The following is a 72,089-nucleotide window of genomic DNA, read 5'->3' as shown; positions in this document are numbered from 1 at the left end:
GGTAGTGAGCACCTCCAGCTACATGAGTATGAACACTAGAGATTAATGCTGTCACATGCAAAGCTTTGGCTCTGTTGTTACCTTTTACACAGAGAGGGGACTCAGCACCAGGGCTCTGCTCTCAGTTCTGTCTCTGCCTTCCTGGCTGACCTCGAGAAAAACATTTCAACACTCATGCTTCAGTTTCTCCAGAGGAAAAACTGAGGCCAGTAGGCTGGGCCCATAGAGCAGGGACAGCACTGTGATCCTTATCAGCGTCTTCCAATGTGGCCATGAATGTGCTTACATTGGCACTGCTGACTGCTGGGTGTGACAGAGGCATGTGATGAGTGACAGAGCAGCTGTGATGGGTAGGAGTCCCTGCCAGCTTCACTCCTGCTCCTCCTGCAAAGGCAATTGAAATGCTGCCTGAAAGAGGCAGGTGCTGAAATGGCTGAAAGGCTGGTGCTGACTTTTTCCTCAGGAAATTCTTTGAATGTTTTTCTTTGTTGTAAAACATGTCGAGCCTCTGTGTCTTTAAATGATTTCTGTACTGTTTATCTCTTCCTTTTTTTCGTTTTCATTCCCTCTCCGAGCATTTCCTGTGGGCCTCCTGGCTGCTTCTTCCTTTAGCCTCTCCGTCCTGCTCTGACTTCTCCTTTCTCCAGTCCCTCCCAGCTGGCAGCCCTTCAGAGCCACATCCCACATCTTGCAGCCCGTTGGCCAAGCATGGCCCCTTATCTGTAAGGATGACTCAAGTCCTGCTGTGATGCCACTAGGAACACTTCTTGTCCCTTGTGGGAGGTGTTTGGGACAGCAGGGTGGTGGCTGAGCCCCCACTTTTGGCAGCAGTGGGGACCCTATAGCACAGAGAAATCACAAAGAGGTTGCAGTGAGTTTGCCAGGCCTGGGTGTCTGCCCCTGAGCTGGGTATATTCCCTCCTGTGCCAAAGGTGAAGCTGCTACCTGGTGATGGAGAAGTGCAGGAGGATCTTCACTGACAGTGCTGCTATATTTTTAATATTTAATAATAATAAAAAGTCCTCATCCTTGCTGTCCTTAAGGACATGCTGAGCAGCTGAGCAAGATGGTCCTCTGATACCTATCAATGGTATTTCACTACCAGATCCCATATATCCTGTTACAGCTGGGATCAGTCTGTCCCTGAGCAAAACTCTGTCTGTGCTACAGAACATGTTTCCTTCTCCAGAGAAATGGCAAACCAAAGCAAAAGTTTCTTGCCAGCAGGAGAGCAATAGTTTTAGGAATTTGGAATCATGATTGCAGGAGCTGAAGGAAGTTAAGTCATATCAGCGCGTGTCCATGTAGGAGCATATCAGTTAAATAACTGGTAAGTACATGCAGAGAGATCAAAGTCTCCTTCTCAGATGAATAATTATGATTCACACAGCTGGGAGGTGCAAAGAAATCATTCTACTAGCTAGCTATCACTTGTTAGGTAGAAAGAAAGCATTCTTTTACGCTTAAACTAAGGTGTCCCCTTTGTTCCACCAGTGTTTAAAGCACTACACCATAGCAATCCAATGACAGGTGAAGTAGGAAGAGGAACAACGTGTTCTTCACAGAACAAATAAGTCACAGTTCCCTCCGACCGTCAGAAAGGGAAGTAAGCACAGCTGGAATCACAAACAGAACCAGGGGAAATCACCACTGCGTTTCCACCTCCCCCTATCCTGCTTCACACGGCAGCAGGCCCGTGTCGGCAGGCCAAAGGGAAGAACCATGCACAATGGGCTTTCCAGTTCATTCTGACAGATCATCTGCTTGGGATGGCAAAGCCAGGTGAATTTAGCCTTTGCTGTGTCCCAGATCAAAATCCTGTGGTGTTTCCGAGCTAACCCAGCAACTGGGAACTCAATTTTCCTTCCCAGTCTGCGTGGCTGAGAGATTTCCCAGACAGAGGTGCCTACAGTAGGAGCCACCAGGGCTTGATGGCCGCTGTGGCACCAAGTGCCTTGCACGAAGGAAAGCTGTCTCGGTAATAAAACGGCATGGCCTCAGTGAAACAGACAGTTGTGCCTTTCAGGGTCCTGGGACAAGCCTGTGGTGGCACTTCTTCCATTGTCCACACGGGGGAGGACATAGTACTCCTTCCCTCTTGCCCACAACCCACTTCCCAGGTGCTCCTTCACGGGCTCCTGGGAGCTCCTCTTTTCCTCACAACTGCTTTCCAACCCTCCTTCCCCTCCATCTCTCTTTCTCATCTCCTTCAGATGGCAGAGAAAAACCATGCAGAAAGTTAACGGTGAAGATGAGTAAGGCTGTGCTTTGGTTGTTACTCTGCTGGGGAACAGCATTAAATAGCCTCTGCACCTCTAGTTTATACAAGGAGATAGGAGGCCTTGATGAACAAATGTTTAGGATTTCATGCATCCCTCATCTGCCTGCTTTCTGCTAATTTAATTCCTTTCCATGTGCAAAGAGACCGTGACTATTGCTGTGCAGTCAGATGACCAGAACTGGAGGTAACAGGAACATCAGCCCATGTTCAGTTGAGCTGTCTGGGCTGCCAGGTGAATACACATATGCTTCCAGGGCAGCAGTTTTTTGTTCTGGGTTCTGAATTGTAGAATAAATCAAGGCACAGCCTGCGATGCTCTGCACTGCCACACAGGGTCTCTGGAGGCCTGGGCAGCCTGGGAAGGGATATACAATCATTCCCTTCATATACAAGCATCCCCAGCAGCTCTTCTGTAGGAGAAAAAAGCCATGTTTTCACACTCTTGATATAGTGCCGGCTGCAAACCCCTTAGCTGGGTTCTGCACAGATTGGTGCTAAACTGAGGTGCTTCTCAGAACATGTCAGAGCAAAATGAAGATATAAGAAGGGGTACAAATGGCTCAAGCTTTGGGGCTTTTCTGCCCTAAAGCCCCTTCCCATTGCCCCCAGACCTGCTCATGGACACCAGGCCATGCGAGGAGGCCAGGCCTTGGGGCTCTTCCCTCACCACTCTGTGGCCAGAGCAGACACATACAGGGACAGGAGCTGAAGAGAAAGGCATGCACACTGTGAAGTGAGAGGCCAGCAGCTGAGCTGCCTTCTAATGGAACCAGGACTGGGCTCTCATTCCTCACCCAAGCAATGCCAGTTCCCCAAGCCTCAGGCACCTTGGCATCCTCAGCATGTAAATAAAGCTGTTTATTTTATGTTTATTTCATCCTCAACCACACACACCCTGCTCAGCTACCATGCTCCCACCCCTGCAGCAGACAAGATGGAAGGTTACTGATAGCATCTTCTTTCAGGCACCTGGATGATGCACCACCCCAAATGTGGGAGCCTCTATGCTCTTTGCTATTGGGGGAGAGGTGATGTTGAGCCTGAGGTCCCATTTTCTCCCTGTCTGAGCAGGCTCCTGGTCCCCTAGACCAGGCTGTCACCACCACTATGTGATTTCTTAGTGGGTAACACAAACAGAAATTCCTGCTCCACATTCCTCCAGAGTGGCTGCATGTGGCATTCCCCATTAATGAAGAAGGGGAGGAAAGAACTTCTCTCTTTCTTCAGCTTTCCAGCACAACTCATAAAGGTCTCCTGGAATTATCTGCTGATACCCTGCTGATTATGTGTTAATGGTACACACATAATGTCCAGCAGCCTTCCCCTTGACCTTATAGCCTGGAATGAGTGGTTCCCACATGCTGTGTGGGTGTGAGCATAGGATGAGAGACAGAAATGAAGATCATCACTGGTGCAGCGGGTCACCCAGGAGATTTTACATCAGGAATATGTATGGACCTCATGTGTGCTCAGCAGGAGGCTCACAAACATCTGTCAGTGCTCCCACCATTGCGAAGCCATCAAGGCCTATGCCCTTGCCATGTGCCCTCCTGTAGAAACCCAACAACTGTTTGCACTCTGGGGTGCAGGTTTGCGAAGGAAGAGATGCAGTGGGAGAGAGCTCTGATGGGAAGGAGGAGAGACTTCTGGCAGGCCGAAGCATAGTGCAGCTATAAAGTGGTATGGGAAGACATCCACAGAAGACCAGTGCTACCTGGCACAAAACTTCCAGCTTCCAGGTCTGATCTTTTTATGTGTAAGTGATAGCTTTGAGATGAATTAGGAGCAAGGAGGAAGCTGTAGCTGAAACCATTTCCAAGAGTGAGTTTGAGGAATGAACACTGTTTAGCCTGGAATTTTGGCAGACGTCTGATTTTGGAAAAGCTGCAGTGCCCCAGCATGCTGCAGCAGGGCTTCACATCTACCAGGGAGATGGCTTTCAGTTAGAGAAGGGAGTTTTGCTGTTTTTGGAGCAATCTGCCCAAATTTGGTCAAGTTACAGAAGCCTTTGGAGAAATTTTAGATCACATGTCTTCAGGAAGAAATTCACACAATTATCACATCTCAGTTCCCCAGGGACTGCCTGTACTGAGCATGCTCAGCACCAGGACTTAAGGCCAATGCAGACTAGCACCAAATTTAACCTGAGAGAAGGGGTGCCCACATCCCCAAGGTCGTTGGCTCCTTTTGCAAGGCCTGGGCAGTAAAGAGAAGACATCTCTGAATGCAGGTAGATCAACCTCTGAAGTAGGCAGGGAGATGGGTGGCAGTTTTCAGCTGCCTTTTTTCCCTTATTACCAGTGATCCAAGCCTGCCTCTCTGTCTCCCCACTACAAACGTGTCATCATTACTTTGCAGCTTCTCAGGCTGTTACTTGAGGTATTGGAGACAACCTAACCCCTCAGGGCTGTGGGCAGGGGAAGTCTCATCTCACCTTGTCCTCTCCAGCAAGTGCTTCTCCCTTGCTGAATGTCAGGAGTTGATATCTGTCTGGATTTTTCTGTGGACCAATTCAACTTACTAATTTTACAGAAGATATCTCGAAGCTTTTTGCAAGGGATGGAACACTTTCCTTGTGAGAACAGGCGGAGGGAGCTGGGGCTGTTCAGCCTGGAGAAGAGAAGGTTTCAGGCAGATATCTTCCAGTATCTAAGGGGGATAAAACAAGAAAGGGGACAGACTCTTTAGCAGAGTCTGCTGTGATAGGACAAGGGGAAATGGTTTCAAACTAAAAGAGGGGAGATTTAGTCTAGGTGTAAGAAAAAAAGTTCTTAATGATAAGGGTGGTGAGGCACTGGAACAGGTTGCTCAAAGAGGTGATGAATGCCCCAATCCTGGAGACACTCAAGGTGAGGCTGGACAGAGGGCTCTGAACAGTGTGATCTAGCTGTAGATATCCCTATTCGTTGTGGGGGACTCAGTCTAGGTGACACTTAAACTTTCCTTCCAACTCAAATGATTCTATGACTCTAAGATTTTAGCTTGTCTACTTCCTGTGGGGTTTTATTAGGTTGAAATTACAATAGTGAATTGAAAACCAGAGGAATGGGGGAAGGGGTGGCATCTGGCTAAGAAGGAAGGGAGAGAGTGGGTGGAGAAGTGGGACCTTCCTCTTTCAGTAGCCACAAGCTATAAGACTGGCTTAATCCATCCACTGTACCTCACTTTTCTCTGGCTCTTTCCTTCACATTATGAGTGTGCCTCCTCCTCACAGAACAATAGCCATAATTTATTTCGCTTTTTCAGTTAACAGCTCCAGCTTTCTTGCCCTTTCAAGGCAAACAGATTTATGTTTGGTCCAGTTAGGAGTCTCCAAACCGTGATGGTTTCTGGCTGCTTCCATTGTAGCTAAACCTCACAGCCAAATATTCTTTCACAGGTACCTTACCTGCCCACCTGTCTGCATGCAACCAGAATGTAGCCCTTTCCTCCAACCTTTGTCAGTGTTTGTCTTCTCTCCCCTCACAATCTCAGACACTATGGGTGACATTCAGGCATGTGATGTAAAGGACATCACCATTACAATACTGTCCCCATGTTTCCCCATCAAAGCCAAATATGGATTGCAGTGTATCAAAATAGATGAATACTTAAATTATTTTGCACCACAGTTTTATTAAGAATGTGTCATCACTGTGAATCCTGCTTGGATCAGAAGAATTTGCACATCTATTTTAGATCATCTGCACTATCCTTCCACAGCAGGTGAAAAACACTAGTGAGCTCAGAATAGCAGTAATGGTTGAAGGTTGACACAGCACCTCTCAGGAAAAGGCTCACTAGAGGTGTGGGAAGCAGCAGAGATTCATTTCCATGTAAAAAGGTGAGAGATGACAGCTATATGTACTTCTTAAAGGCCAGCAGTAATTTCTCATGGCTGGGCTGAACCTCAGATGAAACCCAACCTTTCTTGTTATTGCAGAGTGCTGGGTGCTGAGGCCATCTGAGGCATGAGTAAAGTCCTGGCAGAGATACAGCAGGCAGGGCTGGACACCCTGCCTGCTGAGCTTCAGAATGAAGCACTAAATCCAATTATAGAGATGTTCACCTAAGGGGAACTGTCACAGCCAGTTCTGGGTCCTACATTTTGATTCTTCTTGTTTTAAGTACAAATAGAAAAAGAAAAGAAACATACTGTATTCCCTCTCTGGGTGTTCTTTTGGGGTTTTTTGTTGCAGATCATTATTTATTTATTTATTTATTTATTTATTTATTGAGATGGGATATTTTGTTCGGTTCATTAGTACCTGAGATGTTACTGAGATGATCAGAGGGCTGGAGCACCTCTCCTATGAAGAAAGGTTGAGGGAACTGGGCTCGTTTAGTGTGGAGAAGAGAAGGCTCCAGGGAGACCTCATTGTAGCCTTCCAGTACTTGAAGGGAGCATATAAACAGGAGGGGAAACAGCTGTTTGTGAGGATGGATAGTGATAGGACAAGGGAGAATGGTTTTAAACTGAGACAGGGGAGGTTTAGGTTATAGATTAGGAGGAAGTTTTTCACCCAGAGGGTGGTGACACACTGGAACAGGTTGCCCAAGGAGGTTGTGGATGCCCCATGGCTAGAAACATTCAAGGCCAGGCTGGATGTGGCTCTGAGCAGCCCGGTCTGGTGGTTGGCAACCCTGTACATAGCAGCAGAGTTGAAACCAGATGATCGCTGTGGTCCTTTCCAACCCAGGCCATTCTGTGATTCTATGATTCTATTATATATATCCCCAAATGTACAGATTTTACATCTTGAGAGATGCTCATTTTCCTGCAGTTAGGACAAAGAATCGAAGTGTACTGACTCAGAAAGCATGAGTTCTTTTCTCTCAATGAGAAGTACATTGAGGTTTCTGTGGAGACAGGAGGCTGCAAGGATACATTTCCCCTTTTCTTTGAACCTTGATTTTGGTAACTGTTGCAAGATTCTGAAAGCTGACCTGCCCCTGAGCACTAGTATTACTGAGAAGGAACACAAAGAGTTGTTCGTATTTCAGTGAGTAACAAAAGAGATGTGGTAGGAGCTCACCATAAAGGATACTTGCAGAGAATGGCTTGCTTTGGGGCAGCTGTATAGCTACCAAAATGGCTAGTACGATGGCAAGCCCATCATTTTAAGTAGAGGAATCTGATAGATGTGGTCTCATCAAGGAGATACAGCATTAATTTCAACTACCCTTGCATCACTCTTGGAGTTCATGAAGACTTACAGGAGGAAGGTACTGCCTGTGGCTCTGGAGACTGCTGATACACAACAGCTTACAGGGATGGCTCCCATAGAGCTTATCACAATGGATGAGACATTTTGCAAGAAATTAAGGAGAAAAGCCCATACATTTAAAAAGAAATCAGACAGGATTGCATTGCAAATGGCTCCCTCCTTGCTTACATTAGCTTTAGGGACGGCCCCATAGTGCTTGAAAGACATTTGGTGTCTCCATAAGCCTTTTGTGTTTGTTTCATCACAGCATTTTTGCCCTCCTCTTCATTACAGCCTTCAGAGGTTGCTACTTCGGTTCATGTCAGGTTTTTGCAATGATGGGTGGAGGCCCATTTCCCCACACCTATTTCCATCCTCACTTATAATTTGTGTTCCCTCAATCCCTTGCACTACATCTCAGCGCTCTACTGCTGTTGGCTCATGTCCTCAACCTCAACACCTGTGACCTGTGTTGCCCTGTAGCTAGATTCCCTTAACTCTTTCCTTCTGCAGACTGAGAAGACTGAGGACACTTCCTAGTTGAGGAAGAGAGAGGAAGTTTAGGCAGTGAACTCATCTTTTCCTGCCTTCTTGGGAAGCTGAGCAGCAACAGAGTTTTCCAAGTGTTAGCAAGTCATAAAGAGGGATTAAAGAGGACAGTAAAGTATCTCGGTTGGGATAACTGCGACCAGAATAGTCAACGCTGTGTAAAAAGTGAACGACAAGATCGTGGCTGGACAACTGTCTGTACAGGCATCATTCTGAGGTCTCTGTGCTGCTGTGCCTGACAGCCAAAGGGGAAGCAGCACTTGGTGTTTTCCTGGGGTGCTTTCCATCAGCTGGCAGAAAGGTATCATTTTTCCAACAGAAAGAAAATGCAAAAGTATGCACAAAGTACAAACACTTGTGTAAGTATGTTTTCCCCCAGTTTATGGGGCAGTGGGTCCAATTTAGATAAGCTTTGCTTCCTTTAGCCCTAGAGAGGAACAGTGGTTGGCACACAGGCATAGCTGGAGCTAAAGATGTTGGTTCATGGCTGAAGGTCTCTGGCCCATGCCTAAAATCTGTGTTTCTATACTACTTTTATTTTGCCTTTTTTTCACATTCCAGTCCAGGCAGGACATTGTTCTTACTAGCAAGCTTATTACATGGTCAATCCCCATGGACATACTATTCCTGATTTACTAGGAAGAACAAAACTGAAATCTATCTGTCCATTCCTACTGAGGCTGTGACCCTTAAGCTGCATTTCTCAGACATAAGATTGTTTGTGAGTATCTATTTATTTGCATCTGGAAGTGTCTGTGCAGGCAGACGACTGCCATTCACTGCCTTTTCACTTGAATTTAGTAGTCCCCATTTGTTCAGGTTTCTTTGTCAAAAGGCACACAGTGACTATTCCCCTCTCAGCTCAATGCATACCCTGGTAAGCTGGAGGCTGCTGTGCACTCAGATGAGGTGCCTCTTGCCCTCATTTGCACAACACCAACCAGGCTTCTTGCCTTCCATGAGGAAATTACTAAAGGTTTCTGTAGCTAGTTAGCCTGACCCAGGGTAGTTAAGAAGAGTGGTAAATCTCCATTTCTGCAAGTAAAAACATGCTTGGTGCCTTCTAAAAGGGGTGGGGTGCAGCCGAGTCACTTTCATTTCTGAGGACAGAGATTGCAGTTGTAGCTGAGTCACCCAAGTGCTCCCACTTGTCCTTGGGGTGTCCAATCTCCCCAGTCCCTCCTGCTGCATCCCGATGCTCCCCCATGCCCAACAGCTATGAGACACCTACCACATACCACACTGCAGTGAGCTGAGAGGAGGGGAAATTCCAGGAGTAATGTGGGATGGAGCAGGATGGGGCATGCAGCTGGGTCCCAGGACAACCCTGCTGGCTCATTTCCTCCTGTGAGTGAGGTCTGGGGGTTGCTCTGAAATGGGGTAGCTTGGCACTTGCCAGCCTGGCAGTGTTTCATTGTTGGAGTCTCTTTTGGGCAGATGGATCTGGCCCAGGGGCTGGGTGTTCAGTAGCTATGGGATGCCAGGAGTGCAGCAGATCAGCTGGGATGGGGAGGAGTAAGACCTCTCCTTCCAGCAGTGTCCCATGTGGGACACTTCCAGCAGTGTCCCACGCTGCACTCAGAGTAGTGTACAACTCCTCTGGGGCTCAACCAAATTCAGGCTTCTTTCACATCCCTAAGTCAGTGAGAATTAGGGTCACAGTGCTATTTCCAGGAAGCTTTCTTGATCTTGGCCTTTGATAGTGAGATAAGATCACTGACACATATGACAAAATCAGTGAGATCGGATCATCGGATCATGTTCTAGCTGTGCTGTCAGCCCCTCATCTAGCCTGTGAGCTAGTTCAGCTACGTCTATGACTCCCAGCCACTGTACATTCACCCCAGAGAAGCACCAGTTCATTTTCTTTTCCTCTGGGTGTGGTACAGCTGGTTTCCTCTGACATAGTCCCAGGTGCAGTGGAGAGAATGGCTCATCCTGAACAGTCTGATGAGGTGGTATGGGCAATCTGCTCCAGGACTGGCTTCTTTCAGCTCACTCCATCCTCTGGCACTGTCCCACATAGGCACCCTCAGGCACCAGTTTCTGCATGGTCTCAGCCACACGGCTTGGTGTGTAGCAGCCTAGGATATCCTCACCTTCATCCTATCAAGTGACTGCTCTCAGCTGCAATGCGGCCCTCTTGTTCCTTCTCTTCCCTTTAGGAGACAGGGCAAGAGTTGCCAATATTTCATGACATCATCAGGTGCAATGCTGCTGCCTTCCAAATGTAATTGCTGGTTCCAAGTTTACAGCCTGTAGGAACATTAATCTGCAGTTATTGGCAAAACTTAGCTGCTGATGAAGGGTAATTTTTGCTTTGTTTGCTTTCACAACCATTTGCTTGCCATAATTAATTTACTGCAGTACTATCTTCATTAACAGAGAGAACTTTCTCTTTCAAGATGACTGTTTGGAAGGTAAATCATCACTTACACCAAGGAATGTTGTCAGGGGGCATACCTTCACTTTCTTCAGTGTTTACACATGGAAAAGGGCAGAGCTGGCAATGAAAATAAGGCTTTGTACATTTTCTTTTTAAGAAGACACTCTGCCCTGCAAACAACATTTAATGGTGCTTATTTTAGAGTGCAGCACATAATGCCTCTCTGTGTGTGCAGAACTGCTTCATGAGCAACTAGACGTACTTGTGTACACAAGTGATATGTAAAAAAGCATTGAAAAGTAAAAAAAGAAAGATAAGAGAAAGAAAATGAGGATAATATATGCCAGTTATCTGTATCCTCCTGGTCTCTTTGCTTACTGCTTTATCCATCACTTTCTTCGTATCCTCTTAATGACTAGGGAAGCTTCCTTAAAATGGTTGGCTGGCGCTGTGCAGCAAGACCTTGTGGTTGAGGAAGGTGGGCATGGTGTGATACAGCCATCTGCTCATAGCTCACCTAGGGGCTCAGGAGCTGTCTGTGCTGCAGCACAGCTGGCCTAACTCAAAGCCTTCACCTTGCATTGAAGCATTGGTTGATCCTGGCTGAGATACACCCAGAGGACAAGCTGGAAGACAGCAGCTGTTCACCACTGGGGGAATCCTGAGCCACTACTTTTATAGGACTTTTTCTACAGATGAAGGCTCTAATGCTCTTATCCCCACTGTACTTGTGTGTGCATACGGAGGTGGAGAACCTCTGAGCTACAGTGAAATGCAGGACAACTGAAGGGCATCACAGAGCTCAGAAGGTGTGGAAAAATAAATGCTATGGATAATAATTAAAAAATCTGATCAAAATATTTTAACTATGAAACTAAACAACAGCCCTGATAATTGTGTATAATGCATTATATCTGGTAAGAAGATGCAGATTTCCTTTCTATGAAACTACAGCATACTCTCCTAGGCTAGAGGAGAGTCTTCTGGGAGCCTGGGGGGAAAGTCTGTATGAGTACCCGTATCTTTTGTTAATAAACAACTATGTGACAGAAACTGAAGGAAACCTGAAAAATGCATTCCTTTACAGCAGCTGCTCCACAGCCACCACTTAATTCTTTCCACTTAGGCATAGCATCAGATCCGGAGCAGCTGTGCCTAGGCAAGATAAGATGTTTGATGATCCTGCAGATGGCATGATCATGCATGGTGGAGGAAAGGAGGGTTTTTGGTGGTGGAAGCCCAGCTGCTTGCTGCTGGTCTGGGTTGGGATCCAGAGATCCCTTGGCAGGGAAAAAGCACGAAAGGGGTTCCCTGCTCCCATTGCTTCTCTGGGGCAGCAGGACAGATGTGGCCATAACCTCATTTTCCCAACACAACCCAGAATTGCTGTTATCAGGAAATAAGGGTGGTGACTGCAATGCTCCCTGTTTCATAACCAGAGAAAAACATCTCTGCCCCCATCTCTGACTAAGGGAAAACATATTTCTTGCTCTTGGGTGTGAGGCTGAACCAACATAGCATTTGAAGGTGCTTTTTTTCTGATCTCTATTTCTGTGTGGTAGCAAGCATCCTTCTGTCCCTTGTGTGCCCTGCTCTCATTGAGCAGCTTTCAGGGACATCATAAAAAGGATGGTGGGAAAACGTATCTGACAAGGAGCTAACCATGCACTCCTGACTGGAATTGGTGAAGTGGAAGCAAAGAGGATCATGCTTAAGCCTCCAATTTAAAGCAAATTCTTCCAATTTAAAGTAAACAGTATAAATGTGATGGGTTACCTGTGCAGCTCAAGGGATGCCAACCTCAGCAGTGACAGCCTTCCCAGGCAGAGGGCAGTGCCCCTCATCCATCTGATGAGTGAGTTGGAGTCATCAAAGGGGAAGACGGATCCATGAGGCTGCTCTAGCATAAGTGACACCACAGCAGGCATGGCTTCTGCCTGAAAATGTGAAATGTTAAACAAACATCCTCACCAGGGAGTAGAGTAACCAGGTGCTGAAAACACTGGCATTCCTGCCTTGTGACACAGCATGTTAGGCAACTAACTTCTCCTACCTACGTTTCCAATACCATTTTGCAAGCCTGGCAGTTCCAGACAGGCATAGGTAGATCGTGGAGTTGGACACATGGACAGTACGAAGGCTGGTCTGACAGCAGCACATCAGGTAGTGACTCCAGGCTCAGCTGCTCCAGGAGAATGAAAGGGATGGGAAATTCTAAATCTTACTGATCCCATGGGGCTGGTTTTTCCTAGAAGGTCAAAGATTAAAAAAAGCTACAGATAATTATTTCCATTTCCCAGTTCTTTCTGTTTTCTATTCTGAGATTTTCTTTCAGTTAGACTGTTTATAGTCACTAGAGCTAGGAAGAATAGTTTCTTACTCAAAAATGGGACTTCATCTTTGATGGTACCCAATTCATGACACAGAGAAGTAGGTCCCCTTCCAAAGAAAAGTAACATTATCAAGCAGTCGCCCAAAATTTCCTGCAAAGGACAGGGAAGTGAAGGCCAAGGAAACAGAAAGTGGAAGGAGTTACAGGAAAGACAAAAGACTCAAAACAAAAATTGCTTTTGCTGTGACAATCTGCTAAGAAACGTCAAGGTTACAGAGGATGGAAATGTATTTGCTGCTCTTCACAATGAGGCAGTTTTCTCCATTGAAAATGTTTTCTACCAGCCCTGGCTCTGACATTTTAGTCAACTGAGAATTTCATGCTACCTAACAACTACATTTTAATACAAACCTCAGTGTAATCTTCATTCAGATACTCAAGTATTTCAAAGACTGAGCATTTCTTATGCCAGTATGGAACCATTCCCACTTCCTATGAAGTGTCAAAAAAAAAACTATAAATAAACAGAAAATATAATATCCATTTTGCCCATGAAAAGGTGTGCTTGGACAACTGTTGCAGTTTATTTTTCCTTACAAGCACAAACTACACTGATCTAGAACATGAGCATTTTTACTTCCATTTCTAAGCCCTGACTACACATTGCTGCTCAGTTCATCATGCGTGCCCTGTCCTCCCTTACCCCTCACCTGGTTACCCATCATAAGGGCTGATGACTGTCTGCCCAAATCACCTCTTCCACTCTTGGAACTGGGCCGGACAAGCACAGTAATAGTGGTCAGCATGCCAGAAATTGGAAGTAGAGTTCTGCTGTCAATTGCTTGGAGTAGTTGCCTCTTCAGTGCTTGAGCCATGGGACTTCTGGCATCTTGGCACTGCCTTGCAAAATTAAGTACAGACCACATTCCCTACCAGAAAAAAACATGTGGATTTTTCAACCCGCTTTTCTACTTTGCAAAAGAAGGGATTGGACTCTCAGGAAGTTTGACAGTATGAACTCAAAGATGGGAAAACCTAGTTTCAATTCCACATAAAGTGTGTTCCTTTTTAGAAGAAATCGGAGACATTTTCCAGCTCTTCAGGAAAAAAAAAAGAGCACAGATTACAGGGCTTTGTGGGAACTGGTGGAAATTCTAGACCTTGCTCCTGAATCCTTTTTAGGTCAGTACTGTAAGAAACTCTGGCCACATCTATACAGGGAAATTGTTCTGCTTTAGCTAAAGTCTATTTTAAAATTATTTTAAAGCTTGGTAAGCTCTGGAAAAATCCAGCCAGGGCAGATTAAGATGTTACTGACCCTTCTGCTTCACCAAGGACCAAAGTCAGAAGTTCCTCTATTCCCAAAAGGGAGTGGGCAGAAGACAACAGTGCCAAAATCTGAGCACAAAGCTATGGTTCTCTTCCCCTTGAGTACATTGGTATGACAAATGGTGATTCTCTTGGTATCCTGGAACATCAAGCAATGACTTAGGATGCCCGAAACACAAGCAGGATGCAGATCTGCTGTCTCTGTGGAGTGGGAGAAAGGTCTGCTTGAGAAGCAGTGCAGAGAGTGCCAGCATCTTAAATTGTTATAATGAATGAGGCTTCTTTGAGCAGCCTGTTCCAACACCTCACCACTCTCTTAGTGAAAAAAAAATTTCCTCCTAACATTTATCTAAATTTCTCCTCTCTTAAAGCCATTTCCCCCTATCCTATCACTATCTACCCATGTAAAAAGCTGATTTACCTCCTGTTCAGAAGCTCCCTTTAAATACTGGAAGGTTGAAATAAAGTCACTCCAGAACCTTCCCTTCTCCAAGCTGAACATGCCCAAATCCATCAGCCTGTTTCTTTAGTTCTCTGATCATCTTCACGGCCTACTCTGGACCCACTACAGAAGCTTCATGTCTTTCCTGTGCTGGAAGCCCCAGGTCTGAACGTAGTACTGCAGATGAGACCCTCATGAGGGCTGAGCAGGGAGTGACAATCTCCTTCCTTATCCCGTTGGCTTCTTTTGATGCAGCCCAGGATACCATTGGCCTTCCAGGCTACAGATACAGACTGCTGGCTTACGTTAAGTTTTTCAACTGCCAGGACCCCTGAGGTTTTCTTGGCAGGGCTGCTCTCATACGCTGCACGTGGCTTTGTTGAACCTCATTAGATCAACACAGTCTCTAGCACTAAGGCACACTCACAACCGGGCAGGAGAACATTCCATCACAGTATGCACCTTTATGTTTGTTTGGGTCTTTCACAAACCTTGGTTGCATTATCTACAAGCAGAATGTCTGTGCTTTAGCAAAATACTGACCTTCTAAGCCTTCTTCACAGTTAATGTGCCCACAATATTTTTCTTATCTTCTTTCTCCTTAAGAAGAAACTATATTTGGGTCACAGTAGCTTATCTGCTAGCAGTACACGTGTGGGCCACAGTAGCTTATTTGCTGTCACCATACATTTCCTTACAAGAAGGTGGAATTGATGATGGTCTATCTAACAGAGCAAGAGGAATATTTTAAGCCAGTGGTTCACACTTACTTCACAGGATAACTGCCACAGGAGGCAATGGAGCCCCTGACAGAAGCACAGCAATACAGCAGACGATTTAAGCACCACTTGAAGAGGAACTGTGGAATCAGCATGAGGGAGTTTCCTTTGTTTCTTCCTTTGGCTTCTCTTCAGTCACTGCTTAGTGTTTTGCTTTTGATTAATAGACCATCATGCCTTTGCAATCCATAGGACTCAATGAAAATAAGGAACTCCAGTTCACATCCTGTATCATAAGTGTTTAAACTGTTTCTCTTTAATCATCTGCATATGTATTAAGGAGAAGTTTGAATGGGTCTTTTTGTTTGTTTGTTTTGTCTTTTTACTCCATCTTACCTATTTAGTAGCTTGACTAATATAAGCCAGTATTGAAGTTTCTTCCTGTCTTTTTGAATTACAGTGAAATATCACCTCTTTTCTTCGTTACTCTTCATGCATTTATATTATTTTCATTCATTCTTTCACAGAAGTAGACATATATGAGAAATGGAAGCTGCTTTTTGCGATCTTCTCCCCAAAACTTCTGACATACTAAATAGAGGATGATACAACTCCTTTCCAGCATAAATCCTGATTTGCAGCCCCAGCATTCAGAACATCTGCTGGGACAAGAAGAAGTAGTAGGGTGAGCACTGAGTCCTGTAGATGAAGCTTTTCAGTGTTTTGATGCTTAGCACAGCAACCTGCAAGCTGACTTCACCCATCACCCATGATGATATGGCAATTGCAGGGCACTGCTGTCACTGCAGGCTGGACACTCAGCAGCCTTACTCTGGGTTTACCAGTACAGCAGAGTCAATGCACATGGGAGGGCTATTCCCAAACCCACCCTCCTGGTCAGTTTGTAGAGCTTATTGTCTCTGGCACAGCACCAGACTCACAGTGTGTTCCAGAGCTTCCCTGGAGCTGCATCATGACATAGCAGTGATGATGGTGCTATGTAATGCACAGGTACATAGCTAACTATGACAGCACAGCAGCTTTGCACATTGCTGTACTGGCAATGTGCCCTAAAGGGCTCATACCAACAGCTCTGGTAGGGTCAGGCCCTGTGTTTCCTTAGAACTCATATCTAGTGCTACTGTCTTCCTGAATGTCGCTCACTACAGTCATAGACCCATCTGTTGTCAAGTCCCTGCACTTTTGGGTTAGGCTATAAATTCTTCAGTGTTGTGCATTTGTGTCTGAAAAGAGAAACTGGAAAACAAACAAAGATACAAACACATATCCAGACACAAATAGAAATTCCAGTTAGTCCTGGTAAATCCAAACCATCTTGTCCCTGCTTTCCCACACAGCCACCTCCTTTCTTCTCTCTCCTTTGCCTGCACTGGCCAAAAAACAGAAGCTAAGCACAGGACCAGTTCCATTGCTCAGCATAAGGAGGTTTGCACAGTGCCTGCTGCAAGCTGCCTCACTCACACACCTATGCTACTATCTCTTGATGTGATGAAATGCTGGGTGTCTGTAGAGGTCAGTTGTATTTAGAGAGTTGTTTCTATATTTTTCTCCTGCACTCTTCAAAAACAAAAAGTCTTGCTTGATAGTTTCTATAGCTTAAATGATCATCATGTGATGTAAACCACAGAAAGTATATGCTTAAATTCTGAAAAATCTTCCTCTTCATATTCACAGATCAGTCACTATCACTGCAAAAAAGGAACACTCTATTATTTTCATCCCTAAACGCCAGTGTCAGTTCCCTCTGTAAACTCCAGAGTTTAATGTCCTGTCCATATTAGGACAACCACTCAAGTGATGATTTAAGCCATCCCACCTGAACTGTCATGATGCAAACTTGCCTTGGTAGATATGTCAGTGGAGCAGAGTAGGAACATCTGTGGGCCTCCATTGTGCTTCCCGTTCAGGGCCCCACTGTGGGAAATGGAAGGACCTTGGCTTCCATGGAGTAACCGGCATCATTTCCATGTAATCCAAGCAGAGTTATGCCAGCTGAATAGTGCCTTTCTGTGGGAGAGAGGTGAGGTGGGTTTGCTGGGCTTTTCAATGGACTTCCCTTCAAGGAAAAGAGAGATAAAGCAATCTGCCCATGTCCTTTTCAGGGGCTTTGGATCAAAACTGAATCACTGTTTGGTTTATATTATACCATGCTGAAGCCAAGATGTGCCTCAGAGTTTCCCTCAAAGTTTGAAACCTGGAATGCTTTTTCCTGCCTCCGATAAATAATCTCTTCATCATCAAGATCTGGGGCTGTGGGTTTGTTCTCTTTGGCAGACCACAGCCCACCTGTAGCTAGAGACAAGCTGCATCCCTTCAGCCTCCAGCAGACCAGAGATCCTTCATTCCTGACTAATGGGCATCTTCTGCCTCTAGCATCCCAAGACACGTTGTTTCCAGACGATGGGCCTCCCGGGACCAGCAAAGAACTGTCCAGGCTGCTACAGGGCTGGGAACTGCGTGGGGTGCTCCCCAAATTGGGTATGGCAGGCCATCAGTCAGAGCTCTTCCCACCCCAGACAGAAGCAGGGTGCCCAGGGGCACCAGGGCAGCCCCAGGCACACACCATCTTCCTAGAGATGGAAATTTGGCCTGTGTGTGTTCACTAGGCCTGGTGAGTGGGATCATGGTTAGATATAGCTTGTGAAGAAAATTAATTCTGAGCAATTTGTGAGAAAAGGCAGTTAGTTAGGGTGATCCAAGAGGCAGAGGGAAGCTGTTTCAGGATGATGGGGCTCCTCAAACACCTCTGCATTTGTGGACAAGAGGCACCTTAAAAACAAGCCAGTCACAGGATGAATTCAGGACAGAGCTTATGTACAGAAGGAGGCATCAAGCTGCAGTGCTAATGCACAGAACTGGCTACCTTAGCTGCCCAGCTTGCCCTTCTGAGTCCTCAGTGAAGAAGAGACTTGAAGGCCTGCATTTACACTCATACCCCTTTATAATCATTGCATTATCCCTTTGGGTCTCCAACTCTTGTCTGCTGGAAAGAGGAGCTGGGAACAGAGTGGATTTGATACTCTAGTACTTAGAGATCCTCAAAGTACAATGTGTACATAAAAAGGATTTAATGGCACATTTGTCTTACAGAGTTCAAGCCTTCAGAAAGACCCTAGTAGCTCTTGTCTTCTGCCACAATGCTCTCATGCAAGAATAAAGGTGGCTTCCCATCACCAAGTACCTCCGAATCCCACAAGGAATTCAGTCACTGGTTTTTCTAGCCTTGTGACAGACAGACTGCCACGTCACTGCATGTCATCTTCTTTTTCCGGCGCACACTCAATTCACTCTGTACTTTCCAGTTTTGCTGGGGCTGTCGGGCTCCTGCTCCGTCAGCTGACACTGAGTCAGGCCGGGAGGCTGGGCAGGACTTTCTGAGAACGCCCACCAAAGCCTCGGCTGGCAGCGAGTCTGGGTTCATCCTGAGAAGCTGTGCACCTTTCCTCCCCCGAGATGCAAACTTTCACTGAGGACAAACATAGGACAAGCATGGCCAGCCCTGCCACAGCATAGGAAAAAGACAACTACACCCCTTCCCCCCCACCACCACTAAAAACCACCCAAACAGAAACTGACTGACTTAATCATTTCCAAGAAAAACAGAGAAACACTTTTCTTTTTAATTCATCGTTTTCATGAATGAGTTATTCACGCACTTGTGGTAATTCTTACATTCTTAAAAACGAAGAGGAAACAAACAAACAAACAAAACCAGTACGGTGACATCTATTGGCTCCTAGTGGCACTGGGATCTGCAGGGAGGGGGCAGGGCAGCCAAGAGCTTCTGAGTTGCAAGGAAGAAGCGTGATGCAACTGCACCATTCAGCACAGCAGCTGCCCCATAGACAACATGAGCACACTGTTCCTTGAGCTAAAATTATAATAATTTGCACACAAATGATCTCAGGCTGGAAACTGAAATACCACAAGTAACAGCAATTATTTTAACGCTGTGGTATAATACTCACTTGATATTTGGAGGATGCAAATTCTGGCCAGCCCTACTTTTTGCTTTGTCTCTACATATATCAGAAGCGCACTTACCAGGGGTATCCCACTGGACATGTCTCACTTGGCACAACTGGGCTCCTGTTCCTCTTGCTGTACCTGCCTTGATCAGGCACTCCTGCTTTGTTGACTCCTGTTTCCATTTAACAGCAGCAGCTCTTCAGAAAGGAGCTGCATCATCCACAAAAATGATCCACAGAATGGAACACCTCTCCTATGAGGACAGGCTGAAAGGGCTGGGGCTGTTGAGCCTGGAGAAGAGAAGGTTTCAGGCAAACCTGACAGCAGCCTTTCAGTGTCTCAAGGGGAAGGGAATCTGAAAGAAGGGCACAGACTATTTAGCAGGGTGTGTTGTGATAGGACAAAGGGAAAAGGTTTCAAATTAAAAGAAGAGAGATTTAGATTGGATAGAAAGAAGTTTTTTACCTTAAGGATGGTGAGATACAGGAACAGGTCGCCCAGGGAGTTGGTGGATTCTCTGTCCTCGAATACATTCAAGATCAGGCAGGGCTGTGAGCAACCTGATCTTGCTGTAGGTGTCCCTGTTCACTGAAGGGGAGTTGGACCAGATGACCTTCTAGGGTTCCTTCCAACTCAAATGATTCTATGATATTCTTTGCCTGGTGCTCCTTCCCTCCATCTGGTACCTTGTGGATGATCATTTTTGCCTTAAGGTGTTTTACAGCGCCTTTTCTGCCTTCAGTTCCTTCTTCTACATGGCCATGGTCTCCCTGCCCACCAGTACTACACACAGGTATCCTTCTTCATATATGTAAAAAAACTCCAACCTCCTATGTCTCCCAGGTCTTCCAAATGTATATTTATCACTCATAAACTTGCAGTCATCACAGTCACTCCCCATTGGTTTGCATCTCTGCCCAGAAAGGGTTAACTACTAGTTAGCCAAACTAACCAGTAGTATGAAGATGTTTCTTAACAGACCAAACAGTAACACAGCACATAAAATACAGGATTCACAGCCGGTGTCCTCCCCCCATTGTCATAAAAAGGATTCTCAAGTAAAAAGGAGACAGCTTAAGATACTAAGTGCCAAGTCAATGCTTATGCAAGCCCACTGCATGACCACAAGAAGAGAAATCAGAGGAATAACACTGGTGTTGGACTGGAGTTAAATCAGTCAGTCAGAGGTGGAAAGATGGATATTTTTTAACTTGTTACCCACTTGCAAGACTTTTCAAATACGTTTTTACTGAAAAATAAAATGTATGCCCCATTCCTGGAGGCATTCAAGGCCAGGCTGAATGAGGCTCTGGGCAGCCTGACCCAGTGAATGGCAACCCTGCCCATGGAAGAGGGCCGAAACTGGATGATCTTTAATGCCTCCTCCAATCTAGGCCATTCTATAATTCTATATACTTCTTTCTCTTGCTTCCAGTGACAAAACACAGCACCATTTCTTAATTATAGGCAGCAATGTCTATAATTTTGCAAGCAGTGCAGTCCTCAGCTTACCTGAGAATACTGTGATTTATCTGTTTTGGGGAATTCTACACGAGTTTATCACTAAAGCATGGGGTAGAGTAGGACAGACATGGAATACAGGGAGAAGCATTGTCTGCCCTGGTTTCCCCTGTACAACACTGAAACCACCTCCCTAAGTAATATCTCCAAAATAAAAATGTGGATAGGTAAGCCCCTTGTTTCTGCTCTCAGCCATTCTCAGACAGGTTCCCTGCTAGCCCTTTGTTATTATTCTTGTCTTGCTAGGGAAGACAGTACTTGTGGGCATGACCTTTACTTGGTGTGGCCATCCAACACATGCAGTATAGCACCAGCTCCAACAACACTGTAAAGTGTTCTAACCTTTTCAGCCTGGACATAGGAACAGTTGATTACATCTCTGTATTTACCAGAAAGAGGGATGATCTGATTTAGCCATGCTGCTGCTGTCCCCCTCACTGATAACCTATCCACCTCAGAAGTCTGTGTTTATTTTTATAATGTGCTGGGGACCTGACAGGATTCAACCCACTTGAAACCTAACAGTTTTATGGTGAATATGTGGGTGGAAACAACACCCACTGAAGTATTTCACAGTAGCAAACAGTACCTGAAATTGACTCCCTCTCCTCCTGCACACACTGACTTCACCCACTCTCCTGTGACCAAAGTGGCTGCAGGGGGACATTCCCTTCCCACAGACGCTTCATAGCGTGATGGTGACCAAACCATACGCACATGCACACAGGACTGGGGGGGGGAACAAAACCAGGGGTTGGGAGACAGACAAGTTGCTGATTACTTCTAGAACAGAAGATTCTGTGTGCAGCCTCACCGAACAGGAAGCCAAACAACGTCAGTAGAGTTGAACTGCTGTAAAAACAATGTAAATGAGATCAGCCCTTGGCATCAGCTGCAGCAAATGAAATGAACCTCCTGGTGTGGCATGCAATCACTTAAATCACACATACGTTTGTCAGTTTAAAGTGTGATAATAATAAAAAGAGAGAGAGAAAAATCTCTTTCCTGATTAGAGCTGACATCTATTTCAGTAGAAGTACGTTTCCTTAAATGACACAATTTTATGATACCGCTAACAGCCGAGCTATACAGAAAATTCCTGCAGTTCAGCAATTGTGGAACATTTGTCAAAACCATAGAAAAGACAGAAAATCAGTGTGAAGTAGAAATAAGCAAGCCAACAGCAATTCATTAAAATTAGCCACTATTTGTCCAATCAGTTGCCATCAATTGCAATCAGTAGCCAGTTTTGCAATAATGCCGATGACTTTTTTTAGTGGAAATGACCCACTTTTGATCTGCCCGGTGTTGCTGGTCTTATGGTAAAGTCACCAGGATTCTCTGGTAGAAAATATCTTCATTTCAGATATTACAAAATCACACTTTTGATCTCCTTGTTGTTGGGAAATGAAAAGCGGCAGTGGCTTTCCCTGGTCATACAACTGAAAATCACTTTCAGTAAAGTGTCAGTTGATTCTTGTGAAATTGCCACATTCTCGATAGACGAGAGCTAGATGTACTGTGGGGTATTGGTAGAAACGTAATATGGACAATTAAAGTGGTTTTGTTCTTTCCCACCCCCCATTATGAAATTTCAAAACAAGATGTTCACCATTGCAAAATTCTCGATAGCTTACAGAGAGATACAGGAATGAATGAATATGCATGTGGATATACAACACATGCATATCTACTCAAAGTTGGCACTTGAGGACAACATGTTGCGGGGCAAGGAGAAAGTAAGGATGCCACTTCGGAAAGAGAAAATAGAGGAGTAGCAGTGTGGGCAGTGGCTGCAGAACACCAGCCACAGCAGTAAAAGGCACTGGCATATCCACACTGTCAAAACAAACCAGTCTACTGGAATCTTTATCAGGACAGGACAGGGTGAGAAAGTGAGAACCTGCATCGTGAATTTATATAACCAGGCAGGTAATAAATTCATTTTCCAGCTGGGTACAGAACCTATATACTGGTAATAACATAACATAGCTGTGCTATTCACTTGAGCTGTTCAGATTTATCGAGGATCAGATTCTTGCTTAAATATGTGGCTGATGTATGAAATAAAATATACATCTATGGGACAAGAAGGTATATGGAACTAGATCTAGAGTTCACTGAAGGCTTTCAAAAGAAACACTAGCCTCACTTGTGCTTGTTTTTGTAGCAAACTAAGTTCTAACATATTTTGCTGACATCACTATGGCAGGAATGTGACTTCCTTCACAACACTCCCAGCCTTGCTGTCCTGCCTTCCTTGGCTGTGCCCCAAATCTGCCTGATGTCATGATCATGGAGCCTACATGCTATGAGGCATGCTTGGACATCACCAAGCAGCTGGACTGAAGCCAACTGGCACCCAGTAGAAATTACTCTTTCAGCAGTTTGGCACACAGTCCAAGTAAGGAATATGCTAGACTTGTACAGTTCTTGTCACCCAGAGCATGACAGCAGGAGTGTTCAGGGATGGGCAGATGAGGACAAGGTCACCAAATGGGACTGCTGCCCTGCCACCACCCTCACACTGACTCAGCCATCCACGCACATCCTAAACTGTGCCCATCACAATGGCCTCAAGCTTCCTTCCCTGCAGGCCTATGAACCACAACAATGAGGTGTGCCTGGGCTTGCAGCTCTGCTGACTGCCATAACTTGGGCCGGCAGCAGTGGCAGAGGGAATCAGTGCAGAGAGTGTATGGCTTGGAGCTGCTACTGGTCCTAAGTGCAGAGCAGGTGCACAGGGACACTTGTGACATCCTGCCTGCACTGGTGGCTTTTCTAGTTTGGTTTTTCACTATAAAGACAGAAAACAAAGTCTGAAACTAGGTATTTGAGCAACAAATACCTGATTTCCCCACATTTCTTTCATTGGAAAGAGAATTCTTCACTTTCTTCCTAAAAAGTAGAAGTACAAAGTGATGCTGATACTACTTGGCTCCAACTGCATAGCACACATGTTGAAGCTGCAGGTAAACATAACTAAGGAGACACTGGAATGGATAAGCAAGAGAGAGTGAGAAGTGTCATGCATCCTGCCTCTGGGGCCAGACAGATCATAGAATCATAGAATCATAGAATGACCCGGGTTGGAAGGGACTTCAAGGATCATGTAGTTCCAATCCCCCTGCCTGGCAGGGCCATCTCTGAGCGTTGGGCTTCTTACCTTGTTTCTCATGACTCAATAAAAACTCCTGGTAACCTGCTACTGCAGAGTGCACTGCAGCCTCCACTGATGATAAAAAGTGTCAAAACCTCTGTTTTAAATGTCACATGAAAGATGGTAATTATGCAGCGACACAGTTTCTCTAACATCAGGCAGAGGTAAAGGATGGACAGTGACTCAGATAAAATAACGCTGCTTCCTGAATCATTGCTTCCACTGCTGCCACGTTGCCACCTGCAGCACCCTGACATTACTTTCTCCATCTCCCACCCCTCAAGTCCTGCTGCTGTGCAGTAGCATGATGATCTAAGGCTGTTGACAGCAAGAGACAGTAGATTTGGTAGGGGTAATTCCTCATTTACAAAGTACTGTGTTTAATTGCAAGGGAATACAATTCTCTGGCATGGCAAGAAGCATTTTCACTTCCCTAGGCACTGGTCACTTCTCTCAACATCAACCACATGGATAAAAGCTGTGGTTTCCTCAAGAAGGCAAGCAAAGAGAGGGTTGCTAAGGTAACTCAGATTATTCCCCTCCTTATCTAAGAAGAATTACATCTGTCCCTACGTGCATGTTGCTGATCCCACCCCTGGTGCATAGTAACACAACACAACACTACACTACATGTTATACTAATGCAGCATCATGGCATGCTAGTATTTTGTTCTCAAACTGCCTACCAGTTCCTCTTCTTTGCGCACTGCTGTCATTCTCATTGCTCAGAACTCTTGATAAGGAGAGCAGCATCAGTATTTTCATTCAACAGATGAAGAAACTGAGTCAGAGAGATGCTAAAGCAGATCCAAGAGTACAGCACAGGTCTTGAGCACCAAGAGCTGGCTAGCAGGCCGAGTTCTCATGAAGATATATTGCCACATCAGTGTGATATAACTGTCCCACTTTGGTGAAGGGGTTGAGCTGAGGAAATGTGGCCTAGAGCTTGAGAGATAAACTACCCTTGTTGCAGCAGCAACAACCTCCTGGGGTTCTGTGCCTTCTCTGGGCAGGCAGATATCCTCAGCCCCTGGTAGCTCACTCAAATGCAAAAGGCATCTTCTGGCAGAATAATCTGCTGCCTGCTTTCCTGGTAGTAGGAGGGTAGGATGTGGAAGGAGGGCACATTCCCAAGCAGCTCTCTGCTAACTAATCTCCAGCTGTGGCACACCCTCCTTAAGACCACTAGATGTTGTCCTGTATAAAAGCACAGCCAAGGGTGGCCGCGTATAGACACTAGGCCAGGCACAGACAACTTTCAGATTGGATGGTAAAAGACAACCTCGCAAACACACACACAGACACTTACTTGTCCCTCTGCAAACTCCCACAAAGTCCAATTGAAACCATCACAACCATTTTCTGTACCTCCTATTGAGAGAGAGGCAGTGGTTTAGGCAAGACAGTTTGGTATAAACACACTTTTTTTTTTTTCTAGGAAAGCCATTACAGTAGTTGTAGAGTCTCATGATTCAGTTGAACTGCTTCACATCTGTTATGAGTCCATTTTATCAGGAGGGCTAGAGAACTGTAAACAGTGGCCCACCCCTCACTTACCACTCTTCTTGCTTTACCCTCTTTCTGATTAAAGTCTAGACCAATTCACATGTGCTTAGATTTACATGATGTGATTAACACAACTAAAAGCATGAAGAAAGTAGACATGGGGATCCCAAGTCCAAGACAGAAAAGTCTGAAGACAGAACAGGTCTTCCTAATGTACATGAGAAGAGCACGCAGTTAGAAAGCATCCTTGATACAGGATTCTAGGAAATTTTCTAACAATTATATTTATATATGCAGATGTTTCAAGAAGTCAATCAAATATTAATTTTCTGCCTACAACTGTAATAAATGCCTTAATCTGAGAAACCATCACATTCCTGCTATGGATCTGCATTACTTTGCCTTTCAGCGGTCTGTCTTTGCTTCAAAGATCTTCCAACGCGTTTCTCAGAAAGATGTTATCCTCAGCTGAAATCAGACCAGACAGAAAAGGTGGAACAACACCTTGAATTCTTGGGAGACTGGAACACCTTCCTCCTCCTTTTTGATTCTTGTGGGGCTTTGCACAGTTTTCTCTAATATGCATTTATAATTACTGAGAGACCACAACCATCTTTTGGAAGTAACTGAGAGGCTCTATTTCCAATTGAACAGGTTTTCCCAGGGATATTCTCCCAAAAATTTTACTTGTGCCTCACTGGAATTTGCATAAGAAAGTTTGAAGTGTTTTAAAGGCTTTCCCTCCCCACTTGCTAAGTAGAGAGCTAGTGGCTTCCTGTTAAGGAAACATTTAGTCTGCTCTTGTCTTTGTTAGTCAAGTCTGGCATTCCCCTTTAAAAAAAAAAGAGAGAGAGAGAGAGAAAGAAAGAAAAAAAAAAGAAGACAGTGCTTAAAAGAAAGCACTCAAGCAATGTTAAATTATCCTATACCTATGCAGCAGTTACCCAGTGTGGGCGCATCATTCCACCCACGTCTGGTGGTATAAGAAGTGGGCTGAGATGACTGACCACTAATACCATTTCCAGATGCCATTTCTAAGAATATAGTGTCTTTTATACTCGCAGGGGCTTTTCATTCCAACCCACATCTTTCTTTAGCACAGTTTTACTCCAGAGCAGCCCAGTAAGAATGGGCTTTTCCCTTGAATGCCTAGCAGAACACAAGAAGTGTAGAATACCAGTGACTTCAATCTTCAAATGGCTACACCAGCAAGTGAACCAAATATGTCTCTTTTGGGGTGATACTGATCATGTAACTAGGGTGAAGATAATAGGTTGGATATCAACAGCTGCTCCTAAGCAACAACTGGTCTGTTGTGGCAACTAACAGGTATGGAAAGAAGAGTCTGAGAGAAGTAACATCTGCAGCTGCAGAATTGTTTTTTGTGGAGAAAGTCAGTCACCAGTGTTTTATCATGCCAGTGTGCTGTGGAAACAAAGGGAGACAACAGGAAAGGATGAAAGTGGTTTGACCTTCTTTCTTATATCAGCATCTCTTACTTAACTATTTTAATCCTGTAGGAGCACACCTGCCAGAAGAGCACTGTTTCTTGAAGCCACATAGTAAGTAGCTTTGCAGCCAAGTCCATGTCATTGTGATGCAGCATCACCGACTTGAGCTACTGTTCACCTTCTGATACTTCAGCAGCATGCAACAACTAAGGAAATAACAGCAGGATAAACATATATATTCTTCCTCCAACATGGCCTTGTACTATGGGACAGAGTTTGGTGAAATTACTCTGTCTTGACTGCTAGGCAGCCAAATGCCAAAGGTAGTAGCATCAGACTAAACTTGTGTTTATCGACCATGGAGCTCAAGTGCCTCAGAAACTCAGAAGTAATGCTTGCCATGGCATACTCTTGTCTTCAAGGGGCAAAACATCCAAGAGGACTGCTCAGTTCACTTGCTTTCATTTGGCAGTGTGCATTTGAGAAGTATACTTACACAGAACAGATTCTTCTGTGGTCCTGCTTGAGTTTCTTTTGAAGCCTCATCCTTCAGTTTCTTTTGGGTGGCTAATGTACGGTACACATAAAATAAGCCATCCCAAAATAACCAGGAATCTCTGAAGATCTCAGTGGCAAAGGCAGCTTTTTTAAAAATAATTACTAGTTACATTATATTAAAAAAGAACGCTTCTATATACCTCCCTAATGTTGCTATTTTTGTACATGCAAAATTCAGTTAAAACATAGATCATTTTGAGTGTTACTGAAAGTGTATGCAACTTTCTTATGATCCACAACTGTAGATACAGGCCCTACAGGGAAGAGCTTTACCCCCTTCTCCTTGGAGTGTGTTAACAGCATGCTGCTTTGCTCTACAGATGTTTAAGAAACTGCATATGTCAGTAAAGAAACTTTACATCCAGTATATACTCACACAGGTCTTGTCTATCACAGTTTACCAGATGTCAGGATGCATTTGAAATTGCCATATTCCAACTGACTCCACCTGTCAGGAGTCAGTCCCAGCTTAAAAAAAGTAAACAAAGGTGAAAAGTGTCACATTGATCACCACACAGCCACAGATTTTTGGCCATATATATATATTTGGCTGTATAAATGAGGGGCATGATTATTTGTTTATTTATTTATTGCCTGAACTAGAACAATTCTTGCTTCAGATACAGCTTGTCATGAAAAATCTGGCTTCTCTCCTTTCTCTCAATGGATTTTTTATCCTTTCCTGTGCTACAGAAGCACACAGCACCTTCAACCCTTTGTCGATTTGTCTGCTGTGGAAACAGATGACTCCCTGCCATTAGCTCTACTACTACGTATATACGAAGAGGGAACTGTTTAGAAACACCAATATGATCTTAAAGCTTACATCACATTTTTAAAATCAATACTGAAATCCTCCATTTTCATTTTGTTTTCTATCTGCACAAACATGCTTATGAAAGGTGATTTTCTGACAACACAGTTGTGCTGCTGAGAGTTTTGGTAGTTATGGTAAATACTTTTAATTAATTATCAGCTATTGAATGTAAGCAAGTTGCACTGGTATTAAAAATATATTTTGTATGTATTTATACATAAACAGTGTTTTGGTAACAGATCTTCTTGAACTGTATTGCCGTTTCTATGTTCTCGCCAAGAACTGAACATACAAAGGCTCCCCACTTTCTTGCCCAGCTCAGGAGCTGCTCACAATCATCGCCTCCTCCATACCACAGTACTCTGTCCTGATGAGCAGAGCTTGTTGAAAGCAAATCCTAATGCACCACCACAGCAAACACAGGAGAGAATCAGTCATCCAAATGAGACTCACATGTTTGTGGTGAAAAAAATCACATGCCAAAGCCCACAGCATTTTCTGCTCGCAGCTGATACGAAGCATTTTCAAATAGTTGATCTCAGCCCCATAGTTTTAGCTGTTGTTGGAGCTGCATCAAAAGAGAAGGCAAGAGAAGCTCAAGTCTGAGGCCCCACTAAACAGAGCTGTGAGGCAATAATGTATACTGTGTTTGAAATGGTACTGATGAATATTCCACGTGACGTCAAATTCATTACTCTCAATCTATAGACCGATAACATTTGGAACAAGTTTTACTCCAATCTTATTTTCATGCCAGAGAAGGAAACACAATTCCTTCAAAGTTGTGGGAGCTTCTTCAGTCAGAAATTACACATTTCTGTACCTAAAAGAGTGACTGGATTACAGACCTATACTTGGTTTGGGGCTTTTATTTTTTCTCCATTGACTTTTTGCTAATGAGCGACCCACATTCACACAGGGTTTCATTTACTCCCCCTGCCGCCAACTGGCCTCACAGATTCCTGTGACTCACAGAAATTTTTTAAAAACAAACCACCAGATGTGTGATTTTAGAAGTATCAGTTATGGTTTCATTATCAGTTATTAGAGGGGATTCCACATATTCTCAGAGCAATGGAAAGGAGTACCGCCTTGCTGTAAGGCACAAGTAAATGTCAGCTCTAGGAAATTTTCTTTCATTCCAAAGCCAGACCCCCAATCCTTGTCTCAGACTTGAAGCTGCGGTATTGACACCATACATTCTTTCGATTACATCAGACCAGACCCATGCAAACTCCACTGTTTCCTTAAAAAAATCATTAAGATTTCCTTCAGCATCAGGCCTGGATTTCTCATCTAACATGCTCAGTGTTCACAAGCAGCTATTCATCACAGTCCATTCCCTAATCATGTCAAATAGCACGACAATGATCGGCCTTCAGTGTAAACTGAAGACTTGTGTTTATTTATGCAGTGTTCCTAATCCAGTGTGACTGGAACCAAATGCATATCTGGTTTGATCTTTAAGGGAAAGAGCAATATGCAGGGATCTCTGGTGTATCTCAGTTCTTCAGTGCTTATTTCAAATCTTGATAGTTCTGTAAAATGCTTGTGATACCGCTGTGTCGCTTGTCCCAAATCCTGCTGTAAAACAGCTTATTAAAGCCAAGATATTAAATAAAATTACAGCAGTAACAGCATAATTATTCACTAACATACTATACTATATTATGAAGCAAGCCTCACTCATCTTGTATTATAGTCAGAGAGAAACATCCACCTCACCAGAGCTTGCTAACACAAGTTTATGTTGCACACAAAAATGTTCAGCTGACATTTACAGACCTTACACTCAAGGTAGGAAATCCCAGAATCCGTCACCTTTGCAGGTCAGTTTTAGTGGCCCTGTGCCTTAGAGCAACATTGTTTTACAATTTCATAATAACTTTTTCCACCATGTGTCATCTCTGCTGCAGAGGTTGCAGCCAGTCATTTGATGAGCTTCTATTTGGTCTTTCACCGAGCCTCACGCTCTACCTACTATTCAAAATTGACTTTGAAAATAAAATTACTTGGAGTCTCTTGGTCTGGCCTCATTGCTAAAGCATCCGAGTGTTTCTGCATATTAGCTAATCTTTGTAAGTCCTGAAAAGTGAGGGGGTGGGGCAATCAACATTTTACACATAGGGAACTGAAGCATAAAGTGATTAAGGTCAGAAGTTTCCATTACTTCTGTGTATTCCCTGGGACCTGAATTCTCAGTTTACTCAGTGCTTTCTGCCTTAAAAGCACAGTATATGTTACCTCAGCTACAGCTGTGAGAACTCCACACTGCTTCATGTCAGACCTGAAATCTCCACCCACACGTGTAAGACAAGGAACGCCCAGTCAGTCACCACCCCTAACAAGGCAGGTTTCATATATTTGCTCAGTACCGCACAGAAATTTTGCAGCAATAAAGAAAAGTACCATTTCCCAGGGCAGTATACAGCCACCTTCACCATACGGCTGTGGGTGACTTCCCTGCCCCTTAGATGATGCAGCAAGCAAGAGAGAGGTCCTGAGCACACAGGGGAAGATGACCTGTTCACTCTGCCTCACAACCCTGAATTCCCTAAGACAGATGTTTTAAGCACAGCAAATGGGACAAGCACTCTCACGGATTACACTTTGTGGCTTTAGTTTCTTCAACCTTTACCTCTCCATAAGCACTGGGAAGTGTGGGACATAGAGAAGAAAATGAATTCCATCATTCAGTTTATATCAGTTTCTCCCTCTGCTCTAGACAGCTCATTTGTACAACTGCAGCCATCAGCCCACTGCACAGATCTATGTCCCTTCACTGGACATGTCATCCTGTCATTACCCAGCTGGCCTCATGGATGATCTCTGTTGTAGGAATGGCAGAGCTCACGGAGCTTGAACACCAGACCAGGTTCAACCACTGCACAGAGGAGCACATTTTTCTTCCAACTCCCCCCCACCTCTTTTCTCCTTTTTATTCCTCATTCTTCCCTCTGTTTCTTTCTTTTTCCCTCTAATGACTTTCTCTTGAAGTTTCAGTCTCTATTCCTCAGACTTCTGCACTGAGTTCTGATTGCCCTGCTTTATCAGATTCCGGCTTTTTTTCTAGCCTTCCTGGCTTTTCATTTATGCATAGTATCTGTCATTTTGCCAAAGCCTCCACCTTCTCTGTTCTATTTTCTGACTCCTCATCTTAGTTTCTTCCCTGGGCTCCTCCAAACACTTCCCCACTCAGTTCCTTGCTTTACTTGATCTTTTTTTAATTCAATCACTTTGGGAACTTATCCCATATTTGAGCTCCTAGGAAGAGTTTATTCTTTTTCCATCACTGATTTCCCAGAACTCATTTTTGTTCTAGCATCACTGATTAGTGAGTTGGTTGACTGCATCTCTTCCCTCATGCAGCTTCTCAGCTCCAGATACCCCCCATCTGCCACAGAAACCATTCAGGGTCCCAGGTCACTTTTCCCTAACTCTGAAATTCAGTCTTTAACTTTGGATACTTTCAATCACCACCAAGTCTCAGCTAATGCTACAATAATACCAGTCTCATCCCAAATCACAGACAGGTATTCCCCTCTTCTTGCAGGCTGGCTAGCAAGATGAAAGCCACTAAAAGCACAAGAGAGCTCCCTTGTCTCACATACATTTTGTCCTAACTTAATGTGGACTAGTGGCAGCACTCATCACAGTAGGTCCGGCCTACTGTCACACTGTGGGGAGCACACCGTTGAAGGATGGCAACTTGCTCAAGTAGCAGTTAAAGCTGGTTTGGTGGAACATCAATGGAAAAAAAAAATAAAAACAAAAATGAAAAGTGTTTTGATCCAGAAGAAAATGTGGATATTTCTGTTTCTTTTACTAACCTGAACATTCACATTTACATGAAAACCTGATACAGGTTTGCCTGTGCCATCATCTAGCTTTCTATGGCAGATTGCCAAGCACATTCTACACACGTCATGTCATCCTGGGGAATTCACCCTGAAAGATTTTTCAGGTACATGTATTTGATTTGACTTCTGATGGTTTCATTTCAACTAGACAACGTTTCTTGGATAGCAGGCAAGCATGCTGTTCCCAGAAAGCAACACGGACAAGTCAAAACATGCGGTGAGCTCTACAGCATGTTGTCCATAGAGGACTCCAACCAGAAGGCAGTTAAGGGAAAGGCAACTTGTGTCATTGGAGCCACCATGAGAAACAAAGGAGAATTTATATGCGATCCTTCATTACAGAACCGCCTGAAGCTTGATCTTAAAAAGTCTTTATGACAAGTACAAATTGTAGGTGTCTAGCAGTAGGTTCAGATGGACACTACCTCGAAGTGCAAATAGCATATCCCTGACACATAAATCTCTATGGAATCATATAATCACTGAGGTTGTAAAAGACCTCCACGTTCATCCAGCCCAACTGTCCAGCTACCACCAATATGTCCCCATAAGCCGTGTCCTTTATGCAACATCTAAATGCTCTTGAACACCTCCAGGGATAGTGACACAACCAATTCCCTGTGGGCAGCCCATTCCAGTGCCTGACCACTCTTTTGGAGAATAAAATTATCCCAGTACCCAACCTGAACCTCCTCTGGAACAACTTCAAGCCATTCCCTCTAGTCCTATCACTTGTTATGTGGAGAGAAGAGGCCAACACCCATCTTGCCACAACCTCCTTTCAGGTAGTTTTAGAGAGCTATGAGGTCTCTCCTGAGCCTCCATCTTTCTACTGCTGTGTGTTTCTGCTCCAAAGAATGAGTCATCAGAGCAATTTAAGGAAAAAGCTGCTGGATTTTCTTTTCAAACAAGTGAAATGACATTTTCCCCTTGTCCTACAAAAGAATGAACTACTTTTGAGGCTTTCCCTCTTTCTCAGCCCCTTCTCAACTTCAGTGCAGAGACCAAATCAGACACTTCATGTAAAAAAGAAAGAAAGCAAGAAAGAAAGGAAGAAAGAAAGAAAGAAAAAAAAAAGTGTTTTAACAAACATGGAAAAAACAGGAAAATGAGTTTTAAAACCAATGATATTGAGAATTTCAGTAATCTATTTTTGCCTGATCTTACCAAAACACATGCTTTCATTTCACTAGATAGATGCTGCATCGGTTTTCTTTAATTAATTATTATAATGGCTTAGCCTCAAGAAGATATGCTAAGTACAGAAGTAAGGGAAGGAAAGGGTAAATGTGCATAGATGTTTCTAATCTGCAAAAAGGCTCATGAAATGCTGAGTGTTCAATTAGGGGATTTACCTTTGATGAGCAATTCACACGTTAAATTAGCTATGGACTACAATGGTTGTGTGGGTTTTTTAATGCACATTTCAGTGGAACTAGGTAACCTGCTGCATGTTAGTTATTAGTATATATATGATTTGTTAGAATCATGCAGGACTTCATCAGAAGGAGTCACCTTCTCTGCCTGAGATTGCTTCCATCCCAGGAATTATTTCCAGAAAGTGCAAACTCCCATTTTGAACTTTGAAGTTACAGTATTGCTCTTAATCCGAGCGTCACTAATCCCCAGTTATTATATATATGTCAAGCAACCAATGAAGGAGAACAGATCTTCCTTCTACAGCCTCTACAAGAATCTGACACAAAATCAGAGAATGTAGAGATTACTTCCTCCCTGCATCCCTAGGGATTCAATTTAGAGAGAGAAAAGAGAGAGACCAGATAGGTACTGCTCCTATAGTAGGTCATGTGCCTACAGCCAGTAGAGTAAACAGTCACAGGATTACAGGGACTCTAAGCAAACATCATTCTAGGAGCCCAGCCCTGCTCTATGGGTAGGCATTACTCATGACTGCTCTTCCAGATGGAGGAATTTACAACACAGAACTGTTCAGTGTACTCTGGCTCACACAGACCAGATGCTGTGACCACACCACAGTGTACCGAGACAGTGACACAGACTCTAAGATATTATCCCTAGAAGTGATTATCTTGAAGCATTACAAGAACAGACGGAGGCTTATAGCTCCATTTCACTTCTATCACAATAGAGTGAAAAAGATTGCTCCCCTCTCAGGATGTGGATTCTGAATCACAGTTGTAAGCTGAACTCTGTGTTGCTAGATCTGTCTGATAAGCTAGAAGAGATGCTTTCCTGTATAGTTAGAGGAGGACTGGGTAAATCCAGTATACCCTGCTCATGCTCACAGCCAATGGATGTGAGGTGGGTTAACCTAGCAGCATATCAGCACCAGGCAGACATTTGCTCACCCCTGGTGGGATGGGGGACAGAATCAGAAAGGTAAAAGTGTGAGATATCGTGGGCTGAGATAGAGACAGGTGACTAGGTAAGGCAAGAGCTGTGTGCACAGGCAAAGCAAAACAAGGAATTCACTGCTTTCCATCAGTAAGCAGATGTTCAGACACTTCCACACTTTCTTATGCATCCCTGCATAAAAACAGAAATGCATGTAGATTCAGAGGACTCAGTGATAAGAGCTGAAAAGCTATTGCTGAAAGTGTCAAAGAGAGTTAATTTCAAGGTAATCTGTGAAAACCACCCACTCCACACAGTGAAGATTTCACTCCAGAGTTTTTAAACCCATTATTTGCATTCTTCTGCATCTGTCATCTTAAAATTTCACCTTCTGTGTTCCACTTCTCTATCATCTGCGCACATCTGTACACACATATTACTTTCAGTATAGGATAACTACTATTCAAAGGCAGGGAAATCTAGTTCTGCACTCTGTTTTGATAGTGTTTCAGTCAGAGTCGCTGTATGGAGGAAACTGCAGGCTGACCTTTCTTTTTTTTTCATTTCTGGTCACCTAGCCCAACTCCCTTGCAATGAACAGGGAGAACACAGCTAGATCAGACTGCTCAGAGACTAGTCCAGCCTGGCCTTGAATGACCCCAGGGAAGAAGCATCCACCACATCTCTAGGCAACCTGTTCCAGTACCTCACCACCCTCACTGTGAAAGATTATTTCCTTACATCCAACCTAAATCTACCATCTTTCAGTTTTAAATTATTTCCCCTTGTCCTGTCACCACAGACCCTGCTAAAAAGTCTGTACCCCTTCTTTCCTGTAGCTCCCCTTTAGATACTGAAAGGCTGCTATCAGGTCACTGTACAGCCTTCTCTTCTCCAGGCTGAACATCCCCAGCTCTTTCAGCCCGTCCTCATAGGAGAGGTGTTCCATTCTGTGGATCAGGACTCTACCTCTGGATGCAGTACTCCAGGTGAAGCCTCACCAGCACAGAGAAGAGGGGCAGGATCACCTCCCTTGACCTGTTGGCCACACTTCCTTTGATGCATCCCATGGGATACAGTTGGCTTTCTGGGCTGCAAGGGCACATTACTGGCTCATGTCCAGCTTGCGATCCACCAGTACCCCCAAGTCCTTTTCAACAGGGTACCTCTCTGCTTCAATCAGTAGTCAACAGTAATTTATGGTAAGTAGTTCGGGGACTGTTTTCTGCAGCTACAAAAATTACAGAAGTGGGAGCACGTGACATGAAAACATATTCCCTGATGCACATGCTGGAAATCTTACAAAGCTCTCTCCCTCCCTATGAAAATAGGAATAGATGATTACATTAGTGTTACCAATAAGTGCTGTCATTGCAAAAATGGGGAGTCCCTTCTCTGTGAAATCATTATGAGTCAGAAGAAATTCCATGGAAAACACGATTGAACTAAAACTCGTGGCCAGAGTCACTTCACAGATATGGACTAATATCCATGTTAACAGAGTAAATTACCATTTTCCTGCTGGGAGCCAATTGCTTCCTAAAATCTAATGATCTATTGCCTATTTAACTTAGTAAATGCCAGTAAAATCTCATGCATAACCAAACACCCTTCTTTGGAAGAGATTGTCTTGGGGAAATTCTAGTACGGGACAAACTGATTTATTTATTTTTTCCCCACGGAAAGCTCCTTTGAATTTCTGGCCACTCATATATATATAAAGCTCTTACGTTATTCCCCATGCACTGAATTTGCACTGCACAAAGGAAATGCCTTTCCTCTGCTTTCTGAAGTTCAGGAATTAATTCACTTCCTCAACGTCACTGAAAACAGATGCAAGCTTTAAATGTATTCAAAATTGTTAACCTCTTAAAATACAAAATAGCAAAACCTATTCAGTGCTTAATAGTTTGGACATAAAACTCCACTGAAACTATTTTACTGGTGTTGTTACAGAAGAGATTGAATTTGGCACCTATACTAATTATTCTAAAACAAGATTTACAGTAAGATTTACAAGATCCCTTGTACAATTCTTGTCTCTCTGATGAAAATAAAAGTCTTCCTGAAAGAGATGCTATACTTCCAGAAGAAATTACAAAGCTGATACAGAAAAAAATAGACAAAGTTCGATGGTCTCTGTTATTGAGGAGGTCTGACTAGATGATTTTGAACAAGAGATGCCCATCAGAAACAATCACAGTGTGCTGTAGAAATTGATACTCCTTGTATGTTTCTTCATGTTCTGATGAATGGGGTAAATAAAAAAAAAAAATACACAGAGAAATGACTAAGAAATTTCATGCTCTGTGATTCATGACCAAAGACTACCTTCACACAATCACTTTTTATTCACTTAGCAGTCCCCTCTTGATTCCACTGCTGAGAGCTGTTGAGTTACAGAAAACAGTGCCTACAGTTCTCCCATTTTAGTAAGGAGTGAAACAAATCATTCACTCACATATTCACCAAGCACACTGAAGTTAACCACAGCTTAAAAGGGCTTTACTGATTTTAAAGAATGTAAGGGTGGCTTAATAAGTGCAAACATACATAAGAAAATACATTACTGGAAATATCTAGAATAAATGAGAAAACGTTGCACTGACTTTCTGGGAGAAAACAAAAACTCCTCTTGTGACTAGATTTCACTGGGAAAAGGAGCTAAGATAGAGTGGCATTTTAAGGACCTGTAATATGGACAAGTCTGCTGAACTGCAGGCTGACTTATGACTGACTGCAACTATGTGTTGAAACTGCTCAGGGATCATAGAATGGAGGAGTCAGGGCTTTAAATTGGTGAGCAGGTATTAGTTAGCTTAATTCCCCCAGCCCTTCTCATTCAGTCCCAGAGGACGTAGCTCTGTTAAACTCTTACTTCACACTTAAAGTTAGTGTGTCTCAGTGTTAAGACATGACAGACCCAAACAACAGAAGACTCCCCTGAAGAGTTTGTAGCCAAAACAATAATATACATAAAGGCTGAGAAATAAAAACCAACATTCTTAAACTTCCTGTATAAACAAGAAAATGAGGGACTAGAATAAATAGTGACAGACCAAAATCCCAGAGAAAAACTGTGGAAAAGTGCAGGTTGGAAAATTATTAGGAACAACCCACGCCATTTCTTCACTCTTTCCTAGGCATCTTCTTAACCACGATGAGAAACAACACACTGAGCTAGATGGGTCTTTGATTTGGTCTACTACAGCTGTTCTAATTTTCTTCAATTTAGCCACAAACCCTGTCTCAGCCTGTTTCAATATCCACTGAAAGCGCTTTGCTCTCCTAGGCAAAAAAATTTTTGGTTGCTGTTTATTTCTTGTTGGGGGCTTAACAGAATTCTCTGTATTATACACTGCAGAGGGTCAGTCACACTAAGTTTTGCTGCTGTCTCAAACATATACGTACACAGTTTGTTGTCTCTGCAGTTTTCACAGACCCCGAGTCTTGATCCAGTAGATATGCAGATAGATATCAGAGGAATGAATGATAGCAAAAAAGGATATTACTATCACCACTGCAAATTCTTCACACTTATCACAGAATGTCACATAACACTGCTGGTTAAACACTTCGACTTTGCCCACTACCTTCATGCCACAAGGCAGATACTTCAAGCTAATATAATGTGAAATGTTTGCCTCCACAGGTAATATATTGGAATGTGTCACCAGTCTTAATGGCACAATATTATTCTTGGTCTTTAACCTACAACTCAACAGAAGTCAATAATGCAAGGTTTGAACATTCAACTTCTTTGGAATCCATTGCACCACTGCAATACCAGCACTTCTATTTCTGACATTTTTAGCTTGGAAATTAACAAGAACACACACACAAAGCAGAAGAAAAGCAAAGGAAAGCTTGGTCTGGTACCATAAGTAAGACAGCACTTTCAGTGCTGTCCCTTGCCACAAAACATACTAGAAGTCTCCCCAGGAATCTGGAGTTTTTATAACTGTATTTAGATGAGTGTAATGGAAAATTCATAAAACCAGTTCAGCTCTTTCTAAGTGGCAGAGATGAGTTTGAGTAATTATTATTATTTTCTCTTTAACCATCACTAGTTAATTCAGTGGTTAGCGCTAGTTTTTTGCCTGCTGCAGGTTTAAGGAATTTTCCCCTCTGCTTCTCCTCTATACTAGCAAGACCTTCTCATCACTCCTCCACCAGGAAAAGAAGTAATGAAAGGACTCCTCAAAGACAGAAGAGTTAACTCCAGCATGACCTCAAGCACTGGTATAGCAATAGTAGGGATTTCCCTTTTATGATCCTTTTCCTCCCTTCAGAATGAATCACACGTCATACAGAATTATCTGATAGTAAAAGACCTGGCTGGTGATTGAACTATTAAAGCCTGGATGACACTATACATAAATATTATCATAGTCATCATCCTGTGATAGAATATTATAGAATTACTGTTATGACAGCCTTTTCTAATGCAGTTTCTAAAACATTTGCTGGTGGCGTTCTGAACACACTGAAGTCTTGGTATAATTTAGTAAGTGTGAGTTCCTCCCTCTTGAACAATAAAAAGTAAAATAATAAAATACTATAAAGAAACAGAGCTGAACGAGGCTTCTCAAGAGATTAATTCCTCTTTCCAGGCACAATACTAGTAGTTGACTGATGTGCAAATGAATTACTTGAATATTCTCCTATGATGGATATTCTGCAGCTTCTCTGGATAGCCTGCTCTGGAGTTATACTAATTTTGCCACATATAAGCTTTTTTTAACCCCCTTATACTTCACCAGAATATAGGTAGCTGCAACATAAGCTGTTTCTCACCTGTCTGATGGCAAGAAGCTCCCCATTCCCTATGATAGATATGTCTACGTATATAGATGCATAAAAATATGTATTAATACACGTATGTGTGTACATGGACACACTTCAAAGAAGGAAAATGGCCTTCTCACGTATATATATATGCTTATATTTTGATATAATGCTTATATTTAGTGAAATGGTGGGATGAACTATGGATTATAATTACAGCTCACAGGAGTAAATCTGAAAAGAGGAATGTATATTCATGCATTATCCAATAACCATTGATGAAGCTGATGTTGTTATGTGTATTGCTATATAACCTGGGAGATCTGGTTGATAGGACTGAGCTTCATTTTGTGCTGTGCTAACTCATCAAATGAATTCCTACTATCCTGCTCAGACCTGCATGATAAACATCAGTCTTAGCTACGTGCAATCAGCATCTAGTTTATCAAGGTGTAGACAGTAATTGAATATGTTCAGAGCTTAGAATAACAAAAAAGCTGTTGTCCTTTCAGTTTTTCCTCATAGGCTCATAGGTATTTCCCTCATAGGCTCACAGCTATTGCCTGCAGAACGTTTTACTCACACTTATTTTCCTTTTATTATGCTTGTTGTTATAACAACAACACCTCTCAAAAACAAACAAAACCAAAAAACAAGCAAACCACAGAAGGGTCTAGAACCACTTATTAATCTATTTGCTGCAGTTTTACACACGAAGTAACATATAAATCAGCCCGTTTTACATTTCTTACCCTAACTGCTTATTCCCACTCCATGGTGAAACTGACCATCACTTTAAATGCTCTCTGTAAAACTGAATGAGTGACCTCTCATCGAATCACTGGGGGAAAATGGCTTGGTTAAGTTATATATACATGTGTGTGCGTATGCATACATACATAAATACATACATATAGCTGGCTTCTAATCAGATCACTTCAGTATCCCAGTACCTTAGCACACATCAGGGTTACAAAGAAAAACAACCAGGAACAGGGAATAGCAGGTTCTTTTTTAAACGGACTTCTCTGTTGCAGACAATATCCACTGGGTAAACCACACCCCGGGTGCAGCCCCAGTTATGTAAGTAATAGTAATCACTCAGACCCAGTTCCTCTGGCACGCAGCCTCCTTGGATCTCAGTCAGCCCTCAGACTATCAGTAAGCACAGAGCCTTCCTATGTATTCCTAGGCAGAGATGGAAAGGAAGCGGACCACACAGAGCCAAACACAGGGCTTTAAGCAGTGAGAAGGCGCATGCCATCACAGAGTTGCACAGATGCCATGAGGGCACGAGCTGAGCCAGCTGATGCTAATGGAGGCAAGGAAGCTCAGGTATGAGCTCTTTCCAGGTCCGCCTGTTCTGTGACAGGCCTGATTTTAAGGTGTGGGGCAACTCCAGCTTCTCATCCAACCAGTGGGACCTGTGGATGGTCTGGAATTGGCAGGCGTTCAGCATCTGGGGAAAGCCTCTTAGGACTTAAAAAAGACTTTATTGTATTATATTTCTGCCTGCCTTCAGGTTACAAGTCTTGCAGGCAAGGAGCTGCCCATTTGCACTTGAGATCACATCTGTATGCTTTATTAAGAGGCCCTAAGTGCTTTATTCAGACTTTTTCCATTGCACAGGCATTAGGGTGCTATTTAAAGGTGCGAATTACATGCCCGCAGTCATTAAAGGTATGAGATGCCACAACTGGCCAGTGGCTCCAGTATTGAAGTCCTCCATAGCCTCAGCCTGTTCTGACCCTTGCCTGCCTTCAGCAGGGCTGGATGAGAACCTGTTACAGGTTACCTGTTACCTGTTACAGGCTGAGGGAGTTGGGTTTGTTCAGCCTGGAGAAGAGAAGGTTGCGGGGTGACCTCATTGCAGCCTTTCAATACCTGAAGGGAACTTACTCCCAGGAGGGGAGTAAACTCTTGGAAAGGGCTGACAATAGCAGGACACGGAAAAATGGTTTTAAGTTAAAAGAGGGAAGATTTAGGTTGGATGTTAGGAGGAAGTTCTTCACTAGGAGAGTGGTTAGGCCCTGGAACAGGCTGCCCAGGGAGGTTGTAAGCGGAGGGAGCGCTTCGGTGCCCCCTGCCGGCCCTACGTGGAGCCAGCGATGCCTGAGCTGCTGTTGTCACATGTCGGAAAGTCCCAAGCGCTGACGGTGGAAATCCCCGCTGGGGTTTTTTTTTGTTGTTGTCTTTTTTTTTTTTTTTTTTTCCTGTCCATGCGCTGAAACAGAAAGGGGAAAGAAAACAAGAGGCTGAGCTCAGCCCTTCATTCCGCAGCGCAGGCAGCGGCGGCAGCAGCTCCGGAGCGGGGAGGGGGCGGCGGACGCGAGAGCGGCCAGGTCAACCCGGGCCTGCTGCCGGCTGGGTGTTGATGGCGGTCGAGCCTGACTGTGTGCCCCCGCCGCGGCCCGGCTGCTGAGCGGCATTTCGCGGCGGATCGAGCCCGCGCCCGGAGGAGCCCGCCGGCCGAGAGGTGAGCAATGCTCGGGCTGGGAGAGAGGCTGCCCGACTGTATTGTGGAGGTTTTGTTAGCAGTCCCGCGGCGAGCGGTGGAATTGTGCCCTCTGTTGACTGGCGGTGGGCCGGGGTTGCAGGTAGAGCGGGGGGCGACCGGCTGCGAGGCCTGGCTGGGGCTGCTGCCACCCGCACCTCCGAGTGACGGAGGCTGGAGGCTGCAGGAGGCTTTAAGGCTCGTTGCAGTGCTCGGCCGGCAGGGGTTTACCATTGGCTTCTTCGGTTAGGGGACAGAGCTGGAGAACGGAACACAGGGTTCCCCAAGACCAGCATCTTCCATATTATGTGCTGGGGAACTATGTGCTGCACTGTTTGCAACTTTTTTCTTTTCCTGGGAGCTCAGTAATTACATGTTTAAAGGCCATGTAGGGTGGGCATGCAATGAAGCACAGTGTGGTGTTAGCAAGTACAGCCTTAATGTGCTTTGAGTTGTCAGCTTCTGTGGCTGCTGAGCTGCTTCATTGCTTTGTTTCTCATAGTCAGGGTTGCTCTGATGTTGCCTTGATTGATGTTTGAAGTAACTGCCACAGACAGTAGTTTCCACTTTTGGAGGGGAAAATGTGCCCATAGAATAGAACAGAACATTGAATTTACGGTTCCAGTGAATGCTTCTGTAGACTCAGTACTTTTTGTTACCTAAAGCTGGAAATAACCACTTCAAGGGTCTGTGCCAGTAGTGATTAATCATCTGATAAGCCTTTATTTGGGTAAAAAAACCTCATTGACTCAATGACTCTACTTACGTAACTTAGGAATTCAGTACTCTGGCTGTCTCCAAGCAAAGCAGAGCTGTGGTTATTAAACAGGTTAATATGTTTATATGTCATTCCTCAATCCCATGTTTAAATGTATGGATGATTTACGTGAGTGGCATGTGTGAAAGTATATTGGTTAGGGATAGATGAGAAGCAGCTGTTAGGAAGCTTTCTCTTGTTTCTGGTCACCCTATACTTGGCATGGCATGTATCAAGGTCTTGATTTATATGTATGATTTAGTATTTGTCCCTAAATTTGTAATCCTCACTCCTGCTGTGACCAACTGGATTCTAAATGTTAGGTATGCAGACCTTCATTTCGCTTGATAGAAATCTGGCTTTGTGAGCAGAGCAGCAGTCTACATGGACAGCACGTAGTCTCTCCATCTAAAAATAATAGCTCATGGTGTTACTGCAGTGCACAGGAGGGATGTGTGAATGTGGTCCCTGCATCTGGCTGCAGCGAGACACAGAGTTAGTGTGCTCAGAATGAGTATTTCAGACTACAGATACTTCGAGGTTATGGGGTTGGTTGGCTTTTTGTTGTTGTTCTTCCTGCTGTAGCCCATCAGGCCAGAGGTACCAAAGAAAGGGATGCAGGGCAGTAAACGCTGCTTGTCCCACTATGGAAAAATATTGGGGCTTTTGAGCCAAATGGAAATGCTTTTTCAGCGATGTTGACTTACCGCTGAGTAATAGTGGCACCGCAGCTTGTTCCCCCACACATTGCACGAGCACCTCTGCAGTGCTATTCTGCTCACAAAACAGAAGGAGCCGCAAGAAGAGTAGCACAGGTCTGGCCCTGAGTGCTTGATCTGCCACTAATACCTCTTTTACCATCTCCAGCCAATGTAAGTACGGGACAGAATCTAGCACACTGTGTGATATCCAGGCTCTTTTTATATCATACCAGCATCACTTATCAGAATGCATGAGCTGTGGAAATCTGAAATGGACATTATCTGTTTTTTTGGCATGTCATCAAAACAAGAGTTTGGAATGTGCTGAAAGTTCAGCAGGTTCATATGGTGTTACAGTGTGCAATTATCAATTAGTCAAGTTTCCAAGATAGTTTTCCCTTCCCTTGATCTTGCCTTTTTCTTTCCTTGCTTTTATTTAAGTGCCTTTTTTTTTGTACAATGATGTAATCGTCTTAGTGAAGAATGAACTCTCTTCAGGAGTTCAATGAATGATCACAATAAATGGGTGGAATAAGCTCTTCAGTAGTTATCTCTGTGTAATGCAGAGAGGCTAACAGAGGTAAACGTTAACAATAAGAACTGGTATAAGTCTCAGTGGATGTCATCCGCTCTGTGTACTAACAGGCAAAACAGCAACTAGAATTCCACACATGGAAGTGTATTCTCAGTCTGTGCAGACCTTGCAGAGCAAGGGCAATTAACAAGTCAGTAAGGGAATACTTTTCTTTTTCATTTCAGATTTTTGTCTAGGATCATGGCTGGCCAACACATCCTTCCTCAGGCTTTGTATCAGAGCAATATGCTGAAAGCTGTGAAGATTAGAGAGAGGACACCTGAAGATCTGGTCAAACCCCCCAGTGGAATAATTCACCACTTCAGGACTATGCACAGATACACTATAGAAATGTTCAGAATGTGCCAGTTTTGCCCTCAATTCCGGGAAACGCTTCAGAAGGCCCTGACTGACCAAGCCACCCAGACTTCACTGGAGCGCCACAGGAAACTGAACTGGTGTATGGAGGTCAGGAGACTCGTGCCTTTGAAAACTAATGGTAAGTTGTGAGCAGGTTTTTGAACTCATTTTAAAGTGGGTAATACAGATCTGCCCTTTTATCTTAGTTGCGTAAGCTAAAATTCTCTCCGCGTAGCATGCTGTCTGGAGTCTGTAGCAATCCCCATCCGATGGCATGATGAGTGGCGTGAAAACTTCCTGGGTATTTTCATAACATCAGTAACTTCTGTCTGTCCATTGCTGTTCCACAGGCCTGACTTTCCATGTGTCAGTTCTCCTATTAGAAGCAGTGGTCAGCCCTTAACTCTAGGCAAGTGGAGGCTTGGGATGCTTTGAGCAGCAGGGATTTATTCCCTTGTATAACCGGGCCAGATGGTAGCACCCTTGTGGAGTTTCACCAAGCCGACCTTGCTTGCTGCAGGCTCAGTTCTGCACACAGCCAGCTCCCTGGTGCTCTGCTACCTAACAGGGTCTGTGAGGTTCTGCCTTTCCTTAGGGCCTGACAGCCATTCCTCCACGTGCCTCACGCACCAAATACTGGTGGCCCTTTCTCTTGAGGGTTGGTGCTGGTTATAGGGCTTCACTTCAGGGTTACTTTATGCTTATTGTGTCAGGTGGTATAAATGAAATAGAGGTGGTACAAACATTTCTCTGTGGGATACAAGAAACCATATCATCAAGCAAGCAAATTTAGCACATGACTGTGAGAACTGCTGGGATTTCATATTCAGTACAGGAGAGATTTGGTAACAGTTATGAGTTACGATCGTGCAGCTGTAAACTCAGACTCAGGATTCTCTGCTGTATAGAAAGCCCCAAACTGGGAATGTAGACAGGGAGAGCAATGACTCCAAGAACATGGGAAATAGACTTTTTTTTGTTCAAGGAGCGGGTGACACTGGTTGTAGAAACAGTGGATGTGGTGGACCTTCAGCCAAGTCCCAGCATCATGCTCATTGGTGTTTATTTTCAGATCTGTTTATATACACACAGTCCTTGTCTTTCTAGACCACAGTCTTTTCTTCCCCACCTGACTACACAACCGTGCTTTACAAAAGCCATAAAAACAGAATCACCATGTAGATGCAACTGCTCTGACCTTGAAGAGTCCAATCCATATGTGCATCACTGTCACTGTAATAGAAACACTGAAATTTTGGTGAGCTCTGTGGGCTGCATCTGCATTTGGCAGCAGTTGAGTGCCCTCATAGGCTGCATAATCCTGAACTTCCAGGACTGAGATTTCAGCTACAGCATCCAGTGCTTGGCAAGTGCCAGGGGGGTGGCGTTGCTCCATATGTGGAGCATTCAAAGCTTTGCTCTGAGACATATGCTGTAACAGATCTTGTGTGAAAATGGTCAGTGTAAATAGGTTTTGTCTGCAGCAAAGTGTGTAGGTTTTGGAACCCCACATATGATAGTAGTAGGAATTCTACAGGGCTCAGTAATGATTAGGCAGGCAGATTCTTCTGCTTATGGGATATTCCATGAATGGGGTCTGTTGTGTCAGGTCCTTGTGTCGGGCATGTACACCAGTATTATGAATTTGTGGGCTGAGATTCCATCTGTGAGTAGGTGTTCTGGTATATAGGATGCTAAAATACTGGGGCTGGCTTAGGATGGCAAGTCAAGTTGATTTGTGTTCTCCCCTACACCTCACACAGCCAGTACAAAGCACGTGGTGTGGCTTCTGTGCTATAAGGTTGCTGAGGGCATGGAAAGGAGGGAGGAGTGGCTCAATGAGCATGTGGTTTATGCAGAGTAGTTGCAGCTTAGCAGGAGGGGGAAGGTAAACTGGGCTGAAGGATTGATCCCTGAAAAACGGGATGGAAGCCTGGAGGAGCCCTGTGCTAGCCTAGAAAATAATGTTATTCAAGTGAGTGGGAATATAAACGTGGGCTTTTTTTTTTTTTTTTCCTCCACGTGGTGTGAAGAATATTTTAAAAGCATTCAACTGCATAACTCGTAGGTGTGGGAGGAATACATTAGTTCCTTCAGTCGCTGATGGGTTTTTCTAAGAGATATTTTACAGAAAGGGTAGTTAGGTACTGGAATAGGCTCCCCAGGGAGGTGGTTGAATCGCCATCCCTGGTTGTGTTCAAGAGCCGTTTGGATGTGGTGCTCAGGGATATGATTTAGTGTAGGGTTTTTAGAGTTAGGGTTCTGGTTAGGCTGTGGTTGGACTTGATGATCTTCAAGGTCTTTTCCAACCTGGGTAATTCTATGATTCTATGATATGTGTGATCTTTCTTAGTTCAAAACAAAGAAAGAGATTCTCCCATTGGATCTTTTAACATATATTTTTACCTAATACTTACATGAGCTCACAGCATAAGAAAAACCCCAACTTTAGAATCGCTTCACGTTTATTTGCGGACGTGTGCAGGGAGAATAGGAGGAAAGGCGGTAGGTGGTACCAAAATGGAAACTGCTCTTTTAAAAACAACACGCACCAAAAAATTCCATCATCTATTGGCTGCGGCGATTTCACTTGTATAATGAATAGGCATTCATTCCAGTTCACCCAGCCACACCCCCGGGAAAGTCCGAGGGAGGCTTCACCGTTCAGCTGTGCGGGCAGCAGAACAAAAAGTACGACTGTTGCTCAACTGGTAGTCAATTAGTGCTGGGGAATTCCAAGTGCTGTGTAAGGAATTTGGTGCGGTGCTTCTCAATAAAGAACTGAAAGTCGGCTCTGAAAAAGAAAAAAAAGACAAATCTTATCTTAGCTCTAGATTTTGTGAAGGGAAAATTTTACTGGGATTAATATCTCATCTGGCTTGTTCAGAAGGAAACCCAGACAGTTTTTCTATATTATACGTTGCTCCCTGATTTATTTATTTTTTTAGCTCATACAAGCAGGCTACAGTCTTTAGGTGAGCTGTGCAAGATGGCATTCAGAAACCAGAAGACAGTGTAAGGAACCTGGTGTGCAAAGAGTCCATAATAGTTTATAAAGTTTGAAGTACTTCTCAAGCAATAGCTATGGAGTTTGTTGTAGATTTTTCTCTGATGCATCAGAAAAAGTAGGAGAAGTGTTCATGCAGTGACTTACTTGAGCTCATAGAATCATAGAATTACCCAGGTTGGAAAAGACCTTGAAGATCATCAAGTCCAACCGCAGCCTAACTATAGTACCCTAACTCTAACAACCCTCTGCTAAATCATATCCCTGAGCACCACAGTGATGCATAATGCATGGTTTCAGGTGTGTGTATAGTGGTGGTCCTTTTTTTTAACTCACCTACATGAGAAGAATCTTGCAGTTCTATCATAGTTTGTGTCTTCTGTTCCAAGGAAATTACTGCGCTTTTTTAACTTTTGATAAAACTGCTTCTCCCTGTATTAAACACCAGACCTAATTGTGCATCTGGGGCCATGACATGACGTGGCTGGATGTGGCTCTGGGCAGCCACATCTGGTCTAGTGGTCAGTGACCCTGCACATAGCAGGGGGGTTGAAACTAGATGATCATTGTCCTTATCAGCCCAGGCTATTCTATGATATTCTATAACAGTAATAATTATTGATATTTCCCTTTCAAAAAGCTATTGAAGAGGATGGGTAGAAGCAGAATTTGAACCCCAGCCATAGGCATACTTCGTTCCACCTTTCAATTAAGTTAATTAACCACTCTGATTCTCAGTTCCTCCCCCCTGAAACTGCAGATCCTTGCTTTCCTTCCTGCATGTAGGAAGGGCTCTTTCAACGGAAGGGATTGTCTGAATGGAAAACAAATCACTGTTTTTCATTTAGGTAATCTTAAGTTTGTGTTTTAGGAAGGCAAACCTTTAAACGTTCAGCAGTGCAGCATTCAGCTGTCAGTACTGAGAGGAAGGCAAGAGGTGTTCCTACAGTTGCTTTACATAAATCTCGTACTGTCTCTCAATCTTTGTAATTCCTCCACTGAGCAAAGCATATCACTGCAGCCCTTGTCAGAGGAAGCGAGGCTTGCTGTTACTATAGGATATTCTTAGTGTTTTCCATTTTCTCAACCCTGTGCCATCAAGTGTATACATTAGCGTAAGCATTGATGAAGGGCATTTACACATTCTGTTATACTTTTAATGTGACTCAGTTGTGTTAAAAGCTATTTCAAATGCGCTTGACATTTGCAATCAACCCAAAATTTAGCTTTTGGTATCTGTCCGAGTTAAATAAAGAGCAAGTTTCCTACCACTGCTGAGTGACAGCTCACTGTCAAGTGAAGGGACAACCAGAGGGAGAGGAAACAACTTGCTTTATTCTCCTGAGCAGAGCATTCTTAGCTGTGATCTGCTTGTGAAAAGCCTTCTGGCAGACACTTAGGGAGAAGTGCACATGTAATATGTATATGTTCTGTGTATTCCCACATCTCACATGTTGGTGAAGTTGTATTTAAGTGGCCATTTAAAAATGGTGTTGTTGTTTTTTTATACAGGCGATGGGAATTGCCTCATGCATGCTGCATCACAGTACATGTGGGGTATTGAAGATGTTGACCTTGTCTTAAGGAAGACATTGTTTAGTGCGCTAAAGGAGATTGACACACGGAACTTCAAGCTGCGCTGGCAGCGGGAGGCGATTAAATCCCAGGAGTTTGTGCAAACGGGACTCCACTTTGACACCCGGGTAAGGAGACCTAAGGGATCGTGCTGTTTCCTCAATGCTTGTCAGTATTGCCTTCCTGATTTTCTTTCATTTTTTGGCTTCACGTATTTCCACTGTTGGTGGAGAGAAGAAATGTTGTTCCTTTGGAGGAAATGGGAAAATGTAAATATTTTGAGCACTTCAATTGGTTCCTGACCCTGTGTCTTTGGGCCGGTTTTGAACTGATGGATGTTTCTTTTTTCAGAACTGGGAGGAGGAGTGGGAATACCTCATTGAAATGACCTCCCCAGAAACATCTGGGGCTCGAAACAGACTTCCTTATAATGCACTGGAAGAAATCCACATCTTCGTTCTTGCTAACATCCTCAGAAGACCAATCATTGTCCTTGCAGGTGAGTTGTTCAGCATGTCATCTCTCATTAAGGACTGCATTAGTCTGTGCTTTATTAGTAATCTGATCTTGCTAATTGCTGTTTTCAGGTAGGCATCTTCTGGAACTGGGAGTATTGGGATGCACCTAGAATGTTTTTATCTCTTTGCCAGATGCATCAACTTAACAGATTTTCTTTTTCTTCCTTACGTAGATAAAGTTGTGAGAAGTTTAGAATCAGGCTCCAGTTTTGCTCCTCTGAATGTTGGTGGTGTTTACCTGCCATTGCTTTGGCCAGCTGAAGAATGCTACAGATATCCAGTTGTGCTCGGCTACGACAATATGCATTTTACACCACTTGTGACCCTGAAGGACAGTGGGCCAGGTATTTTTCAAGTACCTTGTCTGGTATTTGCATAGCCTCTTCAATTTTGTTACACTGCTAAAGCATTTAAAATACAACCTGGTTTATATTTCCCTTTTGAAAGTTAAAATTGATGTAGAAGATTCCTTTGGAATATGTTGTTAAAACTTAAACAGAAACAACTGTGTCTGTAAATCTGAATAGAAACTACAGACTGTCTTCAAAATACCAGCTGAAAAGGGAGCGCAGCTCACCTGCATCAGGGCTGGGACAAGTCAAAAGGTGGCCTCTGCTTTGCAGTGCTCTGGCCTTCTTTTCATGCTCCTCCATGGAAAGCTTTGAAGGACATAGTCTCAGAGCTGTGTGTTGCTGCCTAGCAGGTGTGATGAGATACTTGAAAGATGGCAGAGTATGCTTTTCTTCTGAATGGGTACCAGTTCTCTAAGTTCATGTTAGGGCATCATCCCATGAAAATGTATAATGAGGTAAGATCTATGGTACTTCCAACAGTGAGAAGACAATTATGCATTGGGGACATTAAAATTGCAGTGGGATGGGGTTTGATCTGTAGCAGGGCCATGTCTGCCTCCTCTCATAGTTGTGCTCTTTAGAAACCAATTGGTCTTGCTAGCCATTCTCTTGTCTTCCCAAAGTTCAGTAGCAGTGTTGTATCTCATAGTCTTGTCTGATAAAATATCTATGCTAAATCTTTGTGTTTCCACACAGAAATCCGAGCTGTCCCTCTGGTCACCAGTGAACGAGGCAGATTCGAGGATTTGAGCGTGCACTTTCTAACAGATGCAGAGGAGAGGGAGAAAGAGCAGCTGCTGAAAGACTACTTGGTAGTCATAGAAATTCCAGTGCAAGGCTGGGATCATGGCACAACTCATTTAATTAATGCTGCAAAGTGAGTGTCATTCCTGTTTCCTCAGTTAAGTTGTTTAAGGTAGTGGTAGGATCCAGACAGCCTTGTGTGCGTGCTTTTTGTCTTTCCCTTCTATGGCAGTATACTTCACCCTCTGCAATAAAAGATACTGGCATTTCTGTTGATGGGTTCTAACCACATTCAAATGCAAAAATGTCTTCAGACTTAGCAGCTTGAGGAAAGTAAAACCAATGGATTACTTTCTTACTTTTATTGCCTTTTAGATTGCTCAGGAAGTGGCTGAAAAGCAGTTAAAACCAGGAACTGGTTACAGAGAACCCCTGCGCTTTATGCAAGGGTAAATTGCCTTAAGTGCTTGTGGTGTAATTCTGCCTGTGCAAAGGAAAATATTTGGCAATCTTTTCAAAGCAGCATTTTGAAAGGCTGTGTTCCTGCAGTGGCGCAGCAGGCAGGAAGCTGTGGCCAGTGAAGGAGTTGGCATCTGCCCTCGTGCCCCTGGCAGTCAGTAACACATGGAGCAGCTGCAGTCACCAGCTTCTTGTATGTGGGGATCACTGGCAGTGGTGTCTGCCTGCCCCTTTATGACTGTTGCTACTCCCACTGCAGCCTGTAGTGATGTCTCTGTAGTGTCGAGTTGTTCTGCTTTGGTGGCCTTCTACCCAAAGGATAAATGCAGCAGTAATTGAGCTTCTCCTGCTGCCCCAATAGGTTCTTGAGTAATACAAGCAATTCTGGCTCCTCGTCCTCCAAAGTATTGCATGGTAAAGATACAACCTGGGATTTTCCCCGCCTTCAGGGTCCGGGTAGGGATTCTGCTAGAAGTATTAGTACTGCACGTACTGAACTGAAGCCACTTTGTTTGTCTGAAGAATTTAACTAGTAGCTACAGACCCCAGAGTGCAAAAACAGGAGCAGATTTCGTAATGAAGTTTATCACGAAGTACTGTGTCTAGAGTATGAAAGGTTTGTTTTTAGCATGGGCTGGTGAAGGAGATCTGACACTCTAGTTTCAACTACTGAGCACAGGTCTTCAGACAAATTTAGAATTTAGGGGATTTTCTTTTTATTTCTGAAAGGTTATCCGATTATTCCTCCCGCAAACAGCTTTCAGAGACAGAAAAACCTCACCTTGAAAATCCTTTCAAGAATACTTCCGTTTAGCACCATGCGAGTCCATTTCTTTAGATGTGAAAGTCTCTATTTGACATCACTGAACACCTGCTTCTAAAGTTATTTCCATTTACAGCAACAGTTTAACATCCTGGATCTTCTAGCTGAGTAATATGGATGTGTATTAAATGTACATTTCCTCCCCATGTGGCTTATATTTGCCTCCTCCCCTTCCATCTGCCCTTTTCAACCATATATATATATATATTCAGTGTATGTATATGTGTGTGTATGCATATATGTGTGTGTATGTGTGTGTGTGTATGTGTATATATATATTATTATATATTATATATACATATATATTATTTTTTTAATGTCTGTTAGGTTGGATGAAGGCAACCTGCCCAAAGAAATAAATCTTGTGGAAGATTACTTTCAACTGGTGCAGCACGAGTACAAGAAATGGCAGGAGCACGCTGAACCTGCCAGAAAAGAGGCCTGCTCCAGGAACAGACAGGAACTGTCTTTTTCCCAGCTCTCCCTCTTACAGGTGAAATGTGAAACTCCAAACTGCCCTTTCTATATGTCTGTGAACACCCAGCCCTACTGCCATGAGTGCTTTGAGCGGAGGTCGCAGGGAACCAAAGGAAGAAAGCAGGTCTCCGAAGCAGCACCTGAGAAACTGAAGGCAGCTGGGTCCAGTGGTAAAGCTTGTGAACCTGGGGGATGGATGTCTGAGGAGGCTGTAACAGGGCCTCGCTCTGCACCCCCAACTGCTCCCAGCCTTTTCCTCTATAGTGAAACCACTGCCATGAAATGCCGGACTCCAGACTGCCCCTTCACCTTAAATGTGCAACACAACGGACTTTGTGAACGCTGCTACAATGCCAGACAGCTTGCTGCTAGTAACAATTTGGACAACCAGAGGCGTTTGGACTATGCCACGTGTAAGGTGTGCCATCAGAAGGCCAACAGGACATTTAATGGCATATGCAGCACTTGTTTCAAAAGGACTACAGAGCGCTCTTCAAATGGCAGCCCTGGTTTTGTACCCGCGTGCCATCAGAGATCTACATCTGACCCATCCCAGATCCCACAGAGCCTCCTTCAGCATTCCTGCCAGCAAACTCCCAACAGCAACTGCAATGAGCCACTCTTGGCCGCGCTGCCTCATGCCCCACGTGCTTTGGAAGAGAAGGGAAGTAAGCTCTGCAGGAAACCTGGCTGCAAGTTTTTTGGAACAGCACAGAATGAGGGCTTTTGCACGCTGTGCTTCTTTGAATACAGGGAAAACCACGGTAAGTGAAGATGTGAGCTTTGTTAGATGTGCAGATGGTGAAACTGAAGTTTTGCATGTGCTGTGCTCTGAAAGATCAAGAGGTGACAAACACTGTGTAGCAGAAGCAGCAGTATGAGGAAAATGTGCTTTATTGGCTGTTGCTATCCCAAATGAGAGGCATGCAATAACAGTGTGGGATATATGAAATCTTGTAAAACTTCCCATTGCCTTCCATGAAAGAAAAACTTCAATTAAGCATCATTTTTGATGCCTTCCAACCCTACACTGTAGTAATGTTTTGGTATAAATCTTCTCAGGTTAAACTTCATCATAGCTAGACCAGTTCTAGGAACTGGTGAGGGAAGTGATGTTGTATTGATGTTAGTGAAAACCAATTGTGTTTGGAAGGCTTTCTAAAAACTTGGCATGAATTTGAAGATCTGTATCCGTTCTGGGTTTAACAGATATAACACTGGAGTAATGACTGAAATCTCAATAAACAGAGCCAGGAGAATTTGTCTGTGGTTAATATGCAAATATAATGTGTAGACAATACAGAATAAGTATTTGATAGTAACATAAGGAGTATATGGTTATAATGTACCTTGAAATGTTTCTTGATACTCACTGCATAAGCTTAAAATTAAACCCTAAAATAGTCTGTAAATTAATCACGTTGGGAAATCTTCAGCTTCCATGCTGCTGCTGTTTCACAGGCAACTGCCTTTGGATACAGAGGGTGGGATGCACATGTGAGAGGAAAATAATACTTATCTCAAGACAGTTCCGTTGCTGACAAGCAGATCAGTGCTACATTTTCCATGTACTTTTACATCAAGGGCCTATTATGCTAGCTTACAAAAGCTTATTTTTGAGTGTTGTTCACTTAGAAAACTGTTATGATTGTGGAATATATGATTGCCTCATTAAATTAAGAGGTTTAGGGTGCATTAACCTATTAAGCTCTGTACTACTATATTTCCACTACCCCATGTGATTGAAATGAAGGAGGACAGAAGGGAAGAGTTGGGATGTATTGCAGGTGCCATTCTAAAACCAATGGTGATTTTCCTCATCTTTATTGAGATCCAGTTTCCATGCTGTGAGCAGGTTCTTCTCGAATCAGCTGTTTGATGTAAAGCTCAGTCTCTATTAGCCCTTTGTTTATGTAAGCTGAAGGAATGTGCTCTGACTAAGAGGTATCGGAGTTGTCAAAATGCAGTGTTTGAGACTAGCAGATTTTTTGGTTTTTTTTTCTTTGCCAATTGAGGAACTTTTGTAGTCACTTTGGGCCATAACATCTTTTGGGCTCATTCACACATTTCCTCATCCTTTCTTTGCATTACAGACAGTGCTTCACTACGCCACCAGAGGAGATCTCAAAGGAATTCCTCAGCAGCTGGTCAACAGGGGAGCTCAGCTGCTGCATTCCACAATACCATGTCTTGCCAGCAGCAGAACTGTGGCACCCTGGGTAGTACCATGCTGGAGGGCTACTGCCAGAACTGTTTCATTAAAGCCCAGAGCCAGCGATTTCAGGAAGCCAGGAGGACTGAAGAACAGCTAGTGAGACAGCCTGAAGTAAGTATGAACTCTGAAAACCTTCCTCTTGTTTAGCATGTTTTTCCCTTGTGAGAGTGACTCAGAGAGTGTAATAGGATGCAGCAACATGAGAATTTCTAAGTGTCATGGGAAGACTAGTGTAAGGTATCTCATGATTTCCACTTGCTACAACTGAGCAGTACTTCTAATGCACATCCTCAATTTAGTATTTTTGTGGCTGTTGATTCTGTTTTACCTAGCTAGAATTTGCCCTGCAGTTTCAGTGAACCCATGGATGGCTTTGTTTGCTGGCTGCAGGGGTTTTCATTCATCCCTTTAGAGCTACATAACTTCATCAAGAGATTTACTCTGCTTTGTCTTGCTTTTTTCGTTGAGCACATCACAGATTTTCTGTTCCAGGCTATTTCACTTGGTCTGTTTTGGTTTTAGAATTGAGAATTACCAAAGATACAAAACCTATTTTTCTAGGAGTTGACAGAATTTATGTTATTCTTTGGTAAAGTGGTCTCTTGGTATCGTACTCCTCAGAAGCAGTATGTGTTGTATTAGGATCTGGAAAGCCCACTAGCTCTAGTGTGAATTTTCTACTTTGCAAAGCAGTCTCCTAAAGCTCTTGCAATTTTTGCGGCAGTGTTTGTTGTCTGTGGTCACTACCAACCCCCCAGTGGTCCCATATACAATGTGTTAGCGCAGGGGAAAGTGAATGAAATGCTACCTGTGCAACCAGCATGACAACTGACAGTGTTTTTAATGTGTTTCAAGAGAACAGGACAACGCAGAGATCTACAGCGAGCAGCACCGACTAGCCAGAAGAGACAATGTGCCGTGGCTTCATGTCGGAACAACCTGGCCTGCAGAAGCAGTGAGCTGTGCCAGCAGTGCCAGCGCCTTGGTCAGCTTGCACAGCTGGGGGTTCCCAGGGAGCCAGCTGCAGACGAGCCCCCAAAGCAACGCTGTCGAGCCCCTGCTTGTGATCACTATGGTAATAACAAGTGCAATGGTTATTGCAATGAATGCTACCAGTTCAAACAGATCTACGGCTAGCGGAGAGGAAGAGTTGGTAAAGAAAAAGAAAGCGATACCAGCTTCTTCCTTAACTGAAATGGTGCTATGTCCAAAACACTTATCAGTCCTGGGAGCAGGGACTAGGGGGAAAATATAAGCTGTCTGCCCTTGTTCCTGTTTATTCCCAAGAATGGGAATAAGTATGTACTTCCTCTAAACACTGCATACAAGAACTGCTATGGAGGGCCGGTTGCTTTCTGCACAGAGCTGTCTTTCATGAATAAGCTTCTGTCATGCTCTATTTAATTCTTGGACTTTCCAGTTGGAAGTTTGAAGCATTTCATTCCGAAGAGTTGAGCTTCCTGGTTCTGCCTCTTTCTCAGTACCTCCCCAACGCATGCAGAAGGAGGACTCACATCTACTTTTGTCAGCATGGGAAATCTGCATTGATGTATGTTGGTCAGAGGCATGTCTTTGCTGAGAGAGATCCTCCAGGACAGGTTGATATAACCTTGCAGTTGAAACAGAGTGAGGTTGTGTGAAGAAACTTGCTTTGGTTTGCTCAGTTTCTTGCTTCTGTTCTTGTGGAGCTCAGCAAGGCTGGAGCTTGTGCAGGCGTTTAGGGTGGTATCAGTGAGTGAGCCCTTGGCAAACTGCAATCTTAAACAAAACAAGCAGTGGTCAGCATTTAGATCCCTTCCCAAAATCAAAGATAGCTGGAAAGATGATGTGATTACCGAAGCAACTTTTACATATGTGTGATGGAAAATGTGAATCCTGCAGTTCCCCTCACATATGGAAGGAATTATCTCCAACCAAAGAAAAAACAGTCACAAAAGCCTTTCGTCTTAGGCTCCAGTTTTGAAGCCAAAGCAACTTTCTTCTCTTCCATTGTAACTGCCAGAAATACACATGCTGCTGTTCACACCCCAGCTCCCTTTTTCTCTCTCACTTTTTTTCTGTTACCCTTAATGTGATTCTGACATTGTGCTAACAGCTTGGAGCTTGGCAGTGGGGTGCCTTAGAATCAAGACTTTACTCCTGGAGTTCATACATTTACTTCTGAATCTGCAGTACTTCAGCAAATTCACCTTTACTGTTGTGCCTGATAGACTCTTTTCCCCTTTCATACTCCTTAAGTTTTCAGTATCTGTTTTGCTGCTGCTGTTTTGGAGGTGATACCTTTTCTAATTTCCTTGTCAAGCTTAGAATCTTTTTTCTATATATTAAAAAAGAAAAAAGAAACAAAAAATTAAAATAATTCAACTTATTTCTGTTAAATTTTATATATTTTTAATGTTAATGTGAATATATGGTTTATTAAAATATTTATATTATTTCAAACAATGCAACTTGAAATTTGCACATCTAGGATTATTATTTTTTTTTTACGTATATTTACTCTTGTGTTGAAATTTGCCAACTTAAATGTATGATTGAAAAACATTCTTGGATATAAAGAAATAAATTATTGAAGGATTGAATTTGGTATTTTATATTGATGAGAGGGAGCACAGTTGAGCACGTGGCACCCACTGCAAAAAGATTTCTGTCCAGGATGACCACTGAGCACAGCACTGATGTCCCTTGTTTCAGGTTGTGCAGCCAAGCATTTTCAGAAGGCAGTAGCTTCTTGTGCATCTCTGTGTAGTCTCTCAGTACCTCGGTGTCCTTTTGGTACCTTGTGGGATGCCATGCAGTCAGTGTACATCAAGACTTAGCTCCTGTGTGTACTCAGTCTTCCATTCCCAGAGCTGAATGTGGCCAAGTAAGGATGGGGCTGGACCAGGCTGCAAGGGAAGCTAAGCCAGGCAGACTTGATTTTGCTGTCTTCATCCATCTGTCCACCAGTTACCCCAAGGGTTCCCAGCTGGCTTAAGTGCCACTCTGGGAGGCAGTGATGGTCATGAGAGCTCCCCATGTGTGTAGAAGCAAAGGCCCAGGGTGGCCCCACCACCTCACCATGAGTAGCAGGGATGGCCTTTGCCTTTTTGGTTTTGGCATCTGACTTGCTTGGTAGCTCCTGAAAAGCAAGTTGCTAATTGCTCAGCTGGATGATACCTGAAAGGGATGTTTTCTTTTCATCTCAAGTTCATCCACACCTAGCCATGCTTCCAGGGGCTTTCTGACTGTAACGCTCCCTCAGCATGGCGTGAAGATGCCTGCACTGGTGCTTCAGTATTTCAGGCCTCTGCCTAGTCAGGCAGTACTGCATGCGACCCTGAATTCTAGGTGCTGCCCACAGTCTGAAAGGAAAAGCAGAAGGGGCTGCAAGCCTCCTTGTGTAAAGGGACTGTGGGCCCTCTCCTAAGAGGTGATCCTGCCCACCCTGTCTCCTGGTCAGCTGCTCTCTTCCCTAGTTAACCCTTTCATTTTTCATTCAGGAGCTTGCTTTAGCACATGCTTCAGGTACCTTCCCAGTTGAAACCACATAAATGCTGTATTCTGAAGTACTTTTAAGATAGCTCAGCTAGTGTTTGTAATTCTCACAGCTTCCTCACATTCCCGAGTTCATGCCAACTTTCCTCATACAGAGTTTAGCCCACATCCCTTTGGACCTGTGTGCCGCATCCTTTCAAAGCAGACAGCCTGAAACCTGTCTGCTCCATCAGGGCAGAGCCTCTCACGCCTACCAACCCCATCCTGTGTATTCCTATTCTTCAGCTTCTGACAGGAGAGCTGGGAGGGGGAAGGTTGGTTAGCTCTGGTTGCCACTGACTGCAGCCTCTGCACAGAAGAAGGGTTTTAGCTGAAATGCCTGAATCCCCTTGATTTTCTTTGCTACTTTCCGGGCCTGTTACTCATATCTTCGAAGTCACATGTGGTTCATCTCATTCTGAAGCTCATATGTAAATGAATGCTCAGCCTGTCTCTTGTGACCGACTCGTGTGGGAACTTTAAAGATATTTGTGTCTTTTTATTTTTTATAATATTTTGGTATTTCCCTAATACCCTGAGGGGATTTTGACCCTCTGATGTTTTCTGTTGTCTGCCCAGCTCCTCAAGTTCAAGTAATTCTTTTTCCTTCCTGGTCTGTAAGAGAGAACTTTCATTTGGATTCTCCCTTTCTGAGACAGCTTACAGAAAGTAGCCTCTTTGCTGAGATGCAAGATTCTTTTCTGAGTAGAAATTCCTTGTAACATGGTGCAGAAACTGATCGTTTTGCAGGCTGTGCTTACATATTCATTTTATTTAGGGATACTTGTAGATAGCCTCAGTAATTCTTTCTGACTGAGAAGATATATGATCTAAATGTTATCTGTTAAGCAAAATGTGGGCCTTTGGAGCAGGAGCAGTACACCAGTGACAGCCAGCAGCCCATGATCTGAAGAGTGACAGGCCAGCTGAGGCCTTATTCTGGCCACAGATCTACATTAAAACGTTCCACTGTGCTAAGTGGTGGCATACCCAAACTTCCCATGGGGAATGTCCCTGGGCTGGGCACCAGCCTAGTTCACAGGGACATAAACCAGTGAATAGAAGTGGTCTTAGGACTCGGCATCCATAGCTTGGGCCTGCATCCATAAGATATATTTTTGCTCAAATGGTTTGGTTGTAAATTAGAAATGCTTTGCTTAAAGCAAATTATTGGGAATTGCTGACATTTTTTTCTGGCAACAAGAAACAGACAGTGCTCAACAGAATTGATATCCATCTCTTTTTTCCTACAGTAGTAATTTCCAAGGTTTTTGGATTACGGATCACCATGTCACTGGTACATTTTCAGTGCCTAAAAAGAAAGTATTTGTAACAATTTCTTTGGCTCTCATATTGCTCAGTGTTGCAAATGCAGCTACACAGCTCTTCAGCACTGACTTTATCTGGAGCTGTAGTTTGTTTGCACCAAATATCAGTTATCCATACCTGGGAGCTATGGCCCCATACACTGACAATGGTAGGAGTAGGAGAAAAGGCAGTTCAGCAATTTAGATCCCAGTGTGAGACTCAAGCTTTCTGGGTACATCCAGGAGTATTTCTCATCCAGGATTGAGGGGGAAAGCTCTAAGCTCCTCTTCTGAACATGTACAACAGGGACTTTAAAGTGGTTGTTTGAAGGAGTTCTGCTTTACTGAAAGAAGTAAAAATGCTCGCATGTTCAATCCTTATAAAATAAGTGGTTTAGCATGGTGATATGATGGGAGTTTTGCATAGGGAGAATAGCAATTATGTAATTTTATCCAGCATACTTGAGTAGGATACAATGGTGTGATATGCAAAACACAAAAAGAGAAAACCACAGTGCTGAGCAGTTACAGTTTCACTTTATATTAAATGTAAAATAAGAAGTTACACTTTTCAGTTGCCTGAATTTAATGAGCAGCGCAGCAAACTCGTTCCTGGTGGGAGCAGATTCAGTGTGCACACATGAGCTTGGTCAGTAACCTCTGTGCTGCTGCTGTCTCCCGTACTGGCGATAACATGCTGGTACTACCAATGCTTGCCTTGTTCAGAAGGGTCAGCCTAGCAGCACAGGAATCACAGAATCACAGAATGACCCGGGTTGGAAGGGACCTCAAGGATCATGTAGTTCCAACCCCCTGCCTGGCAGGGCCACCAAACATACACATTTACTAGATCAGGTTGCCCAGGGCCCCGTCCAACCTGGTCTTGAACACCTCCAAGGACGGGGCATCCACAACCTCCCTGGGCATGCTCAGAAGTGGCTTAACTGAGCTGCCAATTTATTAATTCCCCTTGCCTTGGCCAGCTATGGTGGTTGCTTTGGAGAAGCCTGCCATAGTCTTCCCAAGGAGAAGTGGAGCTGAGTCGATCAGTCCCCTGCTGTCCCCTGTGCCCTCTGCCACTGCCCTCCACCTTCTGCCAGCGAGCTGAGTGAGCTATAGGCAACTTGGTGAGCACAATGCAGCAGCATCTCGAGTTACCAAGGCATTCATTCATTCAACAACAACGAAAAAAAAAAGCCTTTATGTGTACGTATTAGAACGTCTTTAATGTTGGTCAAACAGAAACCTGAAATAAGAGCAGGTAATTTTGCTTGGGAGTTTTATGATGACATCTTTTTGTACTAATGCTAATTCTCAAAAAACTCCCTGTGTCTAATACTGAAAGACAGCCTACGGCGTGCAACGCAGACTGCCCCCTCCTCCGGCCTCGCTAAACTGAACACCGTGTACGTAATCTCTCCCCCTCCCACTACCCTTGATCTCTGACAGCAATGATTCTTTTTGTTATTGATTCGTGTTTTACCCCTCTCCACCCCCCACCCCCCCTACACACACTTTTTTTTGCTAAGGGCCTGGTACAAATACATGATGTTGGGCAGGAAGTAAGATTTCCCCTGGTGAATTACCATGGGGAAAACTTAGGTTTTATTCTCTGCTTATGGCTTCGTTTCAAGGGATTCATATGATCTAATACAATTGCGTATGGTGAGTTCATCCAGTTCCCAACCCCATCCTTTTTTTCAAAGGCTTGGTGGCATGTCACAAGAAAGGGACAAAATTCCCTTCTCATTTACAATGTAAAGCCCAGCTGGTGAGCTGGGGCTCTGCTCCAAGCTCATGTGCAATGTTCCTCACTTTGAAACAAGCACCTCTCCAACTGGCTGCTCTCAGATAACTGTGGGACATGGCCTGGTCATGGCATTAAGTGCTGTGCAGCCTGAGAACACACTGCCAGAATTCCCACTTTATTAATGACTGAAGCAATCATTTCATTTCCTCTTGTCTGACATCCATGATAGAAGAGCGTGCACTGAAGTGACACCTGGTAAACATTTTGCTGCGAGATCTGATAACGTTTATACTGATGTCAATCCTTAATAACTTGATGGACTTCAGCAACTTTACTCTAGATTTTCTGTAAGATAATGAGGATGGGAATTTGGCCAGGTATCTTATACAAACAGTGTCTTACTTCCTTTTTTGTGTTCTGGAGTGAAAAAAGAGGCATTCAGTTGCTGCTGTTGCAACCCACATGCCGCAAAGACATCTTTAAGCAAGCAGACCTCGCTGTTATGTCCTCTTGTACATAATGGCACACCTTGCACTGGCTGCTGGTTACCGTGTAATGGTAATTAGGCATCTCAGCCTGTTCTGTGGTCCTTAGTGCACAATCACTTAAAAAGCAAGAAAAATAGCCTGACTGACATTCCAGCAGGATAAGTTATAGCTTACTTACCTTCTAACTTATAGCCTGCAATGAAGATCAAACTGATTTTTACTTGAGGGTACATATCACATCATTTTTCAATTACGTATTATTCATACACAGCCAGCAAAATAGACGACGTTGCACGCTGTTTCACAATCACGTGCATGTCTAGACCAGCCTATATCTACTGCCTAAAAGAAAAGAAGAAAAAGTCATTGTTTCCAGAGACTTTTTTTTCTTTTTTTTTCTTAAAAAAAAGGAAGTTTTGGGGGTGGTAATAGAGCCATGAATGCTGACCCTCAGCAGAGCAGGTCTCTTTGAAGGCTGGTGCTGGGGCAGGTGCTTGGAGCCTCCAGTGTTTGCCAACGCTCCTGTGCATCTGAGTCATATCAGCCATGTGCACCACGGAAGTTCACAACGCATTACTCAGAGCAGGCATGTAGCTTGGGCTCTGCCAAACCCGAGGCTACGTGAATGTCAAATTAAACATATTCATCACCAGAATGTTCTTTCTCTGTTTTTCTTTTGGGCATCCAGCAGGGAAGACTTATTAAGGCAGAACTTCATATTGTTGGGATTTCATTATATAATTCACTGACTTACAGTTTGCTTTGTTGTTACTTCAGGCATTTGAGCTTTGCTTTTCTCTCCTGCACTGGGGCCTAAGTCAGACCTCCACTTGGGGCTATACAGTGCATTCAGTCTTCCCTGGGGCTTTGTTTTTCCACGTGTCCTCACATTATAAGGTCACTACAATGTTAAATTACCTCACTGTCACGTGTGCTTTGATCCAGACTGGCTTTCCTCTACCAGAATAGCAACCCACCAGCAGCTGTGACCAAGAACAAGCTGATCTGTGTTGTACAGAGCTTCCTGATACTTTCCGCCACATGGCTACACGTGCACTTCCAGAAGCGCCTACACATGCTGTAGGTTTCTAGCTTCAGCTCCTCAGAGTGCCTGTGGTGGTCTCCCTCTGTCTCCTGGTGACTTTTGTCTTGTTGTCACCCACCCTCACACCAGTCAGGGTGCTCCTGAGTCAGTTTCTGGGGAGGATACTATCCTCTGCTTTGTCACTTTGGAGAAGGTGAAAGTGTGAAGTGCAGCTTGCTGGAAACACCCAGCCCCTAACACTCCTCCTTGGGCTGCCTACTTCATCTTGTAGGTGGCTTCTCCTGTAAAAATGCAGAAGTTTGGCTGAGCTCTGCGAAGGGTTGACCTTCCGTATTTCAGTTTTTACCTCTTTGAGCTGACAATGCTTCCTATTTGGGAACAACTTTGAATTAAACTCATCAAATTCAGCTGCAAATAGAGATAGGTTTTATCTCTTTTATTTTGATTCCCCACAATGAAGTTTCAGCTTGTGCTAATAACATCTATAGTACAGCTGCCAAAACAGTGTTCGTTCTTCACCTCTTAGTATTAGCATGCTTTTTTTGTTTGTTTTGTTATGTTTCAGGGTATAACTAAATATTATCACTGCTAGAGAAAGTGTATCTAAACCGTATTGGTCATTACCTATTTTTGCTTGGCTAAAAAGGAACAAGATACTTGAAAGTACACGCTAATTTGTAAAACTTGAACAAATCAGTTTTAATACTGCAATAAGGGAAATGTGAATGTATAGAATGAATCCAGCAGAGCCTGTAATAAATAGAAAATAATTGCAGGACATCAGAGAGGACAGCAAAAACAGGAGATGGTAACTTCACAGCCACGTGGAACCAGTAAGTGTTTAATCTACAAACTTTCTTGTTTTCAGCTGAGTGAAGCAGAGACAAGTAGACACAAGAAAAAGTACAAACAAGTTCTTTATTCTGCAGCTCCATTTGAGCACTCTAAAGATAGCATCAAGGACTGCATGGAAATCCCCTGGATACACTTTGTAATTTTTTCCGGTGAATCTCAGGATAGCAAATATGAAAGGCAAGGGTAAGAGAATGACCACAGCTGGTGTAGGCTTCACTTTGGTATTCCGCTTTTGCGGTGCAGACACCCAGAGTGGAATTAATCTCAGCTGTCTCTCCCTCCCCTGACTACAAGGGGCACCCAGATGACTAGCTCAGATGTAGATGTTTACACTGGTTTACAAAGGTGACATTCTGGAGTAGATGCATCCCACGCACCATTTCTGTGGTGATGTTTCCTCTTGAAGAAAGCTATAAAATCAGGGCAATATGCAGATTGTCTTTTGCTTTGTAACTCACTAACTAATCAGATTTTGATGCTGGGCAAGCCATGAAAATACAACTTATGGCAACTAATGCCTCCCGAAATCAATGGGTGTTAGGCAATTAAATGCTTTGCATCTCTGGGGCAGTTAACCATCCATTAATATATATTTGTCTTGCAAGAAATTAGAGAAGTAATGTTCACATAACTCCCCTCAATAGCTGTGAAATTTAAATGATTAATTATGACAATACTCACTGACATCCTGAAGTAAAAGGTCTGACACAAATAATTATACTTGATGTTTCAGTCTGTATTGATGATGTACTTGTTCCCCACCAACAATGCAGTTTTGGGACATATTGAGACTAAACTTTAGACAACCTTTCATTTTTCTGAAGTTGTGTTTTCTTTCAGGTACTCCTTGGATATAAAAGAACCGAGATGAAACCTGCCCAGAGGGAGCATGTGGAACAAGATACACGTCCCTGCATTAAACAGTTACCTAAATAACAAGCTCGCTATGTTACCATTTCCACAGTTATTTCAAGTGTTAAAGAAATGTATTTGAACTCCCAAATAATTCCCTGCTCAGCTCCTGTATGTTTCCAGTGTAGAAAACAAGTGTAAGTGCAGTAATATGAAGGCAGGGCTGTTTGGACCAAGTGTTAACTGCAAGACACTTGGCACTGTTGCCAAGGACAATGTCTGCTCCACTTGCATTAATAATGCATTCAAAGAAACAGGCTTTTCCTTTGCAGTAGATGGAACTGCATCACAGAATCACCTGTCTTTGTCATCAGTTCTCTTTCTAACAGAGCAAAATGTTGTCAAACAAGATAGTGTCACAGTTCTGCACACTACTTCTAGTTGGCTACTGATCATCACATTTAGCTTCTTTGAATCATAGAGATGTATGCAAGGATTTGTATCCAGCTTACACAATGAGAAGTGTTACGAATGGGGGGATATAACTGACCGTTTATTTAATCTGAGGTTTTCAAAATTATCAGGGTAGACGAAAATAAGCCATTGTGGCATGAACAAGGAAGCTAAGTGAGAAGTTCGTCTCCTCTAGTTGGCTGTTACCTATTACTGTGATGATTTATTGCCATAATCAAGGAAGAAACACCCTCCTTGCAGTGGAAAAATGTTCCTAATAAAGATAAAGTTGTGATCTCAGTGAGAATTGGGAAGTACCAGTAAAAGCTTAGAAATATTACCATGGAAAAAAAATATCTCAGCAATGGAAATACAGGGGAAAAACCACTTCTCCTAACTTGTTTATACATCCACAAACTACATAATTCCTTTTTATCTCTGCAACAAATGAACTTATGTTAAGATATTCACCCACTGTGCCCTCCTACTCTCTTTGTTGTTTTCAGCTTATAATTCTCCTGTATTAAAATGTGTTTGTTTCAGTGGGTCTGGATCGCTAATCCATCTATTTTTCCCTGTTTTACAGACTCTTTTGTCTCCTTAATTTTTACCATTCTATTACTCTCTCGCTTGTTTTGGTTAATCTGTAACATCTTATTATTTTTTTCCAGGCCCACAGAAGAAAAGGTTGAATTTGATTAAATCTGGCATGAATCTCTGCAGAAGATAAGTAGAGAAGCCATTTGCTGAAGGATACTTACTGCCAATCAGTTCAAAGTGCACACTGATTTTGGCAGCGAGAGTTTCAATGTTTTTCTGACACAACATTGTATGATATTGAAACAGGTACCTCACAGAAGTCTACACCATTCCTTCTACAGATCATACTAGTAACTGATGTTGGAAAAGCATGGGTTTTATTAATTAACATGGAATCATGTGAGTAATTTGCCTTTGTATTTAAGTGACTTTTTCAGGATTTGTGGGTGTAAGTTGGACTCAGAAAGAAGTGATGGTAGTTACTTATATCGTGTAAGAACAGCACTTTCCATTACATTTATAGGTAAGACAAAATTAAAATCAAAATAACAACAACAAAAACAAACCAGGAAGTTTACAGAACAATTTTCACCTCTGTATTTAGAATTGTTTATCTCTGAGGAGATACTTACTAGTTCTGAGTTGAATCTGATGATAAAATCTTTATTGCCTTTAGTTTTGCTAACCTTTGATTTTCCCTCAGCGTGACTGCAAGTTGAACAAGTGAAGAAGTCCAAAATGTTCCTAAGTTCCTCCTACAAATGTTAGTGCATTTTTTTGTAAAAAGGAACTAAACTGGAAAGATCTAATAATGTTACACAAGCCAAAACTGACCTGTAATGGTGGCACATCGTATAGAAATTCTCCAGTAACATTAACCTTTATTAGTCCCAGTATACCCATCCAAACACTATGAAACATAAACAAAGTGAAGCCCTTGGAAAAGTTTCATACCAGGGAATTTTTTTACCTACCCTCTGTCCCAGACATGCAAACTAGCATATCTTCTGCCATCCTGCGCTAGGCTTCACAGAGTTTTAATCCCTGTATGTGGGTGAGAAGTGGTTACGCTGTAAAAACCAACTCAGATGTCAAATGAACCAATGGGTGACACATAGTAAGTACTAGCTTAGAGGTCAACCTTCAGGTCTTAGCAGTATGTGGTAATGCAGAAAGTTCTCTCCTCCTACATGTCTGCGCAATTCATCCAGCTCCACTGCCATATTCCTGCTGCTGACTTGTTCTCATGCAGCAGAGGAAAGGATCCTTTTCTCTCAGCCTGGAAAATGTGATGGCTTTTATTTGTACTTCCACTCAAGGCTAAACAAACTACAAACACAATTAAAAACAATTTATATGTTATTCTTTTCCTGTATTAAATAAGATGAAACAATGTGTTATGGATTTACACACATTCACTCTATTAACTTCTAGTGTAGTGGATATTTTTCTCTATAGGAGCTGGTCCTGCTCAGTGGCAGGCTTGTGTCAGAGCTGTGATTGGAAACAACCCAAGGGAAGCCTTATTTCAAGAGCAGTGTCTATTTATCTGATTTCTCTGTCCCTCTCATCTGCAACAGACAGCACATATTTACATTGTACCTTGCTTTCCTCTATAAATGACATGCTACTTAACCAAAGCAAATAGTGAGGGGAAAACGAAGTCTTGCTTGCAGCTATAATTATTTTGTCACCAGAATTAAGTTTATCAAGTTAATCACTGCAACTAAAAGGCATCATCTCATCTCACTGAAAACGGTGAGAAACAGGAAAAGTCATACCACACCCAGAAACCATGATTGCATTGTCACTGAGTAACCTGACTTTTCTCAACAAGTGACAGGTGATTTTTTCCAACCGATAGATGGTTATTTTTGTCCTCCCACTTCTAGTTTGATCAAAAAGCACACATCTCAATAAAAGATCTTCATAAATAATCTACTTTTAAACACTCACCCAGGCTGGTCTCTGTGCCAACCAGCAGTACAGGGGCTCTCCCTCTGTCTCTCTTCCTTCACTCCCCAGGGATGCTGTGGTGTACCACTAGGTGACCTGGCAGCTCCTCCACTTCTTCTGCTTGGACCATAGCTGTACTCTGCTATCCAGAGGAACATCACCACAAAAACAGATCTGATGTCATCTGATCAAAACCCACTAGTAAGAAATCAGGGATGATTTTGACAGTTGTCTTCTAGTTGTCCTCCGCCTCATAAATACACAGACTCCTCCTCACCACCCCTTACCAGTGAGACACAAGTGAAACAAGCTTCTCATGCTGACTTATCTGCACAGATTTAATGTGGCTTATCATTACAAGACTGAGTTAAGCAGATCATGCAGATGTCTTGCTAAAGAAAGTGGTTTATTCAGAGTTTGAAAACTTTCTTTTTTTTTTTTTTTTGTACTTTTCTTTTTTTCTTTTTTTTGGTCCTACAGACGTGTTTCAAAAATAAATTCTACCAACTTCTAGATGGTATCTCCCTTCTCTAAACCATCTCTACTGTAAAATCTAAGTTGGAAGCACAGTGTGATTCATGCAACCTCTTCCTTTCCCACGTGAAAGAAGTTCTTGCTCCTCATTCACTTTATCTAGGAGTCTCTCACACGTCCATATACGCAAGGATCAAATGTTTGTACATAAATCTCAATTGTTCTTTATTCCAGTTCAGCTTGAGTTGACTCAGATGAAGCTCACTTTTGCAACCACACCTCACCAAGAAATGTGAAATTACTGTCATATTTTTCAAGGTACTTCCATCCATTTCTTAAACAAATAATACATCAGACGGAAAGCAAGCCTGTGGTTGGAGCCAGCACACTGTGCACATCCATCTGAATATCCCCAAGGTTACCTTCTGTTCCCACCACTCTACCATCTTCCAGGGAGTGGCAGATCTCCACAGCTTTCCTGTGTGCATGGTCTCCCATCTGTTTTGGAGACCCGATATCTTCACCTCTGTGCTTTCCAGTGTCAGAGGCCCATTTCTTCCTGTCTATGCTGGGAAAGTGTTATGACTGCTGAGGACCTCAAGTCATTAGTTTGTGGTTGCACAGCAGCCGTCACACAGTGAGAGTGCTGTGACACTGCCAGCTGTGAGAAGTTTCCCTGTGGGCAGATTCCCCTTCCCATTTCCTCTTTTAGCCACTTTTTGCCTCCTCCTCTCTCACCACAGCCTGTTGCCTGCTGTCATCTCTGGTGCAAACAAGCACCACAGTTGATTTGTGAGACTTGCAGAACTTCACAGCTCCCAAGGAATGACATAAAATGCGTGAAAATAGCTAGCAGAGATTTTTTTTTCTCCCAAGTCTGTTTGCTTGTTTGTTTAATTTTAGTGAGTAATTTCATAGAATCATAGAATCACAAGGTTGGAAAGGACCTACGAGATCATCTAGTCCAACTGTCCTCCATTACCATTGCTACCACAAGCCACCAAACCATCTGTTGTACCTTCTCATCCAGACGCCTCTTGAACACTGCCAGGGATGCCAACTCCACCACCTCCCTGGGCAGCCATTCCAGTGCCTGACCACTCTCTGAGAGAAAAAGTTTTTCCTTATGTCTAACCTAAACCTCATCTGATAGAACTCACGACCATTTCCTTGGGTTCTGTTTGTTGCCTGGGAGAAGAGGCCAAGCCCCTCCTCATCAAAACCTCCCTTCAGGAAGTTATAGAGTGCAATGAGGTCTCCCCTGAGCCTCCTCTTCTCCAAACTAAACAATCCCCACTCCCTCAGCCACTCCTCATAAGACTTGTGCTCCAGACCCCACACCAGTTTCATTGCCCTTCTCTGGACACATTCCAGTGCCTCAATGTCTTTCTTGCAGTGAGGGGCCCAAAACTGAACACAATACTCGAGGTGCAGCCTCACCAGTGCTGAGTACAGGGGGACAATTACCTCTCTGCTCCTGCTGGCCACACTATTTCTAATGCAGGCCAGGATGCCATTGGCCCTCTTGGCCACCTGGGCACACTGTTGGCTCATGTTCAGCCTGTATTTTCTTGCATGCTTCTCTGTCTCTTTAAGAAAGAGTGACATCAAGAGGAAAGACATGCTTGATTTTTTTTCTAGGAGGTTATTTAGGGCCACCTGTTGCAGAATTAAGAAATGTTTCCAACAAAAGATTAGCAACCTACACAACTGCAAGTAGCTTTAATCCACTTTGTGCACTGGGATTTGTGCTGAGCTATTTTCACATTTTGCTGCATCTGTTTTCAATGGAAAGTGCTGAAGACCTGCTTGTCCCCTGGGAAGAGCCAAGGGAGGCCCCAGAAACAGCTGATCTTCATGAGCTGCACCCATTCCCTGCCTCACACAGTCAGACCTGCAGCTGGGTAAGGCAGGTCTGGCATATGAGCTGTGTACATTTTGGAGGATGTGATGTGGGTGTACAGCCTTATCTTATCTCCTGCCAGTCAGAACAACCAGCCCTTCTGCCACCCTGGCAGAAGGGTAAGTTTCATTTATAACTAATTAAAGAATGCTACCAAATGGCCAAATCCTTAGGTTTACCAGAGAAATCACCCAGTCACCTGTAGCCCTCTGCAGACTTCTTTGATACCTGTCCTTGCTGATGAGGTACCTCCACAGAGGCATTCATGTACCCTTTCTCCCCTCCTACCCTGGACAGATGGCAGTGTGCCTCTATACTGTCCCACAGAGTTGTCAGCCCGCGAGGGTTCATCAAGACTTGCAGTGTTTTGCTTAGGTGAGCAAGGTTTAAAATGGCACAAGAGCCTGGGAAAACTGTTCCCTCAAGAACCACTTCCTGCCATTACACTATGCTGTTTTTGTTTTTGGCTTGAGGTATCACATAGGTACCATGCGTATACGTTGCCTCCCTTTTCAGCAATTTTCTCTGTTTTATAAAAGGAGATCCAGGTGAATCTAGTGTCTGTTGAAGGTGGAGAAAAGGCACAAGCTTCAGTAGGTGACTCTGCATTATACAAACACCCCAAGAAGGACCAAAGCATAGAGTACTGTTTGGACCTTCGGGAGAGATTTGATCTGTATTTCTTTCTACAAGTGAAAAACAGAAAATGTAATTAGTATGAACCAGGTAAACAACTCATACTTTCCTGAGCACTGGAGACAGTCAGTGACAGTTTTCTCAGTGAGCAGCACCCCATGCCAGTCCACAGCTCTAAACCCATTGCTGTAAAGGCTGAGCTACTAGTGCAGCAGGGAAGCGTCTGTCTGCCTAAGCGTACTCATGAATTGATTAAAAATGAAAAATGAGAAGATCAGAGAAGAACTCCTTCTCAAACTTCATGCAAATTACAGTGTTGTGACTGAAACTGACCTGAGCAGCCATTAAAATTCTTACTACTCTTGGTTGTATCACGAGTCAGGCAGGATGCTGCTCATCAATATCCTGCAGTTCTTCCTTAAAAGGAGGCCCCAGAAAATTCCATAGCTATCTGCTGTATTTCTGCCACTTCCCTGAGGGAGGTGTCACCTCTACCTACTTGTAGAACACCATATAGATTTACATGGCTTTGCATGTCTCCTAGAGGAACACAGGGGTGCCCTGTGCCAGCAGCTTGAAATCTCTTGCTACCACCCCTGCAGATCTGAGTGTGGGAGGTATGTCAGCATCTGGGTCAACACCACAAGCCTTCCAACAAAGCTTTCTGGCAGCTCTTCACTTCAAAACTTTACTGATGCTGGGATTGCTGGTGAAAAAGAAAACAGCATGCAAACCAATACCAAAGATAGAAAACTCTTGAAGCTAAAAATAGAGTGTAATCATGGGTATTGTGTGCGGTTGAATAAGGGGAAGTATTTGACCTTGTGCCCTAGGTTCCAGATGAGCAGTCCTGAGCCTGTTGAATCAATGTCTGACAGATGTTTTTTTTAAATGTTTTAATCAATGACGTTATATGCCATGTCTTTAAAAAAAAAAAAAAAAAAAAAAAAAAGATAAATAATTTCATACAAGAATTTGCCTATGGGAATTTGTGCCAGTTGCTAAAGGTACACACAACAGTCTGCATCCATGAGCAGCAAGGTACATTTTGTGTAGCACATTGAATGTGTACTACTTACAGCCACGTAAACAGGAAGGAGGTGAACAAACTATTCACTATGTGAAGAGAGAGCTCAAGGGCACTGGAGTTCAAGTACAACAACTTACTATTCATAGAATCATAGAATCACAGAATGGCTAGAGCTGGAAGGGACTTCAAGGATTGTCTAGTTCCAACCCCCCTGTTAGGGGCAGAGTTGCCAACAACTAGATCGGACTGCCAAGGAACCCATCCAGCCTGGCCTTGAATGCCACCAGGGATGAGGTATCCACAGCCTCTCTGGCTGTGATGAATTTCTTCCTAATGTCTAACCTAAACCTCCCTCTTTCAAATTAAATCTGCTCCCCCCGCTCCTACCACTATCCATCTGTGTAAAAAGTCGGAGCCTTTCCTGCTTGTAAGTTCTTTTCAAGTACTGGAATATTGCAATGAAGTTTCCCTGGAGCCTCCTCTTCTCCAAGATGAACAGTCCCAACTCCCTCAACCTTTCATTATAGGAGGGGTGCTCCAGCCCCCTGATCATCTTTGTGGCCATCCTCTAGAACTGCCCCAGCAGCTCCACATATTCAGATTGCCTATGAATCTTTTCTAGAGCCTTGTCTCTGAATAAGAGAATTTTGTGGATTATGTGGGGATTCCAGACAGATTAATTCTGTTCTTGAGCCTCCCACAAATTTTCCACGTATCTTAGACAAAACATCTGACCTATCAATGCCTCAGTTTGTCGGGGGGGGTGCTTGTTTGTTTATTTTTACTTTCTTTTCTTTTCAAATAGTGTTCATAATGACACTGCTCTGTATAAAACCTTCATATACTAGACCAGGTGTCTGAGACGTCACATAAAAGCACACATATCTAATGATGTCTCCTAGCACTGGTGTGATGAACGAAAGACACCCTTATCCTTTGAAAGGAAGTTGTTTCTGTAAGAGAAAAGAATAGTCAGAGCTAGTGTGGTGATCAGCAAGCTCTAAAGAGAGGTTCGTAATCACAGCTCTCTTTCTAT

General features: G+C 43.5%; 1 protein-coding gene across 4 annotated transcripts; it reads left to right on the top strand.

Annotated features, from left to right (window-relative positions):
• The first annotated feature begins 41,289 nt into the window (after positions 1-41,289).
• TNFAIP3 (TNF alpha induced protein 3) lies at positions 41,290-64,148 on the top strand. Of its 4 annotated transcripts, XM_015858416.3 has the most exons (11): positions 41,297-41,667; positions 43,903-44,216; positions 48,597-48,787; positions 49,011-49,158; positions 49,351-49,521; positions 50,227-50,407; positions 51,884-52,797; positions 54,127-54,359; positions 55,104-55,323; positions 63,131-63,187; positions 64,050-64,148. In XM_015858416.3, exons 2-11 carry the CDS (start codon positions 43,919-43,921, stop codon positions 64,064-64,066), a joined length of 2,430 nt encoding a protein of 809 aa, XP_015713902.2. In that variant the 5' UTR covers positions 41,297-41,667; positions 43,903-43,918; the 3' UTR covers positions 64,067-64,148. The 4 variants fall into 4 exon arrangements, with proteins under 4 accessions (XP_015713903.2, XP_015713902.2, XP_015713904.2 ...); XM_015858418.3 differs by lacking the exon at positions 63,131-63,187; XM_015858415.3 differs by lacking the exon at positions 64,050-64,148 and having other exon boundaries at positions 63,131-63,512.
• Positions 64,149-72,089: the final 7,941 nt, after the last annotated feature.

This window comes from Coturnix japonica, chromosome 3 (assembly GCF_054131305.1).
Source record: "Coturnix japonica strain WE chromosome 3, WE-NBRP24, whole genome shotgun sequence".
In the NCBI taxonomy this organism is placed as follows: Eukaryota; Metazoa; Chordata; class Aves; order Galliformes; family Phasianidae; genus Coturnix; species Coturnix japonica.
This window is presented reverse-complemented; position numbering and strand designations above follow the sequence as displayed.

Excerpts from the sequence above, each read along its gene's own strand:
- TNFAIP3 (XM_015858415.3), top strand. The coding sequence starts at position 43,919 with ATGGCTGGCCAACACATCCTTCCTCAGGCTTTGTATCAGAGCAATATG. Across the intron at positions 48,788-49,010 it reads GACTCCACTTTGACACCCGG|AACTGGGAGGAGGAGTGGGA; the intron begins GTAAGGAGACCT and ends TTCTTTTTTCAG. Across the intron at positions 52,798-54,126 it reads TGAATACAGGGAAAACCACG|ACAGTGCTTCACTACGCCAC; the intron begins GTAAGTGAAGAT and ends TTTGCATTACAG.